A 72,089-nucleotide genomic window follows, 5' to 3' on the forward strand; every position below is an offset into this window, starting at 1 on the left:
TTAATATGAGTGAGTCTTTAGGTTTGTCAGGACGAAATTGGATTTGGAATCTTCATTCACCTCGCGCTTCGTCCTTTAAAACATTAAATATTGTTGATGGTGGACTTTTTATTTCTGGTCAAAGTACTTTTGTTTACAATTCTTCAGATATTCATTCCATGACTTCGACTTCTAGAGAGCTACCTGTATTTTTAAATAAGATTCCTTTTATATACTTTTTTTCTTTCGTATTTTGGCTCTATAAGCTTAACGGAATAACACCCAACGATGGAAGAAATTGCTATTTCTCGAATAACGGCAGTGCCAAACACACTGTATACCAAGTAAATAAAACGTTATGGACAGCTTGTGCTAAATTCATGTTTCATGCTATCCCGGATAAATTCCAATGGGGAGCACAAAGCACAGAGCCACCTGTAACGCGATGTGATAAACGAATGTGTCCAGCTGGTCACAATCAAGAATTGACTGTATCTACAGACACAAAGATGAACGGAAAAAAGTACTGGACATGCATCCCTTGCCCAAAAGGTTTCGTAAATCCTGTTAGCGGAAAAAGTGTTTGCGTCAAATGTACGGGATTAACTGTTTCCAATGAGCAGCAAACAAAATGCTATGATCCATATCGCAACACATATTTGACGTACAACAGCACACATGGAAAGATTATCCTGGCTGTTTCTGTAGCCGGTACAGTAAGCAGCGTCATTATTTTCACGATATTTTTTCGGAGCCGTCAGACTCCAATTGTAAGATCTTCAAATTTGTTGCTTACTGCAGTACAACAATCAGTTCATTTAATAGTATTTGTTGTGACACCAGTTCTTTTTTTGGGCGAACCGATTCTCATCCAATGTCAAGTTCGACACATCGCTGTTGGATTATTGCTTACGGCTATATGTTCATCTGTGTTTCTGAAAGTTCAAAAGCTAATGTTTATTTTCCATTCCAAAATCAGATTGTCTGATCAAGAAAAATTTTTCGCAACATTCACAGATGTAATTTGGGTTCTTTTTCTAAGTTTTATACAAATTTTATTCGCCGTATTTTCATTGGTAAAAAATCCTGCAGAAGTGATCTTATCCATCAACAAAAAGACTTTGATCAGACAAGTTAGTTGTAACACTGGATCTCATCTCAACATGCAGTTTCTGTGCAGTATAATCGTCATGTTGATAGTTGTCGTCCAAGGTTTGAGAGCGTGGAATTTGCCTTCGTTTTTTAATGACACAAAACTGACAACACTTGCAAATTTAATATCAGTATCGATGACTGGATGTATGATTCCTTTATATTACAGTGCCAGTGACGAGCGAGTAAAGGTTTTCCTGCAAGCTATGTTGATTCTATGTTGTAATTCATTGTTGCTAATTGTAATGTATGGTACGAAAACATACGTTGTGTTGTTTAAACCAGAAAAGAATACCAAGACTGCATTCCGCATCAAGATGCAAGAACACACGTTAGAGCAAGTAGACTCGACATTGAACAACAAACGTGTTTTCAATAACACAGCAAGTGTAGCGTAAAATAACTGTAACATAAAATAACTAGCCGATAAAACCCGTGGAGAAATCAAAATAATGCATATGATCATATGTTTTCGACGAACCCCCAAAAAGATATAGAGGGTTAAAAATTTTTGCTGACGTCAGCAATGGCCCGTGTAAACCCAAGTTTTTTTTTTAAATTTGTATACTTTATATAAATTTGTATACCATGTACTTTTGACAAACGGTTGCAGAGATATTGGGGTTTGAAGGTTATTTGATGACATCATCAATTCGTCCTTTCGGAAATTGATTTGGGGACCCAGGTTTGGTAAAATTACCCAAATTGGTCGTAGGTGGTCCTAGTTACCAACGCGGTGAAAAATCATTGACATCTCCGCTTCGTTTCCAAGTTATTTAGACTCAAAGTTTTAAGTGTACTGTAATGGCTTCATTATTTTAATATCGGATATTGATGTTAAAGTAGTGTTATTGTTACGCGCCGTAACGTCATAAAATTTAACATTTCAGACATGTTTTTTTTCGGCGACATTAAAAAAACCCCCGGAAACACCCACTTTGTGTGTTACAGACAGACACACAGAACTCGCATATTATTATTTTGACTAGTCGATAAGGCCCGTGGAAAAACGCACTCAGGCAGAAGATTAGGTTGTTTTGCAGATTTTGCTAACGTCAGCAGTGCATATACAAAAAAATTTGAAAAAAATGTGGCTTTTTTCCTGTAATGCATACAGATCAAAACGTTGATAAATATAATGTATAGGATCATATGTGTTCGCAAACGCATGAGAAGATATAAGTAATTTACAATTTTAATTTTGCAGACGTCAGTAAAGTCCTGTAAAGTAAAAAAAAAATTCCTTTACACTGAATTTACACTGTATAATCCACTTAGGCAGGAGTACATTGAAAAAGACTTGTATTTTGATGACAGCTGCCAGTACCCGTCAATACACAATATTTTTTTCCTGAAATTTGTTGAATGGTTGCGTTCAATGTGTAGAGCTTGACATGCTAATCAGAGTAATGCATAGAATTACGCACAATACCAACAAAATTGATAGATTCAGAAATAACACATAACAGATATTTACTTTTTTTATTTACATCTTTTAAAGTTACATCTTATTAAAGCTTGCAGGAAATGTGAAAATAATTAACTCTTATGGGCATAAAAATACATCCTACTATCCTGCAAAAGTTCTTAAGTCTTGAAAGATTTTGTAGGTAGGTAGCTAGCTAGCTAGCTAGCTTGTTTCATCAAAATTCGTGCTCATAAAAGAAAAGAAGTTTGGAAGCTAAGGTAGCTAGCTATAGATGATTAAGAAAGAGGAATAACAACATAAGTCATAGGTTAGAGCTAGCCATGGAGGATGGGGAGTAGGACTTGGAGGCAAACATTAGCTAAGACACACAGTTAAATATACTTAAACTGGAAACACTTAGCTAAAATTAAAGCTAGCTATTTATGCTTAGCAAAACACATATAAAGAGAAAAAATAGTAATGTAAAAAATAATAAAATTACAGTAAGTTCAACAAACCAAAGTTTTCCGTCACAAATTTGAGTAAATGGCCGACTATTTAACAATCTGATCGACCCCAGTGAATATAGTGTGAAGGGTAAAGTCGTTCACCCTTTGATCTGCGAGGCTTGCTTTCAGTGCATTTTTTACAGTTTTTATCAAAATTTCCAAGGCACCACCCATGTGTGGTCAATCAGGTGGGTTGAACTTCCAAGTTACTTTTATATCTTTGGTAGACTCACTAACTTTCTCGAAATCAATTTGAGTTAGAACATCATGGAGCTCCCTTTCTGCGTCCTTAAAGTTGAATCCGCAATCCGAGAAAATATAATTAGGCAAACTCTGCGATTTATGAACCGTTTTAGTATATCGATGAAAAAATCAGTGGAGAGTGATTCTGCAACTTCCAAATGTATCGCCCTCGTACTCATGCAGGTAAAGAGACATCCCCAACGTATTGTATTACTTCGGAATATCTTCACGGCTAAAGTCCCAAAGTGTTCGACACCTGTATTGAAAAATGCAGGCCTACTGATACTTGAACAAGGTAGGTTAGCCATTAAGTGCAATACGGGTTTTTTGTTCCGTTTTTGACAAAGAAACCATCGAGATGTTACTTTTCGGATTAATCCTCGTACTTTGAAAATCTAAAAACGTTGTCTCAACAATACCTTATAGATGTTCGCGTCCACAGTGGACGTGAGTATGATGCATCGATGGAAAGAGTAATTCTACGGCGCTGTAATTTCGTGGAAGAATTAACTGGTGTATTAAACCGAATGAAAATTTGGCATTGTTTATTCTTTCATCGACTCCGATCAGCCTTTCTTCGTCTGTTTTTCGTTAATGCAAACATTTTGCCCTGTAATCTTTATCTTGGATATGTTTAACTCCTTAGTGTCCTTTCTCTACTCTACAATTTAGACAATAGTAGTTTTCCAATGATTCCACCTGTAGATTGTTTATTTTTTCTGGATTTGCATTCATATTGACCCAGGTTACGATGCACACCATTCTTTTCCACGATAAGAAATAAAGGATTCACCGGAACTATCGACCAGTTGTTTCGTGAGTAGAATTATCTAACTTCTGGGTCCGCATCTGCAAAATTATCAATTTTAAAGGGTTTTTTCCAATCTTTCTCCTCATTGAGAAGAAACCTTGGCCTTTAAAACCAATGGTTGATTTCAGCTAATTTCTCTGCACTGCATCCTCTAGTGGATACGTCAGCTGAGTTGTCTTTACCGCTAACATGTCTCTATTCAGAGGGTTGAGTGTTTCAAGGATTACTGTTACTCTGTTAGAGACAAAAATTCTGAATCGGTTGATTGTGTTATGTATATACAGCAAGATAATCATTTAATCTGTTCAAAACGCGCATAGATCAAAGGTTATATTACTTTCGACAACGATGACAACTTGTACTCTTACTGCAAAAAGTGCGGCTTCAAATTCCAGTCTGAGAATGGTTAATGTTCTTAAAGGAGCTAAGCGCGATTTTGACACGATGAAGGACAATGAAATTCCTCCATTATTTTCTTTCGTCCTGATATAAGCTGCATTCTGACGCGTCACAAAAACTGTAAAGATGCTTTGCTATCAACGTCATCAGATTTGTTATATCAGCGAGGTAATTTTATTTTGGGGATAGATTGTAGCTCAGATAACCACAAATTCCAAGCTGCTGATTGAACTTCATTTACGGCAAGTCTTGTAGTAATACCTTATCTTGTAGAACAATTGGCGTTAGAAACCCTAATGGGTTGTATACGGAGCTTGTGACTTTTAGAACGCCTTGTTTTGTAAATTGACCTTTTTTTCTGACAGCCAAAAATGCAAATTCGTCCTGTTTGATGTTCCATCTGAGTCCAAGGGCACTTTTAGAACTTTTAACATCGAAATTAAGATCGACTTGTTTTCTTGCTAAGTTGGTTCTCGGCAATAATATGTCTCCATATCTTTCGTCGTTCCAAAGAAATTTGACAGCTGAACGATCATAGTCTTTAAGATGTACCTGGATGCTTTTGAAGTCGTAACGACAATTCTACTCGGTTGCTTAGAAGGTCTCGACCAGTTATAAGATTCTCGTTCAAGCTGGTTCCATTGTATTTAGCTACAGCATCAAGTACTGTTCGGACTTTACCAGGTCTATTAACGTTCGTTACGGCGTGGAGCGGCAAATACCAGGAGCGATCAAGAATTTCATGCACATTTGACTCTCAGACCTTCGCGTAACCTCTGTTTACGTACTCATGTATGTTTTTTAAGTACATTTGAAAGAGCGTTTCGTCCCTTAAAAACGATCGATCAGTTGATAAAACTGTCTCTTGGCGCAAGAATAGTTGTTTGGTAATGTTGTCTTTTTTTCCACAACATTGACACTTGATAGTAGGCACTAATTAACTTTAACACCCCTTCTAGGTGCTTAATTGCAAGTTGATCCTCGCTTGTCAAACTGTTTAGTGATTTGTATTTCGTACCAAATGTTTCTGTCTTCCAGAAGTTCTCCACTTAGAGGTGTAAACGATAGTCCATTACGCGGAAATGATTTATCTTTAGCGTGGGCTCTTCAGAAGAGAAGCTTTCCGACGGGCCAGATAGTGACCACCCAAAATTGCGGTCTTTATTGCATATGGCATTCCACTCCCTCCTGCTTTTACCTCTATGGCGTGCAAGGCCAGTGGCAAGTTAGCCCAATCAAAATCTTAATATACTTTGCAGGGATTTCTTTTATGTTCAATTCGCGAAGATATTTCCATCAATCACCATTTGGATAATCACGAGGAAAAATTTGCGACGGAACCTTTATTCTTTACTTGCTGATTGCATATGCAGATGCTACTTTATATTCACAATTAGTTTTTTTTTGAAGGGATTATCAAGCGTGTGTTTTTCACTGCAGTTTTTTCTCCGTTATTTTTCATACTGTCGATGTAAATATTCTGATTTGTTCCAGGTAGATGCAATGTGTCAGCCAGGTCTTTTCGGATTAAGGTACTCTGACTTCCAGAATCTAACAGTGCGTAGGTGATGCATTGTTTTCCTGACGATGAGAGGATTTTTACAAGAACTACTTATGGAGATATACCGAACTTTTTTCATCTGTGGTTACCCCAACAATAAAATAACTACTTCTGGCAAGTGTAGTAACAAAATTAAACGTTCTTCCACTTCTCGTCATTTTAAAATAAATCATTTCAAGCAAAAACCAAATATAATGATGAGCAAGCTACAATTTCAAGGGTTAAATGTATTTGGTAAGGTGGGGGGTCATGGAGTGCCCACGGCAAATTAAAATTTTAATATACTCTGATATCCTTGCTCAATGGTTACTTGCTCACTTGAACCTTTGCGACTGTTAATATTTTTATGACTGCACTCTTTTATTAGACAAAATTTGACTCCGCCTGTTGTTGCCGTCACGACCTATTAAACATTGCTCAAAGCAAAGGCTCTTGAAAATGGGCATGAAAGTTTTAGAAAGTGTTTATGTTTTTAATTCAAACTTTTTAACTAAGATTTTAAGATTTTAATTAAAAATATAAAATATATAGTTTTTTTCGTGCTGTCACCCATTTGTATGTGGAAAAACCGGAGGATATGTGATAAATACTTTATATTACTAACATAAAATTAAAATAAAACGGGAAAGTAGTGTACAGTACGTTCTAAAGCGCAATTTTGATAGGTAATGGTATTTTTTCTAATTTCAAAATTTTAGATGACGTCAGGTAAAAAATGCTAACTTCAGGAAGAAAAAAATTATTATGCTAATGTATAATCTTACACTACAATTGTGTCAAGTTTTATATGCCAGTATAACTTTGTCAGAATTTTTTGAACAGCAGGCACTTAATGCCCACGCCCCCATACTTTGTTGGCCCCCAAAAGTCCATGATTGTGATGCCTTAATTTTCCCAGAGAACTCCAATACTTTCTTGCAGTCAGTTTCAATGTTAATGGTTCAGCAATCTGGAAAATATTCTATACTAAATCTGGTTACAAACAAGCAAAAACGAACTTTAAAAAAAATTGTGATCCAACTGGAAATTTAAAATATTGATTAATTTAATGTCAGTAGCGGGAAAGTAAATATTTTATCGCCTTTATAATATATTATAGACAAAAGTAGATTATGTTGTTTTTCCTTTAACCCTATTCGGTCGGGGAGGGGGGCGGATTCCGCCCCCCCTGACGGTTTTTTCTTTATAACTCCTGATTGCTTTGTTATATGGCTATGATACTCACTGAGTTTCAACATTTATCTATTAGACACTAGCTTGCTATTTTTTTAGGTCCCATACCTTTTGGCTTTGATATTGGCCATTACTCAAAACTACCCCTACAAATCTCTATGAAATCCTTGTAATGGGGAAAATATAATAACTCCTGTTAGGATTATCCTTAGAACTTGAAACTTGCAACACAACTTTGTTTCATCAAGAAGAATGATTTTGAATAATTTGAACGCGTGACTAATCCGATTTCCCGATTTTGTCGGATTTCACCGGAAAATCGAAAAAAAACCGGATTTTCGGGCAATTTTTATCCGATCCATGTAAAAAACGGAAGATATGTTAAATAACTTTTATTTAGCTTTCAGAAACTTCAAACAGAATGTAAAAATTCGCTCTAGAACAAAAGTAATTAACAATTTTCAAGCTTCTGATGACGTCACAGAAAATGTGCTGACGCAAGCAAAAGTTTATTGGCGCCATTTTGTTCCTTTTATGACGTACTATAAGTGTGCCAAGTTTGATTCAATTTGAACAAACCTATGAAATGTTATTGAGGGGGGCGGAATCCGCCCCCCCCCCCCCCCCCCCCCCCGGTCATAGCATGTTCGAAAAACCCCGGACCGAATAGGGTTAATAAAGACGAGAAAGTTATGTCTTATATATTAACTTTTCTGACGTAGCGGCGCGTCGTCAATGCACTACACTGACGTGAAATGCGTTTAATAAAATTAATGAAGCCATTACATTGCACTTATGATTTGGAGACAAAATTACTTGGAAACGAGGCGGCAACGTCGATTATTTTTTGCTGCACAAATAACTAGGCAGCATATGGGTACAAAATGGGACTAATTTTCTAGAACCCAATCAACTACCCGTTTTGGAACACACGTCATCAAAAAACGTTAAGCCTGAATATATCCACAATCGTTCGTCAAAAACACATGATCCTATACGTTTTCTTGATCAGCGTTTCAAGTCACACATAATAGATACAACGACAAAACAAATTTGTAAAAACTAGTCGTTAGCCCGTGGAAAAATCCACGGGTTTGCCCGTCGCAGCTAACCTACCATTTTGCGTGGCAGACAGACGGACGGACGGACAGACGTATACGGGCATTATAATATAGACATTTTTGGTGTGTCGACAGGTCATTGCTGACGTCATCAACATTTAAAAGGCGGATCTTTTTATTGCTCTTCTGCCTAAGTGTGTTTTTCAACAGGCTCAAGAACTTTAATGTAAGAAACTTTCGTGAAGATTTTGCGGAAGAATCTTTTGCGGTTGTTGGAAATAAGATATATAGTTTTTAATTGTTTATTTGTACTTTTTGTTATCAATACTCGGTTGCGCTCAAAAAGGTTAATTAGTTTTGTGTCCAAGTAAAATATTCATCAAACATTTCAGTATAAGACGGACAATCTGATATTTCACTCTTTGATTTAATTTTTGTGTTTTTATTACCCACTTTAATTAATGGCTAAAGAAAATAACAAAATGTCGAAGTTTTAAATAATCAGTTTCTCGAAGCAAAGATGCCAAATCACAAAGTTTTTTTAAAGTGCTAACGGTCATAATTTGTTGCATAAATACAAAAGCTAACCTGTCTGAAATCCATCTTTTAGATCGTAAAGAGTTCAAAACTGGATGCTAACTAGTAACTAGCAGCTCACTTCAAATACGTAAGATATTATTGTGTAAAACAAGGTACACAACTTATACTAAATTCTTATTATGTTTAGAACTTGTAACTTACGCCATAAGTTTATTTTATCAAGGGTGTGGGGAGAGGGGTGCAAGTAGCAAGAAGCACGCGATGCGGTAAAAAACGACAGGCGAACGCGTGGATTTTTCCACGGGCAACCGACTAGTCACATTAAATTTCCGTAAATATTCTCAATAATTTAGTAATTTGAATTTAAAAAGTTTTTATTCATCACTAAGTAAGTCTTCATTGGTTATTGAATTTTTAGAAGCATTTTGATTGGTTTATTCTTAATCTCATTTTGGCACTTCAACAGCAATCATTTATGCAATTCTGCAACACATGTATAGAAAATGTGTCAATAGAATGTGTAAATATATTTGACGAAAACATCATGGTAGATAAGGTGTCAAAATTGATCGGGTAAATAGTTCTAGGCCGGAGTGAGTCTCCCTCAGTCTGAAAATTTAGTTCGGAGGTAACACAAAGCAAGAGATAATAAAAGTTTAATTTTCAACAATTTATAAAACATAATGACCAAAGTAATTATTAGTTCTGGCTGAGATGAGAAAACTAAATGGAACGTTCAGAGTAAAACATAAATTACCAGTTTGCTTGTATCCTGGATGTACTGTTTAGGCTAAAACCTAACGTTTGGTTTAAAATTCCAAAAGTCAAAAAGGTCATGACGTTCATAAAAAGACTTTCTCCAAAAAACATCATCCCAACACAACATCTTTCAAATTGGCCGTCTTTTTCAAAACTCAATCCTTTTCAAAAATTTTTGAAATCGGCAAATATAGGTGATTAGTTATTATATAAAAGAGGAATTCGTGATTGGTTTAATATACGCGTTATAACACCTAAATCAGGAAAGATATATCGCATTTGCCCTTTTTTTAGTTTTCTAGCAATGTGGTTTATTATGACGCGATGTTGGCCGACTAGTAGACGAAATGCAGGCTTGATTTATATTATGACTAGTAAGTACCTATAACAATACTTAGTGTATCCTCAACACACTATTGATGTTTTCTGCATGGGGTCCTGAAACTGAATCCATGAAAAATGTACACAATAACCTTTGGATCCCAAAAGTTGAAGCCGTTTTTAAAAATATCTAAAACAAAGTTATCTTCTATATAATATAAGACCAAGCCTTTTTTATGTTTTAAAGATTTATTTTGCATAATATTGTGTAAAATTTTTAAAAGGAATCGGACCTAATTTATCAATGAGAGTTTATGAACAAGACCTAGCAACATTGTCTTTTTTTCAAGGGAAAACGATCTCGTCAAAGCAAACTTCTGGTAACATCATACACAATAGAACAGTTAGGTTAAAATGTAATCACTCTACTTAGATTAACGCAATCACTTGACCTATTTGTCACCACAGTAATACAACGCCTTATAAATATTTTCTCTTCCTTCCTTATCCACAACATGGCAGCATTCCAAATTCTGTCGGTTGTAGCTGTCATATTCCTGTCAATTGCTTGTATACCATTTATCTTGGGAGTAACATCTTATAACTGGATTGTAATAACAGTGACCGTAAAATTCGATTCTATTCTTCAACTGATGGCAAATTAGAACAATTCCACGCCGGATAACACAGTAATTACTACCTCATCAAACAATGGTGGCCCACATGCAGGAGGAATGCTACTAAAGTCAGTTACTAAAAAAATTACTAAATTTATCAACGAGAATGGTGTTTTGTTTTGTCAAGATATTAGCGAAAGAGTAGATTAAAATTTATTTTAAGGGTACGATGATTTTTTACTAATTGTTTTCCAGTTTCTTACAAACGTCCAAAGTTAATTGAGCGTCAAAATCTAAAAAGCGATTTTCTTATTAAAACATCTAGCGCGCATTTCCTTACTTTCCTATTTCTCGAGACTTTTTTATTAACATTTAAGATAAGCACTGTCTAATTACCTTCCTTTATTCCGTTAATTAAACCATACCCCGTGTTTCAAATGCAGTTTTTGTGCTCATTAACTCAAGTGATGTCTCAAATCAATGCTCTATATAAGTGTAAGTTTTCATCACGCTAGTATCCACTGATAGCTCAGTTGGTAGAGCGGAGGACTGTAGATGATATTGACAGTTATCCTTAGGTCGTTGGTTCAAATCCGGCTCGGTGGAAAAGATTTTTTGTCAGTCTATTAAAAGGCAAACTGTTTATTTATCCTTTCAACAAATTCTAATAAAAATTGGTTTAATTGATTTTAAAAACTTCGTTAATTAACATCTTCTGCTTTTCCTTTAATTTTTTGAAATAATAACAACATAAACATTATTGTAGGTCTCCATGTATTACGCTGCTGAAAGCGGCTACATTTGCGAATACATCTGTGTTTAAAATTATTTTCTGTGATTGGACACTATACCAACCTCTGAAGGAAGCTCTGCAGTTACAAAGACAGCGAGAACTTCTTTTGTCATTATGACAGTACTAATAAACATAGAACGATTGTCTGTTCCATATTTTTAAATAATATTTGATCTTGTTTCAGCACTCGATGATGCCTATTTATGCATGTCTATTGCCGTCATTTTTACAATATTGGCATTGATTACTTCATTCACAAAAGTTCCATGTTATCATGTTTTAAAGAAACACATAACATTAACTTTTACTGTTCTTTTCATTGGACTATCAGGTTTATGCTTTTTGATGTAGTACTTCTAATCCAATATTGTAATAAAAACTACGCATTTTTTAATTTATACATGTTTTGACTAACCCTCAACCTAAATATTTTCAGCATGTGGTATGAAAAAAACAAATATTATTATCAAAGCACTAACTATAGGTGAAAAACTAGAGAATAATTACTACCAATAATCACAAAGAGGTGAGAAACAGAGAAGAAAAAAAGAAAGAAAAATAATGTCGATAATGAAAAAGAGGATGTGTGAGCGAAGTAAGATGAAGGCAATTGAAAATGAAGTTATTGAGGTCATAGTATGTTCGAAAAACTCCGGACCGAATAGGGTTAATAAAGACGAGAAAGTTATGTCTTATATATTAACTTTTCTGACGTAGCGGCGCGTCGTCAATGCACTACACTGACGTGAAATGCGTTTAATAAAATTAATGAAGCCATTACATTGCACTTATGATTTGGAGACAAAATAACTTCGAAACGAGGCGGCAACGTCGATTATTTTTTGCTGCACAAATAACTAGGCAGCATATGGGTACAAAATGGGACTATTTTCCTAGAACCTAAACAACTACCCGTTTTGGAACACACGTCATCAAAAAACTTTAAGCCTGAATATAATCACAATCGTTCGTCAAAAACACATGATCCTATACGTTTTCTTCATCAGCGTTTCAAGTCATACGTAATAGATGCAACGACAAAACAAATTTGTAAAAACATTTTTTGTCTGTCGACAGGTCATTGCTGACGTCATCAACATTTAAAAGGCGGATCTTTTTATTGTTCTTCTGCCTAAGTGGGTTTTTCAACGGGCTCAACTACTTTAATGGAAGAAACTTTCGCGGTTTTATGAAATTAGAAGTTTTTGCGGAAAAATCTTTTGCGGTTGTTGGAAATATAATATACATTTTTTAATTGTTTTTTTGTACTTTTTGTTATCAATACTCGGTTGCGCTTAAAAAGGTTAATTAGTTTTGCGTTTAAGTAAAATATTCATCAAACATTTTAGTATAAGACGGACGTTCTGATATTTTATCTAATTATTACCCACTTTAATTAATGGCTAAAGAAAATAATAAAACGTCGAAGTTCAAAATAATTTCAGCTTCTCCAAGCAAAGATGCCAAATCACAAAGTTTATTTTAAAGTATTAACTAAATTCCTATTATGTTTAGAACTTGTAACTTACGCCAAAAGTTTATTTTATCATGGGTGCGGGGGAGGGGTTTGTTGCTGGTGATTGTAAAAAAAATCATCTTTTCAAGTGACGAAGCTCTTGTCATTATAAAAATTGGGTATTTTTTTTCCAACACAACATCTTTCAAATTGGCCTTCTTTTTCAAAACTTGATCCTTTCCAAAATTTTTTGAAATCGACAAATATAGGTGATTAGTTATTATATAAAAGAGGAGTTCGTGATTGGTTTAATATACGCGTTAAAACACCTAAATCATGAAAGATATATCGCATTTGCCCTTTTTGTAGTTTTCTAGCAATGTGGTTTAATCTGACGCGATGTTGGCCGACTAGTAGACGAAATGCAGGCTTGATTTATATTATGACTAGTAAGTACCTATAACAATACTTAGTGTATCCTCAACACACTACTGATGTTTTCTGCATGGGGTCCTAAAACTGAATCCATGAAAAATGAACACAATAACCTTTGGTATCCCAAAAGTTGAAGCCGCTTATAAAAATATCTAAAACAAAGTTATCTTCTATATAATATAAGACCAAGCCTTTTTTATGTTTTAAAGATTTATTTTGCATAATTTTGGTTAAAATTTTTAAAAGGAATCGGACCTAATTTATCAACGAGAGTTTATGAACAAGACCTAGCAACATTGTCTTTTTTCAAGGGAAAACGATCTCGTCAAAGCAAACTTCCGGTGACATCATACGCAATAGAACAGTTAGGTTATAATGTAATCACTGTATTCAGATTAACGCAATTATTTAACCTATTTGTCACCACAGTAATACAACGCCTTATAAATATTTTCTCTTCCTTCCTTATCCACAACATGGCAACATTCCAAATTCTGTCAGTTGTAGCTGTCATATTCCTGTCAGTTGCTTGTATAGCATTTATCTTGAGAGTAACATCTTATAACTGGATTGTAATAACAGTGACCGTAAAATTCGATTCTATTGTTCAACTGATGGCAAATAAGAACAATTCCACGCCGGTTAACACAGTAATTATTACCTCATCAAACAATGGTGACCCACATGCAGGAGGAATGCTACTAAAGTCATGTACTAAAAAAATTACTGAATTTATCAACGAGGATGGTGTTTACGAATGCATATTTCTTGAATGCAAAACAAACTTTGTTTTGTCAAGATATTAGCGATTGAGTAGATTAAAATTTATTTTAAGGGTACGATGATTTTTTACTAATTGTTTTCCAGTTTTTTACAAACGTCCAAAGTTAATTGAGCGTCAAAATCTAAAAAGCGATTTTCTTATTAAAACATCTAGCGCGCATTTCCTTACTTTCCTATTTCTCGAGACTTTTTTATTAACATTTAAGATAAGCACTGTCTAATTACCTTGCTTTATTCCGTTAATTAAACCATACCTCGTGTTTCAAATGCAGTTTTTGTGCTCATTAACTCAAGTGATGTCTCAAATCAATGCTCTATAAAAGTGTAAGTTTTAATCACGCTAGTGTCCACTGATAGCTCAGTTGGTAGAGCGGAGGACTGTAGATGATATTGACAGTTATCCTTAGGTCGCTGGTTCAAATCCGGCTCGGTGGAAAACATATTTTGTCAGTCTATTAAAAGGCAAACTGTTTATTTATCCTTTCAACAAATTCTAATAAAAATTGGTTTAATTGATTTTAAAAACTTCGTTAATTAACATCTTCTGCTTTTCCTTTATTTTTTGAAATAATAATAACATAAACATTATTGTTTTAGAAACAAGAACATTCTATAGAATAGCACAGTCCTAAAATGTTGTAGGTCTCCATGTATTACGCTGCTGAAAGCGGCTACATTTGCGAATACATCTGTGTTTAAAATTATTTTCTGTGATTGGACACTATACCAACCTCTGAAGGAAGCTCTGCAGTTACAAAGACAGCGAGAACTTCTTTTGTCATTATGACAGTACTATTAAACATAGAACGATTATATGTTCCATATTTTTGAATAATATTTGATCTTGTTTCAGCACTCGATGATGCCTATTTATGCATGGCTATTGCCGTCATTTTTACAATATTGGCATTGATTACTTCATTCACAAAAGCTCCATGTTATCATGTTTTAAAGAAACACATAACATTAACTTTTACTGTTCTTTTCATTGGACTATCAGGTTTCTGCTTTTTGATGTAGTACTACTACGCATTTTTTAATTCATACATGTTTTGACTAACCCTCAACCTAAATATTTTCAGCATGTGGTATGAAAAAAACAAATATTATTATCAAACCACTAACTATAGGTGAAAAACTAGAGAATAATTACTACCAATAATCACAAAGAGGTGAAAACAGAGAAGAAAAGAATGGCGATAATGAACAAGAGGTTGTGTGAGAAACAGAAGTAAAATGAAGGCAAAGTGGAATTATACACCGCAATGAACAGTGTGATTGTTTATAGGATGTTTCATTTTAAGTTACATTAAATCTCGAGGGTGGTCCGCAAAGACCAAACCTCTTGTTTTGTGACATTCAGTGATGCACAAAAACAACACTCGAGGTTGTGAATAGTGTTTACATGAAAATCTCACGTCGGATTGAAATGTCCCTTTAGTAACTTTTAGCTAATAAAGTTTAGGACAGTAGGCTCTGGCAAAAGATTAGTCACTAGGATAAATAATATTATGATCAGTCTGTAAGAAAAGTCATCGTTTTTAATTTTCCTTAGAAAACGTTGTAATTTTCCTTCTCCTAAAAGTTTCACATCTTTGTTCAGCCTTTTGAACTTTTTACTATCTTTTTGATAGCCATATGTTCTTTTGTCAGAGTATAGTTGTTGAATTTCCTTAAGGTCTTCTTTTAAAAAACGATGAACTAACTCGATTGTTATAAAAATGTCGTTTAATGGAGTCCTCTTTAAAGTAAATTTAATTCCAAAAGGTAAGGCTGTGACGAGAGATCTTAGAACATTTTTGGTTAGACTTTCACAGTTTCTTTTCACGATTTTTGATATATTTTTTTAAATCTTTTATCGATAGATTTTTAATATTTAGACAAAAGATGACCTAGGAATATGTCAAAACATGTATCAATTAAAAAAATTCGAAGTTTTTAAATTCTTATACAAATTGTGTTTTAAAGGCTTGTTTCCATTTCACTGCATTTTCCGCTATAGCTCTCTCGAGCAGAAATCAATTTTCATTGTGCTTCAACTTTCTCACGCGCGAATTTTTTTTAAAAAAATGACTGCTCCTGTAAATAAAAGATTAATTTTATTCTATAAACTATCTCTTTTGTCTATTATAATTATATGTCAACGACATAAAAAAAGAGAGGATGTTTCAAAGAAAAAGAAAATGTGGATAAGAAAAGTTTTTCAAGAGAGACGTTCGAAAGGGTCAATTTTGGTAAAAGACCTCATGCTGTTTGATCACGAAAACTTTTTCAAGGCCTTTTGATTATCACCAACTCGATTTAAAGAATTACTATCCTGGGTTGCTCCTTTTATTGTAAAATCGTCTCGTTTTCATGACGTTACAGGTCTCAGTGAACGCTTGTGCATCACACTATGATATCTTACAGGTGGAGATGCTCAGTTATCAATTGTAAGTACCTTTTGAATAATTCCACCAACTGTTAGAAATATCAAAAAACTAGCAATGTTGTTTGGAACGAGATAATGTGTTGTGGATATGTTGACGTGCCAGATACAGAATATAAATGGTTTAGAATAACGAAGAAATTTGAAGTAAGGTGGAACTTTCCGCATTGTCTAGGAGCGATGCATGAAAAGCATGTGGTAATACAAGCTCCCCCTCGTAGTGGTTCGGAATTTTTCAATTATAAAAAAAACCACAGTATAATTTTACCAGCCGTAAGTAATGCTAGATACGAATTCACAGACAACATTATCAAGAAACCTTTTCCTTCTCCTATAAATAGAAGTGAAAAATTGTGTCCATTTGTTTTTTTTACAGATGATGCTTTTCAGATAAAGCCTTTTATGTTGAAGCTTTTCGCTAGGTAAGATTCGCAGATCAGTAAAAAAATCTTCAACCATCGTTTGTCACGGGCAAGAGGGATAATTGAAAATTGTTTCAGAATTGTAGCAGCCCTATTTAGAATATTTCGCAAGCCTATTATATCGAAGGGGGAAACAAAACAAGTCTCCACATGAACTTCAAGCTTACATTGGATTATTACCATTAGAAAATATGGGATCAAATAGCTATTTTAAAACTGCCAAAGAAGTAAGAGACGACTTTATGTTATACTTCCCCAGAAGAAGAAGTAAGTTGGCAAAGAAACTATGTAAATAAAACCATTGATCCTGTCGATAAGTAAATATTAGCCACTTTAGTACACACACTGTGTTTGAACGTGTTGATGAGTTATACAGTTTATAATAGCTGCAAGGTTTATAAGTATTTATATAAATGTTTTTACATATGCTAAATAAACAAACTTAACGGAGTGATAAGTGAAACGAATATACAATTATGAGTTGTTCCTACAAACTTTTTGAATCTCCATTTTGGAAAGATCTGATTCTCTTGGTTTAAGCGTATCCAGAATAGGGTGTAAACTCTTGCAGAACAGCATGTTTTCGTTATCCTGTGCCTCATTACTGCTTTCTGTAATTAAACATTCCGATGCTGTGTTCATATCTTTTATGAAATTAATTAGTTCTCTATCAAGCTCATTTGTTTGTTTTTTGCGCTTTCTTTTCTGTGGCTTGGCGGGTGTAGTTGGAGATGGACTTTTTGAGCAGTTATCAGGTGGGTTTAATGTAGAAGAACATGCTTGACTATTCAACTTAAAAGAGAGTGATGAGCAGCTGACACATGAATAAAATTATTGTGGGTTTGCTTGTTGGAAATTTTCTCTTGTATAAACAGCAATTGTCCGAAGTACTAAGGCAGTGTGTGTGCTGTTGCTTTTGACTTTGAAGCAAAATTGCTCTCTTAACCAAGTAACGCTTCAAATTGTCCCTTAGGTTTTTCCACTGGCTTTTTAAAAATGATACTAAAGAGAAATTGAACAGATACACAGGTTAAAAAAAATAAGATAAAATTAGACAAGTAAAATTGGAAAAGCTCCGTACAGCTGATTTTTATGGAAATTTACACTTACTTTTTATAAGAACAATTTTATAAGTGCACATATTTACTGATATTATTACCTAAGAAAACACTACAAACCCAGGGAAATTATTGCGATTTTAAGAAACTTGTTGCAATTTTGGGGAACTTTGTAGTTTAATTTTGGTTTAGAAATATTTGTAATTAAATTTACTATATTGTGAATGAAAATTACAACTAAATTCGTTGTTTTATAGATGTCTATTTCATTACTTTTTATTATTGCCGCTTTTAAATGAAATACGCAACGGTCATGAAAGGGACACAAAAACCTTTAAAGATGGGCTTTATAAATTTATCTTGTAAACTATTTATGATTTAGAAATTTATTTGTTTTATCTTTGAAACATTTATACAATGTTTATTGTAGCACCTGTAGTATTGAATTTGTCCTCAGTACTTGCAAGTTTAAACAATAACATTACCTTTGTTTACAAGTTGCGCGCCAAATTAGTACGATTCCCGATGCTTGTTCGTTTGTAAAATATGAGTTTGCGCAAGTTCTTTTTTAACAGAGTTGGGTGTAAATTTACTTCATAGTTAGAGCTGGTTAGCTAAAAATAAAGAGACAGCAAACCGACCTGGTTTTCCAAACCGTTTGACCAACTGTTCCCAAGTAGTTATACGCATGTTCTGGTCATGATGAGACCTAGTGCTGGTATTCCATAAACATGGATATGATTCTATATCCAGGATAAAACTTTCTATATCATAATCCTCTTGAGGTTTTATTGCCGCAATATCAATAATAGTTTCTTCGCTAGAATTGATTGGTTGTTGCTGCAAAATTTGATGATAGAGCAAATTCATTAAACGTTCATTTTCGTCTGGAGAAACTCATGTCTCTTCGTTGTTCGCCATTTTTAGATTTATTATTGTTTATGTTTTTTAAATTTTGCTGACAACTAATAAACTTACGTAATAGTATAAAATACTCAAATATCATTGGCTATTTGTTGCGAGAGAGAAAAACAACGTCGCCAAAAGTAGAATGAATTCAACTTTGACGCTGAGCTTAAGAGCTGCTCTTGAGCACAAAAGATCTCTTAACCAACTAATTTTGGTAAAATGCGCATGCGCCAACAAAAAGCTCAAGAGCTTTCAAGAGTCAAATGGAAACGAGCCTTTACAGTCTCAGTCTTTTATTCCGATATTTTTTAATTGATGCTGTATTCAAAATTAGAGCGTTTGAAAATGTATAAAAAACGATCGACTTCGATCAATAATGTTTATAAATTTGTGTAGTTCAAGTGCACAATCTGAAAAATTGACAAACTTCACATCCTATTAATAGTTAATTAACGTGTTTTTATGATCTCTGTAGTCGAGCTAAATATTTTCTTTTAGCCTCTTCTGGAATCGCGTGTAAAATCATTTTACGAAAGAATATGAAAGTTCAGGAACATTACGACCAGATAACAAGCCATTTAAAAACGACATTGATAATTGGAAATGAAAGTTTTCGAAATCTTCTGGATGCCATGACAATGTTAGAACGTATTGGGTATTCCTATGTCGTTTCCTGCATCGGTGTAGTGGTCCTCCTTGCAGCAATTGTCGTAAATGTAATTGAGTTAGTCAGTGCAAAGAGAAAAAGAGAAGGTTGCTACGAAATGACCCTTCTCGGAAGAGATAGCAATAAATATTGGATATCTTTTTATGCCAAAATTTGATTTACATAGGTGTGATTACATTAACGTCTATCTGCACATGTCACGTAAAGGATTCAAATATTGTATGGTAATTAGAATTAGAAGTTTGTGTCTATGTTGAATTCCTTCAGTTCAATTTAATGTTTTTTTTAACGTTGAAAAATTTATTACGCCTGTTAATCAAAAAGTTTGCGAAATTAAAGCTTACTAAAAAGGACCTCAAGAATCATTTAAATTGTGAAATATAATATAATAAAGCGCATATCTTTATGGACAATGCGGAATTCAAGATTGCCAACTGTTAACCTTGAATTGCCATCGCTTTGCCTATATTAATATGCAAAGTGATATTGCCCATCGGATGCAACCCTACAAGATAATTATATTAGCACCCTTTCCTTTAGTCAATGTATTTTCTACGAAATATGTTTTCTCAAGCATAGGGAAAGCAGTTACCATAATATATAAAAGAATAGCCAGAGGATCCGGCGTCGAAAAGCCGGGTTAAACCATAAGTAACTCTGTGACCCGGTCTAGCTAAAAGAATTACTAAGCAATTTTTAATATTATTATTATCATTCATAATTATGCAGGTCCGTCTCTTCAGTAAATATAAAACTAGATATGCAATAAAAATTCTATCAATGAGAGACCAGTAATTAATTAAGCGGAATAAGTTTTCATCACAGTAATAAAAAGTGTAGCTGCATTTCTAGTAAGAATAAATGATTAATAATTTTGTTTTAGCCACATTTCATTTCACTACTTTTATTTTGTAGTGAAAGGTAGCTGAAGAGCTAGCCCCGATATTTCTACTCACTCCCAAACAAAAAGGAGAAGAAACAATTTCGAGTAGAAAGTTAGAAATTACCAATGCGCATGCTTAGAAATTCTCTCCTTAAAGTTTTTTGGGTAGGATGTGGCGTGAAATTAGTCATTATATTTTGAATTAAAGCTCTTGATTTGATTACATTAAATAGAGGGGATATGCGTAATAAAGTGACAGACAAAGTAAATAGTTGTTTTTCTTTTTGCAATAAAATACAACTACCACTCATGCGTTTCATAAAACAAAAACAACCATACGTATCTACATGATTAATTACATAAAGTATAAATAAAAGCATAGGTTATTTAATCGGATTTTGCCTTTAACAATTTACGTCGATTAATAGAAAATGGTACTAAGCTGTTTGCAATTTTTTACATATTTCTAGCGAAAAAACCACCGTCATTTCATTACAAAAATCTCTAGTTTTTTTTGCAGATATATACAAACATATTACAGACATACTGCTACTCAATCAAAAGCGCAAAAGAAAGTCGTAATATGACAGTAGTCATAAAGTAGCCTTGGTCATGCCAAAAACCAAGGCACTGAAATCTCCATGAGGGGTGCCGAGGTCTTAAAATATCACCCTTCCATCCCATGATGACGTGCACACCTGCGTACAATACCATCAACCCGAAACATTATTTAAGTGCATACTTTATAAATATGGATTGCTTAAATGTTAATATTCTTCTCCAAAATCACACTATCGTCTGATGCATAAAATTAAATTTACTTTTTAAATTAAATTTTCTTAAAGATGCGCTATAGGTGTGTCGGTTGGATATCTCCCTCGAAACACTTCCAGAATTTCCGTACTGGGCAATTCTCGTTTCCAAACATATAATAATTTAATACTCCCATAAAACATTCTATTTTCTTCAGTAGGAATGCATACAGCTTTATCCAAATTACGCCCCAGAAACAGGCCATATGCTGCCTGACTGTATTCCACATCGGCAGTCTCATCTTGGTGCAATAAGGCACCATTTAAATAAATTCGCAGGCAGCATGTGTATCGAACTACTCCACATACATGATACCAACGACCACCAAGAATTTGAATGTTGAAATGGGTATCTCTATTTTCAGCATAGAGTGTTATCCTGTCATGATCAACACGAATCGATAATTTTCTACACGATAGTTGTTTCTCGTAATGATGTACCGTAAATACATACATCTCCATATTACTAGCATAAGCTGCATCAACTTTGAACCATGTGCACGCAGTAACATGATCAAATTTGGTCGAAGCGCCTACACTTACAGATGCGATATTGCCTGGAACGGTGTAAGAATCTCCATTTGGATTTGTGATATCACAATTCAGGCCACTATAAGGATACGTACATGAACAGACGTAACCAGGGGCATTACATGTCTCCAAACATGTACCACGATTTTGGCAAGGAAAGCTAAGGCAAAGATCACTGGCATACGATTTATTCTTGCATTTACATTCATACCATGGTTCTATGCATAATGATACGCAATAGTCGTGGTACGGGCAGTGGTTAACTGTGCTGCAGTATTCTCCTTGATTGCGAATTGGATTTGACTCAGTATGTACCCATCCAGGCGCAGATATCAGTGTACCGTTATTTGAATCCATCTGTGATAATTCACAATTTCCAATGTCTTCCTGGAAATTTAACGACACACAGGGATTATATATCATACACTTAATGATACACTGCTTCCATGTCAGCTGCGTAAAGGAAGTGAAAACGCTGGTCACCCTTTTAGATTTATGTATGAGTGAAAACTCTGCATCTGTTGTACACGAAGTACGAAGAATTGTGGCACGTGATAAATGCACAGCAATAAGTACTGATAGTATATGAATGAAAAACGTTGCCATGTTGTTTCTAAAATATATATATATATATACACTGCTGGTAGTTATATTATTGTTATTCTTAAATATTTTCTTTTTATTACTTTTTTTCGCGTCAGGAGTTGAAGGAACTATTTCTATCTCGAGTTTGTCGATCCTATTCTTTATTTTAACAATTCTGACTTAGTTGTGTAATAGGGGTCATCTATTGTATTTTGTTTTTTGCTTTTTCAATTTAAAAAACCGCAGCACAGATGGTATCTTCATTGAGACTTGTCTTACTATATTTTAAAACAATATATCTTTCTTAAATTATCAAAATCGATTTATTTGCACCTTTAGTAGATGTTAACAGGTGTTACGATAAAAAGATTTAATTGTGTTTTTTTACCTCTACTAAGCAGATGGAATTTTACTTAAAAATAATGATCTTTTCTTTCTTTGTCAGATATTTAAAACAATTTTATTTTTTGTTGACACTAGCAGGAATTCTGTGACGATAAATGCATTTTCACGAGTTTGCAAATCGATAATTATTATGTTTGATATGATGTGTCAATGACATCACCATGGTAACATTTCTGAAATTGTTGTATCCAGATGCTAGATAAATTTGGGTGGTAGTTATGTTTCTGGAGAAAAAAGGGTCCAAGCTTTTGTTAGAGTCTCGGATCGAATCTCTTCCGATATGACTTTATATCTTTACTCCCTCTTTTTGCCGCTTCTTAAGTCTTTTTTCGCAGAACAAATTGTAAAATTTCTGGAACATGATTCTGCAAAGGGTTTGTTTGTTTATTTATGGAAAGCGTTAAACACGAATTACCCAAAAAGGACTAATTTTTCAGATGTCTAGTAATTTTTACTTTTTAAATTTCGTTTACACATTTTTCTTCAGAAAAACTGGACACCCATCCCTTCTCTTTGGAGGAAAAAGGGGTTAAAATAACTTCCAAACGACACAATATACTTCTATCGGGTAAATAATTACTTACCACAGATTTTTTTTTTTGCAGAAAATTTGTTTAAACGTGCCGACACCTAACAGTAAGGGTTAGCTGATAATTAGCCTGTAACAGGATAAGTAGCCAAAGCAGGATAGGTGTATGGTACGTAGCCGCAATTCTCACGAAATAGAATAATCTGTTTGTCTAACTAAAAAAATTGAAATCGATTATACTTTTCCCTGAACGAAATGAAAAAGAAAATTCCACTCAAGTGATGCAAACATTTTAATTATGCATGCTCAGAAGCGTTTCTGTTCCTTTCTGTTCCGCAGAACATTTTCTTTCTGCGTGTAATTAGCTATTTCAGTTGCGTGAAACTAATGAATTCTCCTATTTCTAACTTACTCAATATAAACGCGTATACAAGCTATACTAACAGCTATTGAAGTATTAGCTACAACAATATGAATGTCGGAATCTTTGAACAAAACTCTTGCTTGATATTTACCAGGTGTTTGTCATATTCAACAACCTCTTTTCCAATTTCTCACTATCTTTTTTTACAAAACTACAAGTCAAAAAAAAAAAAAAAGAAAAAAGAAAAAAAAAAGTAAGAAGCCCGTAAACTACAGCTTTTATTGGTATTATTTAAGTATGGATGGTTACAAATATGCCGTACGCCTTGAACATCTTTAGGTCCAACCACGATTCAATTCTCAAAAGTTTTATTTTTCTATCTATATTGCAGTAAGTGACTATGTTAACGCAAGATTATAAGACTGCATAGTCTTCTACTTACTCCTTGTATATTATTCTATGTGTCAGATTTTATACTTTGTAAAACTTTTTCATGTTTAATTTTGAAATAATTTGTATGGAATTAGAGCGCCTAAAAATACTGCTGCTTCTAAATATTAAATTACAAAGGTAATTTTTTTAGTTACCTAAAATTCGACTTCGTTCCGTTAAAGATGCAGTTTATACCCGATGGCTAAAATCTTATTTAGTACTCGCCGCACGTGTCCGTGTGTAAGCTGAATCAGTAACAGCAGAGTGACAGACGAATCTTTGTGGATTCTACTACGGGCTAACGACTAATGAAAAAATATTTCTCGTTCAAGTTAAGAGTTTGCGACTTTTTTGGACACAAATACGTGAAATAAATTAATAAAACAAAACAAAACAACTTACAACTAATTCACATTCTTTTTTATCCGATCTGACTTTTAACATTTATTATCAATCACAACAGTTCTGTTACTTTACAAGCTTCTAACCGTAGATTGAATATTTTTTTCTTTAAAAGAGAAATCTACTTAATTTTTAATTTGCAGTGTTATATTGGTATATCGTTTAGTGTTTGTAACCATTTTGTTGAAAGTATTTACAGTTTTTAATGAAAGTAATATACCTCACACTTTCTCCCAATAAATGTTTTCTCCTTAAACATTAAAAATTGATTAAAAGAACAAACCATAATTACCGACTTTCATACAGCGCAGTCTGGGCACGAGTAGAGCACTTGTAGCGACAAATTTGTGTTTTTGTTTGACTCCATAGCCCAGTCCAATTTCTTGGTGACTTTTTTTGTTGTTTTGTTTTTTCTTTGCTTTTTATACTAACGTTTAACTTCTAAAAAACGTGATATAATAGTGCTGCTAGTCCTCTCTATGATATATTAACTTTATTAACACACTTCAGGTAAATACAACTTACAGTTATTAACTTTCACAAAGTTCCAAGTAGGATGATGGAAAATGTGACTGCAGAGGCAGTGAGCATGAAAAGTACTTGTTAGAAAATAGGTGACACACTGCTAGATATTAGTACACATCTGTTCCTTAACCTTCATAGTATAAATTAAATATTCCTAGATGGTTGGAAACCACCATGTATAGTGTAATGTATGTTTAGCTATGGCTACCTAAGACAATTACAACTAAACAAGAATTATACCTAGCTAGCTAGCTTATTATAGCAAAACTAGATGAAATGGATAATCGAATATCAAGCTGAAAGAATCAAGATGTGGATAATCATCAGAGACCATTGTCAAATTTAGACAAAAGATCATTAAAGATGCCACAGTTGCATTTGTGACTTATATGGTTGTAATTACGTGATTATCTAAGATATTTAGCTCCACCGACTCTAAAAAAAACTTTAAAAAAATTGTTAGTAAATGGAAATTCACTGGGTTAAAATATTCAAACATCCATATAGCTACTATATTTTTGTTGTTTCAATGTAGACAAAGACGGGGAATAAAATACACATTGTTAGATAATGTGTTCGTATGGAGAAGGGCTAGTCCGGCGGACCTGGCTCCCTCACTTAGGCGAGATCCCGACATGTTTTAGAAAGCCCTTTTAAAAATGCATTTGTGTTCATAGCGAGACAGCCCACATTGCCAACATTTCCTCCCAATTTTCTGGGTACATCGTGAACTAAAATATTATATATGTCAAATGTTAATAAAAAATTTTACATAAATTATTTTTGCTGATGCTGAAGATTTAGTAATTTTAGTGAAAGAAAAATCAGTTTATTTATCAGTTAATTTCCCATCAGTATGTTAGTATGAGACTTCTGACTTCGTTACCAAGCCTTTGTTATTTATCCATTTAGACAAACTGATGGAGGAACCTTCAGCTTTTTCCCAAAAATGGTAAAACCTTCTTTCGTACTTTTATTTCGTATAATCTATATTATAATACGTCTGTCTGTCTGTCACACAAAATGGTACCGCAAGTAGCGAGACGCAAGCGATGCGGTATAAAAACAACGGGCGATCCCGTAAATTTTTCCACGGGCCACCGACTAGTAATATTAAGATGATTGTTGCCACGGCCCGCCCCGTATATTTTTTCGTGGACATTTCATACATAAAAATTATACATAAAAATGCCAATAATTATATTTAGTCCGTTGCCTTGGCTTTTCCTCTACGTTGTATTGACGGCATTCATTTTCCCTGAATTTTGTTGAACATTTCCCTACTTTGTTTTGAAATCTTTCCATTGTTTTGTTTCGTACTAAAAATATTTGCTTACGTTAATATTACTGTTACCAATTGCTAACTTAGTCACATGTATAAACGCATCATATATTCCTAATATTATCATATCCACGGTCAAAAATCTCTATGAAAGACCTCTATGTCGAATTAAAAAAGAACTAGACTTTAAAGGAGTTTTTAGAATAGTAACGTTACTTCTAGCGTACCTGGTATTACATCTGTGTTGACTAGATTCAAATTATTTTGTATATGAACAATGATAGCTACTTCATGGATGTTTAATTCAAATATATTGAATACATCAATCTTGCGAAGCAGTGGTATATTTGTCTATACCAAAAATTATTTAACATGCATGTTTTTGTTTACTGCATAATATTTGCAATTTAGTGTTATCAGTACTTCCCAATAGGATATTACAATACGTTAGGCAGCTATGTATGAAAAAGAAATATAAATTGCTTAAACAATGGAGGTTTAGACATGGTTTAGAATGGGTAGATGCATCAGTGCCGTCAGATATTTAAAAAAGTGGGAAAATGATGGTCAGTTATGTCAGTTTCTATTACCCCAGTTTCAATGTCAACACCGTCGTGAAAAATATTAGCAATTATGTGGTTAATTCACGTTACAGAAGTTTCGGTAATCCTTGTTGGTTTGTAATGGTAGAAAATTGATTGTTTTGCACATGGTAATTAGTATATTTTTAGTATGTTTCATAAGGACTTGCATTCTGTATTGTTTTTCCTTAAATTGTCGTGCAATATATAATCAAGTGAGTTATGAATAAAGACACACACGCGCCACAACTAAAACGACAACTGGAACCACTCAATAGTTTTTTCATGGAACTTTAGACTATTTTTCAAACACTGTTTCAACTTTGATTATTCTTTGTTTAAATATTTTTATATTAGCGATAATAATTTTTGTAAACGCTTCTTCTTGTTCTTTAAGAAGCGCTTGTGTGTGTTCCATCATTGATTGTCTTTTGCTAAAAGCTTTTCAATATTTTCCATTGTAACAACCACTGTAATATGTATAAATTAAATACAAATAAATTTGTGTATAATTATTAATACGAAGTTAGTATTTCGTATTTAGATATTGTATTATTATATTATATATATTATATTATATCAAGGAAGCGAGAAAAAACACGTTTGAACTTATAGACATTGCTCAAAACCACAACAGTAAACTTCAAACTTTTCTTAGAATTTCTTTGTGTTCATTGTTTTATAAAAATCATGAGATCATATTATGAGAATCCTATGATCACAAAATATAAATTCCAGCATAACCAAAATGCAAAAGAGTGTTTATCACCAACACAAGAACTGGCAATGTAAGCAGTATTTGTTTTGTATTTTAGGGAAGGATCTAGCCCATTTCTACTACATCAGGACGCCTAAAAATTAACCGAATCAGCGCATAGTATTGGTAGGCATTGCATGAGGGACTAAAACTGGCTTTACGACTAAAATAAGGTAATGTCGGGTAACAGTTTGCTGCGATCAAACATGTTGGTAAACCTTACCGCCACTAGTAATTAGTAGTTTTTTATATTAGTATTACGTGCTTTTAAATTATGGTTAAAAAGAAAGAAATCTTCCATGCGCGGCTGTCTAAATGCGTAATCAATACCTAGAAACATCTTTGACGGCGTGGTTGTGGTAATAAGTATAGTCAACCAAGCCAAGACTGCCTGACCTATAAAAGATCAGGTCAATATCGGTTGGTCGAATTCGCGTTTTAAGGTACATAATGTATAATTCCAGAACAAGATTTTGTTGGCATTTCCTGAAACTGCAAAATGGCATGACTTAGCCAAAACTGAACAGCCGATACACTCCACTACCTTTATTTTGGCAGCTACGCAGACCTAAAAAACCCACGTTAAAAAAATGCGCTGCCCTTTCTGCAATGTTCTTATTCAGGAACACCCCCTTCACAATCCAGTACAAAATATCAGGGAAATCAGAAGTTCTGTCGTCAGCACAGCTTAGCACATTACCCGAAGTCCGAAATCTGCTGTAAAAATTGTGAAGTGGACTCTCACAAGTATGCAACGCGCGTTACTTACATAGAATTGGCTTTTTCAATTGCTTGTGATTACGAGCTTTGAAATTTCTCGGTCCTTTGCATTAACTTATGTCCGTGATTGTAGTCAATAAGGCGGATACGTAGCATACAGGGTTAACATTCGCGTCTGTACTCACCGTCCCACGCAAAATGATGGAAAATTTATTTATATCGTTTATATTGTTCCTTCAAAGGCTAGTACGATTGCACCAAAATTTGACAGAAGAAAATTTTACTCGGTATTTAAACTTTGGATTGGAGTTTTCAAATAGACATCAGGGGCCTGGAATCTGTCCAAAATATACATATCATGTTTCTATATCCGAAAATGCCGTACCCCAGCAATTTTTAAATTACTATTAAAATTTACTTAGCATATATAATACTCATCTCAAGCTAACAAATTTGGCAGCCTTATTTCATGTTTGAGTAAGTGGTTATGTTGTAAATAAAAAACATTGCGATGTGTCTGTCTGAAAATTATAAATAAAACGCTCTCAGGGGACTACAAATAACCAATAACTAGCGTAATGACATTAAAACTGATAAAACCATTTTTCGACGTATGGATTATTGCGATGTACACTTAACTAAGAAGCAATCCTTTCCAGAATTACCTACACACATCAAAACATATAAAATAGACCCTGGAGTTGCTATGCCAAATGTTGTTGTCTGTTTATATGCCTTCTACGTAAGAAAATTACATCCATAAGAAAATTCAATCTCTCGGACATCATAAACACACCCTATAATTAATGAAAAAGCAATGAATTTAAAGAAAGTGTATTTCCTATGCCAGCTAACTAAATCTTTGTTTTTACCATTTAGAAAGAGTTATCATATAAGAGGTATGGTCGAGTTTTCTGATCAGAAACTATGCATTGGAAACGAAAACGTGGTTGTTGAAGAAAATCTATCATTTAGACAATTGGACATGTTAAATAACAACGTGATTCAGAACTTGGGAAAGAGATTTACGGTAGAAATAAAAGTTAAAGAAAAGCAAAAAGTGATAAGTACTACGGGAATGGAGAGTGCTGTTGAAGAGGTGAAAGCCGAATTACTAAAAGAAGTAATTAACATATTTGAGAACGGGACGAAATCTGTTTTCTTTGTTGGCATGTCTGACGAGGATGAGCTAGTTATTGAGCAACTATTCGGATCTACTGGGATTAGAAGCTACAACGCCTCTTTAGGGAATGAAGTGAGATTTCAAAGTATCCCTGGCTTAAAGAATCGATTATTGACAATCTTTAACAAAGCCAAATCTTGCATGGTGGATGCAGATACCACTGTGTCGACCGAAGTGTCCATAATGCAGTTGAAAAATCCTGGTGTTTACAGAATTAAAAACGTATTAGAGACACCAGGTTCTATATACGTCAGAAGTTTTCCAGGCAATTACCTTCAACAACTAATCCAAGATTATCATCTAATTCATGAAGAGCCAATCCGACATGACTTACGCATTAAGATAAGTGACACTGGTGAGATAATAATATATCGAATGCATGTAATAGGGAAAAGGGACACAGTTTTAATTTTGGGGAAGATAACGATGAAGATTATCCAAAAATTAAAATCGGTCCAGGATATATTCTTTATCCGGTTAAAGAGAGTACTTGCTTTCAGTTAATAAATCCTGGTAAAGAGAGATTAATAAAAGTGTTTATAACAGTACGTTCTGGGGCTACTTGCGAGTATAAATGTTTTATTCTAAAGCACAGAAAATCTTTACATAATTTTTTCCAACATATTCATTTGCGAGGTAATGGTATATTCATTCCACAACCTCCCTGTACTACTCTGTTGTTAGATATCATGTGAGTCAAAAGGTGATATTCTTATTAGCCAATGGACATGAATAATGCAGTGAGGAATGTCAACGCAAGGATAGACAGTTTACACATGAGCATGCAAAACCTCCATACACTCGACTCACGCATGTTAACAAAGAGTTAAATGATAAATTTAAAGAGAAAGTGTGGAATGAAGAGAAATTACTCTCACTGGTTGAGGAGTCTCTTATAGAGATCGACCAGTACTCAAAATTAGAAGAATAGACTAAAGTTATGTCTGTTCCTTTTGTATGTTTGTATTTGCGTATTACAGTTATAAGAGAAAGATATCAGAAACTCTATAATATATAAATCTCTTAACTTGCTATCGGTTATAGAGTAGCATATCAAATGAACATAAATTATAATGAATTATAACGATCAATATGAAGTCAAACAACAACATTAAATGTGTATTTTATTTTATTGTAATACTAGTTATTAAAACCCGTGGAAGAATCCACTGAAATTGGTGTGCTTCTTATCACAATAAGTTTTGTTGATATTTTATTAAGAAAACTGAAATGTTTTGTATGCTTCTTATCACAAAATGATTTTCATTTTAAAGACGCAAAGAATTAAACTTTTGAACGAAATTGACAACTCATGTTTTTACGAACCAAAAAAAAGGAAAAAAGACTGATCATTTATTCTTCCTCAGAGGAGGAATGAAGTAAACATATTTCATAGTTTTAATTTTGTATATATATAGGTGAATATTTATCATAGCACATCCGTATTTCATTCTCAACAGAGTATGCTTCACCCCGGTCAGACCCCTGATCATGACGGGCGAGTATAATGCGGATCGAATGGGGACCGCGGATCGAATCCCGCTCACTGCTTGGCATTATGTTAGTGATGAAAAAAGTAGTTCTTTTTAATTTGGTGTTGTGATAAGATTATATTTTTACTGTTGCATATGTTTACTTGTCGTTTAAAAGAATTACTGTTGCTTTTGGATTCATACCCATAAATACTTATTTTCTCACGTTTTATGATAAGTCAAAAAAAGATATCTTTACAATGAATCGAACTAATTATAAATCGGGTAATAAAAAAATCAAAACATTGCAATTGACATCCTGTGCTACTCTTACAAAAATAGTTCTTTGTGTGATTATCTCGTAAATTTATCCTCGCCTTTCACAAGTTCTACAAAGTGATGGTATACCACTGGATGCAATTGCAGAAGCATTGAAAGCGTGCGAGTTAAAGAGAATATTGCACTATGCAACATTATAGGTTAGTTGAAGCTATTTTTATTAAACAGTTCTTGTTTTATAAGTGTAAGGTTCCTTGCAGAGCCTAATAATACGATATCTGTGATTGTTTGTAGAGACTATGTTGCAAATCTAAGACGTGTGTTTTCTTTCTGACTAAACCGTGCTAGAAGATTTTTCAAATCACGCATTAGGCTTGTTATGATTGAATGTGGTGCGTAAATGCTTTCGACATATATCCCTATGTCTGCTTGAGAACGAATATCAACAGTTTATTTGAGATTTCTGAAAGCTAAATAAAAGTCATTTAACATATCTTTCGGTTTTTAAAAGAAGTTGTAGGGGTTGTTTCAAATAATAGCAATATCTTTGGCTCTGGGAGGTGTAAATATTTTTACGTGGAACGTATGCTTTAGAGAAATGTCAAAAGTCTAAGTTGGTTTGTTTAGGCCTAATAACCCCATGAATTATTTGCTTTGAAGTTAAAAAGACATTAAATTCAAAGTACAGGATTAATATTCAAAGAATACTAAGACTAAAAATACGGAGACTAGTTAAAATTTGAAATATTTACTTGATTAGGGAAGGAAAATGTAAACGGAAATATAAACAGCCCATTTGCATAAAAAAAAATTATCCGCCAATGTATGTTAATGTAGTATCGTCCTGTCGTCACGTCCGAAAAAGAAACAAAATAAACATATCAACTTTGCCTGTCAGACCGCGAGATGTAGTAATTGTATTATTATACAGGATTAGTTGTTTGCGAGACAAGTAGCAAAGGAGACACGGTTTGATGACGTCATCAGCTCCGCCAATTCCGAACCAGATAGGTTGGTCCAGCTTTGGAGGATCGACTTTATTATAGTCACAGATGGCGTATTTACTTTCAACCGTTGTTAAGGTATTAGGCCTGAAACATAAACGCGCAAAGAAAGTGGCTTTACTAATCATGTCTGATATAGTGACGTTAGTCTAATGCACCTTCGCCGTGCCGTAACCTCAATGTATAATACCCAATAAGGCGCACCCTATTGGCTACTTCAGAGAAAAATAAACGTAATAGACAAACGGAATAAGTGTATTGGTACTACGATACGTTTTATCAATTCATATCTATTAAAAGCAGATATAATGTTAATCGTGACTCATCGCGTTGTCATATTATTCACAGAATGATTATCCCATTCGAAACTTTATTCATCAAGGTAAATCACATTGCGCGTAACCCAGTAGTAATTTAAAGTTTCGATTTACTGAAGATTGCACATGCAGCGAAAACAACAGCATATTGACTACTAAATGTATTTTCAGCACATGAATGCTATGGAACCAAAGAAAATAATTGAAGTTTGCTGATTTGCTCAAAATGCAAAACTTACATAAAATGTTTTTGGGTATAGAGCTTCGATTTCCAGTGTAGCAATGCACAACATAATGTAGAACAATAAATCAAATCGAAAATTTGTTTATCATAAAGGAAGGATAATAAAAACATAGTTATAACCGTTATATAAAAAATCACTTTATCAACTTTATTATAACACCTTTCACTGTGTTCAAAAGTTATAAAAGCTAAAAGAAATGACCAGTTTCTGTTTATTCTAAAATTAGCAAGCAGTTGCTGCAAGCAAACAAGACATTTTAACGCGAAATGCAAAAAAGATTTTCCGAAAGAAAAGTATATTTATATCTTGGATTTAAAAATCTCGAAAGAGAGCAAGTTTGTTATGTTAATCAATATAACACACATAACAAATAGAAAGGATTATCATCTACATCATAAAACTGCCTGTCTCTCTGTGATCCAATTTCACAACTGGGTGGCTTGGAACCAAAAACGTAAATATAATCGCACTTGCAATTATAGTAATAGCCCGCGTCCAAATAAATTGTGTGACTTCATGTAAACAAGCAGCAAGAATGCACGAAATAACGATACGAGATATATGTAGGACGGTTTATCAGTGTCTATATCGATTAAAGTATTAACGTAAAAACAAAAGTATTCATCGTCCTCCAACTGCCTTGGTTTTATTTATACAAGTTCTGCAAAGCAATGACAAAATTCGAGACATGACAGAATGAAACCAAACCAAAATCATCATTCAAGAACTTGTAGAATAGTGAAGGGTGCTAAAATAAAGTTAGAAATAGAAAAATCAATGGATAACTTTTTTTTGCTGTTTTTAATGGGTTGATAAAACGAAGATTTACACATATTTAGAACAAAATGTTTGAAAAGTGTCATAAAATATTTTGAAAGTAAACATACTCTTTAAAGGAATTTTGAAGAGAAATGTGTTTTTTGGCGAATAAAAAAACTTTGTAATTTTTCCGGTATTTATCAATAAAATTCGTTTTACCTACAGAAGACATCATCATCGAGATAGGAAATCAAAAAATTTTGCGATATAAGTAGTATAAGACATTGCAGGTGAGATTTTCGCGAAAATATTGCAAAAACGTAAAAATTAATCGAAGAAGAAGTAGTGAAAATCCTAAAGGTTTATTTACTTTATCGTGTCTACAAAGTTTAAGAAGTTTGCCAAAATAATCCACACCAGAACAGTCTGTTTACTTTAACAATATCTATTTTGACAAAAAGAACAATGTTACCTGATCCATTAACTCATACAAAAATTTCAATTGTTTACCATTCAACCCAGAATTTTGCGGCATCCTAAAAAAAAGAAAAAGATTAATGAACAATTTTCTGCTCAACCCTAATACAGAGGCTCGTATAGCCCGAAAAAAGTTATACAATCCCCTCTGGAGCGTCTTAATTTCCTTGTATTAATACACCTCTATTGACCTTACTTTGGCGATCGAAAAAATCTTCACTACATAATGTTTCTCAGAAATTGTTCATATAAAGCAGTTTTAAAATGTTCGTTAAACAACAAAGCAGTAAACTGTTGAAATTGAGCAAGTTTTTTTATTGTATCGTGATGGTACTCGGAACTTCGAAACATGGATGCTGACTAAGTAGGTCCGGTAAGCAAACACAAATTGGATTTTTTGATTGAATTAGGCCAACTTTTTCATGCAATCATCACTCCAATTATCCACCAAACTTAATACATAGGCATACATCCTATCCATAAGTATCATCAACTATATTATTTTTCTGCTTAGTAAACAACTTTCAATTTTATATTTTGACTTCTTTCGCATGTGATACTGACTTTTCTCATAAACCTAGTTAAAGAAAAGTAGTTTAACAAGGACGATATATAAATATGCAAATGTCAACAGTCGTGTATGTCGTTATGCTAACCCAGCGTACTTTTGGTAATACAACACGTTGTACAGCCCTCAAATATTTTAACCGTACGTAGGAACGACAAACTGAGTAACTTATAGCAGTTACTTGATTATTTGATTGAGATTAAGATATATAGAGTTCTGTAAATATTTCAACAATAACGTAACCACATACTTTATATACTACATAATACAGAAAAAACTCAATCAAAGCAATGCAATAAATACAATTAGAACTTAAATAAGCAATAACATATTTTTTTTACTTACAATGTTATATTATTTTCTTCCATCCATTCTTTTGTCTTTACTTCGTCCCAATTATCTGAAAGAAAGTCTTTCTTCGCACTTGCATTATCTGCAAAAAACAGATTTTTCCGATTACTTTCTTGTAAAAATGGAGAATAAAATGTCTTGAGACTGGCATTTTAGTCCACGCAATCTAACAAGGCAAACTCCAACCCCATCCCCAGGGTCTCGTGGCCCTCTGAACCGTTATTAAGGAGTGAAATTTGACAAAACAAGCTGGGTGCATTGTGCACGTCCATCCTTTCTGTAGTTATTTTCTAATATGTTTTGTGAAAGAAATCAATAAAAGCATGTGTAATTTTTATATGGCATGACACAAAATAAATTGATTCTAGTGTCCAATATAAAACGCTTGATTTACAAAATATATCAGAATTACTGGTTGATGCAAAATATTTATATATATATATAAAATAAACTAGTCTGCAGCTGACTAGGATATGTAGGTGTCACAATAGGAACTAAAATTTTAGACTAATTATACAGATGGCATTTGACAGTAGCAAAATAAAATCTACAATTCACATGCAAGAATACGTTTTATTCTTGACACATCAAAAATACACACTAACCAATCATGGACAGTGACCACGGCTCCACGTGATTTTGTTCCAAGCACATGTTCAGTCAATGGAAATTTACGTTATTGACACATATAAAATTCTAGTTATCAGGACTTAACCTGCGTCCAGATATTTTTATATGACTATGCACTACACACTCAATTAATCCGCAACATCACCCCACATGACATCTTATTACTTGCATTATACGCTATATTTAATGCTTTTATAAAATAAATCCATTTGCAAAAAAAAATATTTTTAACCTCCCGAATGTATAAATCTGAAATTGAATATAAACTACCATTCATTTCCATACTACGCTCTTCGCATGCATCAACAACATCAATGTAATTTATCTTCATTTTGTGATGACCGTCAAGCAGCTCCTTAAGTTCTGTAAACTTCTTGGAAATTAAGCTTGGATTGCTCTCAGGAATCGCGATGTAATACTTGTCACTTATCATAAAACCCAACCAATCTTCCGGTCTCCATCCTTCTTCGAGTATAATTGGAATAATTTTGACTTTTCTTTCGCGAGCGTATGTTGCTTCTGCAATTTTAAAGACATAACTAATTAATAATTTAATATATCTAAAATTTGACGTTTCGATTCATAAACATTTTTTTCTAATTTACACTAAATTACCTAGGTGGAACCTTTTTTTTTAAAGAATATGATTTATAAGAAATCGGGCAGGTATTCCAGGTTAAAAACAATAGGTCTATTATTTAAATTGATAGAAAAATAATAACTAGTCAGGTATGAATTATGTAATTCTTACAAAAAAGGTGTATATTCTAAAATCCTGCGATCTTCTCTTAACAAAGCCTCTTTAAATTCTATATTATAAAACCAATTTTGGCTGTCACACAAAATGGTACCGCACGTAGCGAGACATACACAATGCGGTATAAATAGGAACGACGAACCGGTGTTGTTTTCACGGGCCACTGACTAGTAAAACAAACTTACCTGATTTGCAGTTTGGACTTTCTTGATACGTTCTTGACGCAAACAGCAAAAACACTTCTGCGTTTTGTATAGCGTATGCCATTGCTGCGCACAATTCTTCAGTCATATCATCCTCGTCAAACCAAACTTTAAATCCACATTTCTTCAGCTTATTCACAATGTCCTTAACAATTTTTTTCTGCTTCCAACTGTAACTAATCATGATGTGCTTAGCCTGGTTTTGCAACACGTTATGAACTGTAAGGAAATAAAAACATTTATCCGAATTTTTCTGCCTAATTAAAATTCAAAGGTTTTCCCTATCAAACTTAATTTTTTTGTTTTCTATTTTTTGTTTATGCTTTCTCGAAAAAAATCTCTTGATTTAAATTGAAGCTAATTGCAATTCTAAAATGGGTCCTGTTTAATCCTTCCGCCGTTCAAAGTAAGATGGAATTTAGGACTTTATCTTTATGGAGGATAACTTCTCTAGCAGCTACTGAAAATATTTCTTCCCTTTATTATAATTCTTTTTTTATAATTAAAGCGCTTGCGTAATAAACGAGTTGGAGCTTTGATATGTTATGCAAATGACCGTACTTCGCTTTTTATTAAAGGGGCTGGGAAACTATTCAAAAAGCTCAATCTCCTCAATAAGCTTAATCTCCGCAATTTCCGAAGAAAGGCATGTAATAAAAGTTTAAGGCTTAAGGATTTATACTCACGCTAGACCAACATGGCTGTTTTTTTGATTTTCTTAAAAAGGAAAATTTTCCTTTAGTATTTTTTATAGCGGTACGATAAAACATTAGTAAATCTAAAGTTTGTTTTGGCGAGGGAACAGTGACATCAAGAGGAGCTGTATTTGCTAAAAAAATGCAATGTTTCTACCTTTAAGAAGGTGATTAATACCTCTAAAAAGATTTTAAAATAATTATTGTTGCTTGGACTGGCTTTACGTACAAGGCGCTTATAAGTTTCTATACAAAATTTCGAAGGATATAGCTAACTAGCTAGTTCAAAAGGTTGGAACTTTATCTTATTAGAATGTTTGAGTTAAAGCAAGGTAAGTATCGAATAAATCATGGATATTTAATATATGTAGGGAACTTTTTTGTCATTTTCAGTTATATTTAGATGCCCAATATGATATTTAAGATAATTTAAGTTGCTGTGTTTGACCTTAATGATCATAAAATTTTCAACCAGCATTAGTTTGAATTTCGCGTAAGTCGCTATAGTTGAATACCAACAGCCCATTTTCCATATAAAAGCTTTTTATTAATTTCCCAAAACATTTTTGCCAGAGAGCTGGAAAAGTACAATTTCTTTAAGTGAGATATGAATAATAAAATGATACAAATATTGTAGGGTACATTCCTTTGTTGCCTGATTACAAATGTTATATTAAAAGTATTTACCGGTCAAATTTTTGTGGAGCTCCCATTCAATCCCTGCAGCGTTTTCAGACACTTCATTTTGATCGTTATCCTAAAGAAAAACTGACGTCAATATTAAGGTATTTTGTAAAAGTGTGTAGTAAAATGTCTTTGACAATAGATTCATATTATATTAAATCAACCAGACATTCTAACATTCTAAGTTTAAAAAAATACGAAAATCTGGCTTCAATTGAACATGTTAACGTTTTATAAAAATAGTCAAGGAAAGTTTTAACATTTGTCAGGGAGAAATTTAAATTTTTGTAAGAACAATATATGGGGATCAAAAATAAAATGATTTTCGAGTTGAGATTTTATTCTGATCAAGTTTACTTTACAACGTTGAATTTCCTATTCAAATATAGGAAAACTTGTTTGCAATTATTACAGTGATCTATAATTATCAAAACTAATATTAAGTGCCAAAATTACTTGATTAATTGATTGATAAAAACTTCACTTTAGCGTTGATTAAATTCATTAACTTTCAGCGAAATTATTTTGTTTCTACATCAAATGACTACAATGATTTTTTAAAGTACTTCACACAAAATACTAACAGAGAAACAACATGCTTAGTTTAGGCTTTGCTCATACAAAATATATAACCCAGTGCTAGGATTTTGATTTTGTTGAACATTATTATCCGATTTCTTTTGATTATTTTTTAGTCGATTCAATTTTTTTTAATTTTTTTTTTATAAACTACTGTAAAATTGACTTTAAATAAGGATTATTCCTTATTTAAAGAAAAAAAGGAAGAAAAAAAAGGCTATTTCCCGGTATTTGACTACATTCTATAATTTTCTTTATACAGTGCCCGGTGTAGAGAGGTGTCCGTTATAAAGGATGTCCGCTATAAGAAGGTTTCATTTTATATTGTATATAGTTTTAAGTTTACAGTTCTGTAACATACCAGTGCAACAAGTATATTGTATATTTAACAAATAATACCATTTTTTCATGTGAACCTAGCTCTATACAGTGGTACGACAGTTTTTTACTTTAAATAAGTCACTTTTGTTTGGTTTTCTTTGTTTCAGGTTTGCTTTCATATTTGTTCTGTTCTGCAAAAATCTCACAATACCACATTCGACAACTCAAGCAGACATAATGATATATGTCGAGGGCTTATATGCAACACATTCAATCGAAACAAGTTGTGTAGGCTCAATGCGTGATTTAAGAAAGCTTCTAACACGTTTAAATCGAAAAGAAAAACGCGTCTTAGAGTCGTTACATAATCTCTGCAACCTAAAGAATATGAAACTTATATATAAGAATTGTGTAATAAAAATACCTTTAACTTATGTATAATATCGCATAATGCAATGTTTTCTTTAATTAGATTGCTATATTCGAAAGAAAGTTGCCATAAAACTTTCAATGCTTCTGCAATTGCATCTAATGGTATGCCATCACTCTGTAAAACTTCCAGAACAACGTCAAAAACACCAGCATCAACCATCTATAAATAATTACAGATTGTAACTAGAAAGTTATTTTAAGTTTTAAATTATTATTAAATAAACAAGTCGGTGGCCCGTCGATAAATCCACGGGTTCGTCCGGCCTTTATATAATGCAATTTTGCGTGTTTCGCTACTTGACGTACCATTTTGCGCAAGGACAGACAGAGTACGGCCATTATTATAGACTAGGTGGGGACCCGGCGTCGAAACGCCATGTTAAGCCACAAGTAACTGTGTGACCGGGGTTGAACGCTCGGTGGAGTCCTTAATAAGAGCCGTAAACTGTGTCACACATTCAGGTAAAGTGCTTTAAATTAAAGCACTTTACCTGAATGTGACCCCAAAAACACTGGTGTGCGCTTTACTAGATTTACGACATACTGCATATTTGTGTTAAAGTTTAATACAAATATGCAGTATGTCGTGAACTGAGTTAAAGCGCACACCTGTGTTTCGGGTGCAATTTGTTCAACAAATAACTTTTCAGAACTTTGCTAAAGTAAAAACACAATTTACAACTCGTTGCTAACCCGGTCGGCCAACCTTAATTTTTCAGTAATGTTTCCGGTTGAAGTGAAAAAAATGAACGTTACTCCAGGCTGAGTGCATAGAACAGTTGTATACCTGCACTATGCGCTCGCACATCCATATAGATGAGTTGCGAATGTTTACAAAGTTCCGTATATGCGCGTGCATCCTTATAGCCAATAGAAGAAGTACAAATTTCTATTAATTTAGGAATAAACGATCTTAAAGGGGCTGGAATTGAATTTTACGATCAAGTTTTATTCCAAAAATTAGTTTGCTTTGTTAACTTGATTTCTTCCATCGTTTCTCTTTATATTTCTTGCTTGTGTGCTTGCGTGGGCATGTTTTGTTGTTTTAGACGTAATATCAAAACAACTACGTCACGCTGCAACTCATTTATAGCCAGCCGTAATAAATACACTTTTCCACAAAAACACACAGGTACAAATGCTGCAAAATAAAAAAACCACAGAAGACAAAAAGGCGAAAGAGATCTGCAAACCGGACACCATCCCTTCCAAATTAAATGGCTTCCGTAGCATGTTCCCGCTGTTTATCCGGTTCTAGCATGATTCCTAAATTAAACAGCGTCCAACAGAGAAACAGAGGTCCGTAAAATTCGGGTTCTGCGCTATTTTTCCAAAATAGCTGCGCAACCATTTTGAACAGAATACGGCTATTATTAAAAAGACTAGCCTAGTTTTTATTTGACTGGGTTTTCTGTTGTGGTGGAAAAAGCACACGACCTTTTTTGTTAGCGTGTGCGCCCTTTGACAAAATTTATGATTTGTCCATTTTTCTAGTAAACACCCCTGTCTGAAGCCCTCTGAAGTCCTAATAGTAACCGAATAGTAACCGAATTTACCCCTGTATTGAAAACTAAGAACGACAATAAATATCGATAAAAGCTATAAATAAACAGGTATAAACCAATTTGTGTGTTTAGAACACATCAAAGTTTAGGACATGTTAAATACCTTCGATTGATTTTCTGTGTTCGCTGCCACTCTTCCCAAGCCGTTTAACATTTCTTCTAATGAAAAACCTTCACATTGAAAATCTGCGACACTTAAGCTCTCGCGTATGTACTCAAACATACACGAGATTATTCCTAAATATCGAATGCATTAGATTCAATTTAACATAGGCAAGAGTAAATACATTCCGGGTAATTTCCCAGATTTTTTATTGTTTCATTTGCTAGCATAGCTGAAATTGAATGAAGAACAATGATAAAATGTGATTCCCTTACGAAATGATGTTGACTTGTTTTTATTGCGGACCTTGGTCATCCTACATTGAAAACTAAAAAATTTGTCGGGACAAAATTACTGCGTGTATTAAATGTTTCTTAAGATACTAACCTTTTTCTGTTGTAGAGGTATTGTTCTCATCTTTTTGATATAAATGAGCCATGGTAAGTACGGCACAAAGATGGTATGATTGAACAAAACCTATGCCTGCTGCATTCTTTCTCCACTTTGACGTAATTGCATGAGATATTTCTTGAATATTACTCACCATGGATTGGACGGAAGTAATACTTCTAAACGTATTCACGTTTCATTTTAAGTGTTAACAAATATTTGAACAAATTAAATATGCTCCCCGAAGTTTTTTTTTTTAATTTTTGAATTCAATATAGGTAAATTAGCATTTGTGTAAATTTTTAATTTTTATTGCAATATTATTGCAATTAATGTTTTTTAAAATTCGATTTCTCTTTAGAGTTTCTGTTTAAACAAAGATCAAAAATAACATTATCAAGTCAGCCCTTGTACCATGCTAGTTATTTGCAGAATGATTTTCATATTCTATCAGATGTTTTTAGAATTGCTGCGACGCATCTATACACTTTCCAGGTGTTGGAGTGGTGAAGGGATTGATAGAGTGTACAAATCGAGTACAATCCTACCGGATAAACTGCAATAGCCCGTAACTCTTTATATACGCAGTTGTTCTAGGGCAAATGCAAAGAGGCAGGATATTATAGGAAAGGACGAATTACACTACAATAGATGGTTTGCATTTACTAACGTGTTTAACTTTTCTTCAATGATCTCATTATCTTCAGAAAAGTATCTTGAATTCAAATTTTCAGAAGGTATTCCCTTAAGTGAAGTTGCATCCTGATACCATTCTTTGTTATACGGGGTCCTGGAGCAGTTGTAAACAATGGTCATAACAGATTCGCGAAGATACGACATATATGACTATGACAAAAAAAAATTAAAATTTCAAAAAAGCAACAACAACATTTCAAGAAATATATATCCAGGTAACAAAACAACAAGCTGTAATGGTGGAAGTAGAATTCCTATCCAATGCATAATTTCCCTTTTCGCAATGAAAGTTTGCAGAATAAAGGTAATCTTTGTAACATTCTGAAAATAACATTATCCAAAGACGCAAATGAACTTAATTTTAGAGGGATTCTTATCCAAGACGGGCGTTATTTAAGAGTGTGTTTACGTCACTATTCAGGCATTGTAGATGAAATTGATTATTACATCAAATAAATGTACCTGATTGTCTTCTGTTTCCATTATGTCTTTTATCATATTGAAAACGTACTTTAAAATTGTGTACATAAGGTTACTGGAAACGCATTTTCTCATGCATCCCTCGTTAAAATCTGTAAAATTTGCAATGATATCAAAAGTTGTGTGAATGACGTCAGCCTCCATGTTGTATTTGCCGACATTCTAAACAACAATAGCATCGGAAATAAGAACTTAGACATAATTGTTTGTGAACATTGAAATAAAAACAAAGTCGCTAGCCGTAAAAATTTCATGGTGAGTCTAGCCTCGTACATATTTTCCGCATCGCTATTTCGTGCATCTGTTAGCATGAAGTAATAGAATTTATTTAAACTGGGCTGCTAAAATCATGACAACAGGGTTGCTATGGGGTTGCAATTTCACGTGCACTAGCACGTGAAATGTGCTTTGTACCTTAGCAGCCATAGTGGTAGTAATAACTTTGGACGGCGTTTGATCACAGTTAATGATAAGTTCGTCTAATGCTGTGCTGAAGTACCTTCTCCATGATTTCATACAGAAATTTTGATCTCACTTCGTCCCAAAAGGATTTTGTAATTACTGGCCTTGATATTTTCCCAAACCAGGGTCCCCAAGGGTTTTGGTTGTGACGGGCCATTGCTGACGTCAGCAAAATTTTCAAAACCTTATATCCCTTTAGGCGTTTGTTGAAAACATATGATCCCCTACATTATTTTTTATCAGCGTTTTAACCTCTACACATCACAGACAGCCAACGAATAAACTAAATTGCATCATTTTTTTGTATCTGCACTGCTGACGTCAGCTAAAAACCAAAACATTAATGTTTTCAATGTCCTGCCTAAGTAAATTTCTCCACGGGCCTTATCGACTAGTCTCTTATAATAATACAGAGACTGTCTGTTTGTAACAGGCAAAGTGGATATCGTCATTTTCCTTTGATGTCGCCGAAAGACTTATGTCTAATATGTTAAATTTTTTTGACGTTACGGCGCGACGTCAATAACACTACTTTAACGTCAATATCCTATATTAAATTATTGAAAATTAATTTTAGAGGCCAAATAACTTGGAAACGAGGTGGTGACGCCAATGATATTTCACCGCGTAGGTAACTAGGGAGCACCAAGGACCAATTTGGGTAATTTTCCGAAACCTCCTTCCCCAATCCGTTTTGGAATGGACGGGTTGATGACGTCATCAAAAAACATTTAAAGCTTAATATCTCTGCAACCATTTGCCAAAGTACATGATCCTATATATTTTCTTGATCAGCGTTTCAAGATCTATACGATGAAGGCAATAGGTATACAAATTTCTAAAAAAACTTTTTGGGGTTTTGACGGGGCATTGCTGACGTCAGCAAAAATTTTAATCCCTTACCCTTATCTCATTAACCGCTTATCAAAACCACATTTTCTTGATCAGCAGTTTAACCTCTGCACAATAGAGGCAACGTGAAAACAAGATTCTATTTTTTTTGTGGATGGGTTGCTGAGGTAATCAAAATTCAAATGACGCTTCTTTTTCATTTTTATCCTGCCTCAGTGGATTTTTCCACGGGCTTTATCAACTAGTTTTATAATAATTATGGCCGATAACTTTCAGTTCGAGAGGATACCATGCTTATACCAATACTGCCAGCTGGATTTGACTTTTTTACTGAGGCTAACTATTCTAAAATATAACCTAATGGTTCTTCAGTACCTCCTATATACGGTTTGCAATATTACATCAATTGAAATCTCCTTCTCACAAATTGAAATTAAGACCTATTGTTTCATCCATAAGTACATATAATTACGAATTGTCTAGGTTTTTAGATCAGTTACTTTCACTGCACATCGATACAAGCTATTGTGCAGAAGATACTTTTAGTTTTATGAAGGAAATTCAACAGGTTATTTCTAATAATTATTTTATGTTCTAATATGACGTCACTAGTCTTTTCACAAACATTCCACTAAATGAAACGATAGACATTGTAGACTTAATTTTTCAATCAGATCCAAGCATCAAAATTACTAAACATGATCTCAACGCTCTATTTTGATTTGCAACATCTGAAACTGATTTTCCTTTGAACAACACATTCTATGATCAAATTGACGGAGTAGCGATGGGTTCGCCACTTAAACCTGCCCTTGCCGACCTATTTATGTCACACTATGAAAAAATCTGGATAGATGAATATGATTCTTCTAATATTATTTTTTACAGAACATTTGCTGATGACACATTTTGTCTTTTGCGTAATCAAACCGAAGTTGAAAACTTCCTTGAATTTATCAATAATAACACCAAAACATTAAATTTACCATGGAAACTGAAGTTACTGAAGTCTTAACAACATCCTCTAGTGCTGGAAGATTTATAACATCATTGTTTCGTGAGGAAACCTTTACTGGGCTGTACATAAATTTTCTATTTTCCTAGCTGTGGTGCAAAGTGCTAAGTTGAACCTGTATTTACATCATTAAATGCTAAAAAGACTTATGCTCAGGTTCATATTCTGTTTTGTCTGCAAGGTATTGATGAATGATGTGATAATAAATTTAAAGCCAACCATTTTGTAATTCTGATGAAGGATAGGATAATAAATTTAAAGCCAACCATTTTTGTAATCCTGGTTAAAACAATTTAAAGAAGTAAAAACAAAACACCTTTTTTGAATAAACTTACTGCGCATTATTGTCTTTTTTCTTTCTTTATGTTATATCAATTTATTTTATTTAAATTCTCTGCTTCCCCTAGTTAAGCCTACTTTGCATATAGCAGACTGTCCATGTCTGGAATAGCTAACATTACGTTATTAGCCATTTCCTAGACATGCTGACGAGCCCTGATATTGGGCGAAGCAGTCTTAAAATATATGAATTTAAACCGTTGTTTTTTTTTCCTACAATTTTGCGCAACCCTTCACAAGATGGTTTGTTATTTTACCGTCCCTTCGAAACGTAAGAGCTGACACAGTTGGTCACTGACAGACAGTCATATATTTTTAAACATTTATGTAACAATGCTAATTGCAAAACTGTTTGTAATGCATCTACATTTGAGGTTATAGATTCTGCAACTTCCCATTTTAGATTTAAGATTAGGTAAACTATACATATTGATCGGAAAAACCATCGCTAAACAAACAGGTAAAACACGTTTTCGTAAGTGTTTCGGTGTGATTGATTTCTCGGTACTTCTCCGGTTTCCACCGCATCTATCTTATCTTGTGGCCTGGTTTCTACTTACTTTACATTTTAACTTTTTTTGTACTTTGGACTTTTACTGATCGTAAGATATTTTATACTGTATCGTATTACAATTTAGCTAATTTTTAATATATTATAATTAGATTTCACGCATTTTTTATTATTATACAGCATTGTAGTTTTTGTGTATTTTTGTATTATTTTATATAGTGAGTATTTACATAGGAATCGTAAATTTGTATACAACAACTGTAACCTAACCAAAATTTTACTGTATCATGATTATGAAATTTGTAATATGTCTAAACAAGTCGATAAAATTCGATATGAAACTTAGTGTTTTTACTTCTTGAAAATCAAATCTTGTTCTATTTTATCATCTCCTGACGTGTTACAAAAACAAGTTGATTTTTTTGTAATTCAAAGAAATTACCCTCCAAAGTACTACCTTTATGCCTATGTAAAAGCAAACAGGGAACACTGCTCAATAGATTTAAGGTGAGTTAATTTTGGTTATATTCCTTTTGTTTCTATAATAGATAAACTTATGTGTTTGTCCTTATTTATTACTACGACCACTTCGTCAGATGGAACTTTGTCAAAACGACACAATCTCTTCTGTTTTGTTTAGAATCTTAGCTAATTAAAACGTGCAAGAGATTGCTTCGAAAAGAACAACTTTCAGTCAATTTTGCAGCGAATTTAGCTATATGTTATATCAGGTTGCTAAATTTTTGGTTTAAATAATTTCTGGCATTTATTTTTAACTACTGTCCACAAAATTTATTACATATTGTTCACAAATGTTGCAAAAAGTTTTAAAAGATGGTGCAGAAAAGTCATTGCAATCTGTTTTGTTACACAAGTTGACGAAATTGTAGTAGGGTTGGTATTTTACAGTTCAAAAGTTCTTTACCTTGTCTTTTCTCAGTGCTTCGATCATCTTCCCTAATCCTTTGTAACATTTTTTGATTATGACCTTCGCTGCTATACACCAATCGTGTTCATTGATTAAATCTGCGAGTTGTTTCTTATCATCTCTGTTGAATCGGTATGTATGCAGTGACAGTTCATTGCAACGTTTAGACACCGTTTTTAATGTCATTACATGGTGGATTTTGCAAAAGCTTATTAAAGCCTCTTTAAATTCTCCAGAAGTGTTCGAATCTTCCATGACTTAGAATAGTTTCCCGACAAGCTAGAGGTTTGATAGAGTAAGTCATTTAATGTATTGAAAGACATAAGATATATTAAAACTAGACCGAATTTTTAAAGAAGAAATAATTTTTGTAATAAAACAATTCTTACATCTGATAAAAGCAGAATCTGTTACAGAGAATGCTTTTTTTCTTTAAACGATATTTTTTCCTCAGAAACATCAACTTCTGGCGTTATGCACGTAATGTAAGTTTCACTTCTGTTAAATTTTTCTGGTTAAATATAAAACATCAGATGAAAGTTATTTACAGTAAACGATAGCGAAACTACGTAATAGGTTGGAGTGTGACTGCTTTTAAAAATGAAACAGTCCAAAGTGAAACGATATGTTTAAAGAAAGAAAATCGTTCGACAAAGTTTGACTTAATTTTATTTCTAAATTGTGTGGATCAATACATTTTTTCGGATATTTAACGCATCTAAATTCAACAAAAAATTGATTTCAAATCATCTTGAAAATTTCTTGAATCCGAATTTATTACAGTACAGTATGCTAAGTAAAGAAACGGTTAGAAATGTGTTTGAGTATTCATATATCTCACTTACTTCTCATTAATAATACCTACAACAATGTTGCCATTGGAAACAACATCCAAATAATTTGTTTTTAAAACACTATCTTTACTGTTAGCTACGTAGTGAAAAACAAAACAACGGATGAGTCTTAAAGTTAAGAAAGAAACAACTTTCGTACTTCTCTTTCTTTTTTAAAAACATCATTGTTAACCTCCTCTGAATTCTACTGCACTTAAAACCACTTCAGTTACAGAAAAATTCTTCAAATGGACATTTTTGACAAAAAGATTTTTCTACGCATGAAATTACCTCAAAAAAAAAAAAGAATTCTTCAAATATTTTTAAAATATATTTCACGTATAATTTTAGTTAGAAGCAACATCACCATCTTGTTTTTACTTCGTTTTAAAAAGATCCTTTTGAGAAGTGGTAAAGAGTTTAAAACAGACAAACACAAACTATTCATGCTGAAAAGTTTAATTCTTCTATTGTGTAGTTTAGATTTTTCCTTGTTTAAAAATTTTGCGAAGTTGTTGAAAACGTCCGAAATTTATTTGAAAATTAGGATAAGAACGTCCGACATTTACCTGAAAATCAGGTTAAAAACATCCAAAAATCATCCGAAATCCGGTTAAAAACGATCGAGAATAATTTCTCGTAAAATGTTTAGTTCCGACATTTCAAATCAAGTTTGGGAAAAAAACCAATATTAAGTCAACACTCTATATTTCTTCTGCTCCAATTGTTGTCAGTAAACATCGTCAAACCGACAGTTGTGATGTGTGTCGTGTTCATTTTTAGCATCACATATTTCCACATAATTTTTATGTCTAACGCGTTTGTTTTAAAGTGTTTCCCTTACACGATTTTGTATTTTCTAATTGATGACCTGTAACAAAACAATTAGCTGCAATGATCACAGGTTGTAAGTCTTTAACAATTACGTAGGGAAATACAAGTTTCATTTTGCCAAAGGTTTTTATGAAACCGTTGATCGCAAAAAGCAAAAAAATGCAATCATCAGAACACAACACAAAACAAACACCAACTTGAACAACATCGACGGTGGAGCTATTCATATACTGAAAGTCATAACAATCTGCAATCCCGGTCAAAAATAATGGCAGTAAACCCTTTTTACACGTGTAGCAAGAGCAAGATAAGTACAAAGCCCCCTTTCCCCCAGTATCAATGTTTAAAAGCTGTGCTAACACGTTTCCAAACCTTGATAGTGGGGGAGAGGGGGTAGGAAAGGATTATACTGCACTTTTTGTAGCTTACTGCCAATATATTTTGACCGGGATTGTAGATGGGCTAATAGCATGGTTAACGAAAGCTTAGACACAAACGTCAGAATAATTCTCCAATTCAAGGTAACTTCTCATCAGAGCAAACCCACAACTAAAAATTAACAAATAAACACAAAGTCAGTGTGGCTAATCATACCCACTGAAATAAAAGGAGAATTAATTATGTTATTCGAGTGAGTGAGACCATTCATGCTCGAAACATTTAATAAGAAAGAAGTACCCGATAATGATCAAATGAGCAAAGTACAGTAGAATAGAATTAGCCAATCAAAAGAGCGTTCAGTATTCTTACTGCAGAAAACTCGCTTGCAAACCAGCGTAATTTTTTCCATTTTAACTTTTTACGATCTCCCGGTGGTAAGAACAATTATTCCGGGTCTCCTGGCTGATTGATTATATGAATATATTATCATTTTTTTTTTCTTAAACAATGCATATGTAAAATAATTATGGTATAAAAATCTGCCATTATATTAATTTTACTTTTTTTAAATATGTAAATTTATGCAATAAAAAGCTCACGTCGTCATCAGTTTCAATCTAAAAACTTAACATCAGGAAAGTACATACACTTTTTTAGAACTGAATAATTTAAAAACAATTATAAGTTCTTAAAAACTTCTCTCAATAAATATATAGTTCCACAATTCTGTTTATCTCGGGGATTGTCTATTTAGCAACACTCTTTTGTATTTCGGAAATAATCCGGGCAAGTTCAGAAAAGGTTATGTATTGATGGACAAAAATCACTAGTGCTTTGTTTATGTATCGTTTTCAGCTAATCTGCACTCTCATTAATGTGGTGGGCCGAGTAACATTTGAGTCCCAGACCTTTGATCGACAATATCGTTGTTTGTTTTTTCCAAGAGTACTTTAGCTAGCTAGCTGTTTATTAGTTATGATTAAATATGTATCCTTCTTATTTTAGGGGAAGAAATGGTAATATACTGCTAGCTAGGACCTTCAGTTCCTTCAAATGAAAGTGTTATAAATATTGAAACAACTGCATTACTTTCTTTGAACAGATAATGTCCACAGAACTTTGTTTGAATCAATAAAGCTTGAGAAGTATAATTGATACCTTAGAATTTATGGTTAAACTATTTCAAAGGAGAAACTTAAATGCGGAGGAGATTTAATCAGGGTTGTATTTGCATCAGTGGTGTGATGTAACTACACACTATACACTATGTAATGTTTTTTAGTGAAATACATTAAATAACTCTGAACCATATAAGAAACTTCGAAAGTTCTTATGCGAAAAACGGACAAACAAGAAAATATTGTGTCTAAAGACATTTGGAAAACGTTCTGCCGTTCTACAAGATAATGTTATACAGTATTAGCTTTCACAACATTTTTCTAAATAGGTCGCTCCCTGCAAGGCTCAAACCACTACTAGGCAGGAAACTATACAGAGAAAAATCTTGGTTACAGGGACAGAGACGACAATTGAGATTTCACTTAAAAGCCTAGAGTTTAGGCTAGCTTAGTTTTTAAATTTTATTCCTTACAAGCGTCGCGTTAATTTCATCACTGGTATGTTTTAAGTTGGTGCATTTTTACAAATTAGGTTTTGTATGATTTTGTATAGTCATCTCAAATGTCAGAAACATATAGAAACAATGCCCAAATGCAAAAATTTGGAAATGATATTACGTTACGTGCTTGCAATGGTATCAATTCTATTGACACAATATATTACCATTGGTAATGTTAATAATTGTTATATCTTTTGGAGGTCAAACAATTATATGGACTGCAACAATTGATCAACTTGATAATACAAAATTTTCCCAAATATATTAAAAAGTGAATCTCTCTGTATATAATGGATAATAAAACGACATTGCTATTCAATACTTTCAGTTCTGCTGCTGTGTTTGTTATGGATGCTCTGTGGACGTGTGGCAAATAATCATATCAATCCACGAATGTTGTTCACGGATTACTTACACAGACAACACTTGCAATGTTGAACACCTATTAAGTATAGCAAACAAAGTTATCATCCATCTTATTAACTTATGATGTCAAAAAACTATATAAGTTTGTTAACGGAAGCTTTATCTAATATATATTTTGTATTAGAGATTGCAAATATTCTATAAAAAACTTTAGTTTTATTAAACTCTCAACATAACATACACTTTCGTATGGTCTGCATAGCCTCACAAATAGAACTAGTTTTATGACAGTTAGTTCTGCTCTCCGTGAAAAAATCTTTTTCATTAGAAAGATTGCACCGTTTGATTCGCTCGTAGCAGAGATTAACACGTTCGTGCAAAATTTGCGCATCAACTCCCAAATATAGTTGAGCCAAACTAATCATTTTGTATTACTATTAATATTTCTTTTTCTTTGCATAGTCGATTCAAATTAGCCCTTAACTATTGTACATTTAAATAATAAAATACGCATACACAAAAAAGACCGGAAATTCTTTTTTATTCTAATACAAAATATATAGTTATAATGAATAGGAAAAAATGTTGGAATTATTACCTTGTATTGTTATTCATCTTATGAAGTCTATCTGTGCATCTCTTAACTGACTGGGTGTAGAGTAGCATATCAAATTATCATGAATTAGCATGAGTTGTAATGAATTGTAACAATCAATATGACGTATTTGCATATGTCTATTTTGTCTTTCTATTGATTATTTAGGGAGGCTGTTAAACCGCTTTTTTTTTTTTTTTGGGGGGGGGGGATCATTTTACCATCCCCTTTGAATTGAAGAAAGAAAAAATGATTTGACTGTAAAAACAGTAAAAAGGCAAAACTAATGCTGAATTAATTCTGATTTCACTCTTTTTTGTTAACGTCATTATTTTTCCAAAACATTTCTTTTTAAATTTTTCATCTTCCCAGTTTATATTTGCCTAATTTAAGTTCATATTATGTGAAGGAACAGCAGAAATCTTTCTTTATGAAAAGTCTATTTTAGCTGTGTAGTAATAAAAAAAATGTTAATTTTTCTATTTTTTCTCTCTTCAGTTTTTTCAACCAGCTGCAGGAAAATGTTGAAGACCCACTCTCATTTTAGTAATGCGCATAAAACTTTCCATAATCTTCCTGCCATATGTTTCTGGTTAACTTGCTCTGGTCCACGGAAATAATAGTAGAAAATAAAAGTTTAGGCTAAAATAACCAAAATCCTAGCACCTAACTGCAGGTTATGTTGGATGCCATTTGTCATCAAAGTGCTTGAAAAAAATTTACATAATAGATAACTATTCAAGAAAAAAGAGGCTATTTCTAAGTCTATCTAAAGGGCCTATTAATGTCGAGGGCACTTCCAAGCCGGCACAAAGAGCTCTAAAAGACGTCTTTTAGACATCTTCTGCATTTCTAAAAAACGTCTTTTTTAACGCTGATTTGTCCGTCTATTTCAAAGACGTCTTTTAGACGTGTTTAAGAAATTCTTTTACGATGCCACTTTTTAAAGACGTCTTTTAGACCTTTTACAGATGTAGAAGCGACTAAATTGCATCTTTAATGTAACTTATTAAATGCATCTTTAGAAAGACATCTTTTATCTAAACGACGTCTTCCTTTCTTTTTATTGTTTGTTTTTTTGTTTCTTTTTTTAACTTTTTAGAAAAAAACGTTTAGGTAAGTTAACGATAATGATAAATGACAATATCAAAGACGACAAATATTTTGCGATTAAAATATTTTGAACTTTTTATATCAAACTCGTATTAAACAATAAATATATTTTACAATTACAGTAAGCAAATATAACCGCAAATAAATAAAATATTATTTATAATAAACACTATACAATTAAATCATATTAATATTTACAAATTGTAATTATTAAAATATTCTGTATTACGAATTCTACCTATGAACTTATCTATGCGTAGAGATGTACACTAATTTCTGCGTCAGTTTTTAAATAAAGTATGCTATTTAAAGCATAAATTGGAACTTTAATCGAAAAAATCTTAAGCATATTAAACTTAGCCCATAGGAAAGAATCACCTTAAAAATCCTGTGAAAATTGCTAGTAGTTGAAATTCGTCGTAACGCTTGCAAGGCCGAAATAAACAAAATAAGTAATCGAAATAATAAAGAAGTCAGTTCAGAAGAAACAAGAGAGATATATTAAATGTATTTAAATGACATTCATAAATGAGTTTAGTCGAAAGGGCTTTCCTTTGTTTTTTGAAAATTTATACATTTTAGGTACCTCTTATGTCCCATGATCCTGCGACTTGGAGCTTTTCGCAGCTTGGTCCCAATTATGCGTCGCGTTTCTTGCTCATTCGCATCTTTGAAACTCTCGTTGCCAGAATCTAGGGAGAAAAAATAACTTATTTCCAGATAAATAATGAACTTTCATAGAAACGTAGTCAGAAAACACACCATACATAGAAGGGTAACAACATAATACATCAGCTAGTACACTTACCTACTATAATTCTATAAATTAATTTGCCTTCCAGCGGAATTTTGTTTTGTTCCCTTTTAAATTGGCTTGCGCTATGAATGTAGTAGTGAAGATCCTGACGGAAATTAAAATTAAAGGTGAGTAGAAATGAACTATTCAGGAGAGTGTATTTCATCATGAGCAGTACAAGAAATTATACCTTTACCCATTTATTACGAGAGGTACAGCATCTCTCTGATGCTTTCATTAAAATACCGCAAATTTTCATCGAATAATATCCACCAGGAGGCGCAGGAAAGCAAAATTACGACGTAATGAAATAAAAAGTATTATTAAGGGTCGTTAAAATATATTAGTATTTAAAAATGGTTAAAAGTGACGAGTGTATTAGCTGATGTATTACGTTGTTACCCTTCTATGCATGGTGTGTTTTCTAACTACGTTTCTATGAAAGTTCATTATTTATCTGGAAATAAGCTATCCCTAGATTCTATCAACGAGCGTTTCAAAGATGCGAATGAGCAAGAAACGCGACGCATAATTGGGACCAAGCTGCGAAACGCTCCCAGTCAGAGGATCAGAGACATAAGGGGTACATTTGATGTATAAATTTCCAAAAAACAAAGGAAAGCCCTTTCAACTTAACTCATTTATGAATGTCATTCAAATACATTTATTATATCTCTTTTGTTTCTTCTGAACTGACTTCTTTATTATTTCGAATATTTATTTTGTTTATTTCGGCCTTGCAAGCGTTACGACGAATTTCAACTACTAGCAATTTTCACAGAATTTTTAAGGTGATTCTTTTCTGTGGCCTAAGTTTAATATTCTTAAGATTTTTTCGATTAGAGTTTCATTTTATGCTTTAAATAGCATACTTTATTAAAAAGCTGATGTAAAAATTGGAGTACATCTCTACGCATGGATAAGTTCAAAGGTAGAATTCGTATTACAGATTATTTTAATGATTACAGTTTGTAAATATTAATATGAATGATTTAATTGTGTAGTGTTTATTGTTAATAATGTTTTATTTATTTATTTCCGGTTATATTTGCTTACTGTAATTGTAAAATATATTTATTGTTTAATACGAGTTTGATATAAAAAGTTCAAAATATTTAATCGCAAAATATTTGTCGTCTTTGATATCGTTATTTATCATTATCGTTAAGGTACGTAAACGTCTTAAATTTATTTCATAAAATGCCTATTTTTTCTAAAAAGTTGAATAAAAAAAACAAAAAAACAATAAAAACCAAGGAAGACGTCTTTCTAAAGATGTATTTAAAAAGTTGCATTAAAGATGCATTATAGTCGCTTCTACATCTGTAAAAGGTCTAAAAGACGTCTTTAAAAAGACGCATCGTAAAAGAATTTCTTAAAAACGTCTGAAAGATGTCTTTTAAAAGATATCTAAAAGAGATCTTTTAAAATGAATCTTTGAAAAGACCTCTTTTAGACGCTTAAAAAGATGCATTATAGACGGACAAATCAGCGCTAAAAAGGACGTCTTTTAGAAATGCGGAAGATGTCTAAAATACGTCTTTTAGAGCTCCCTGTGCCGGCTGGGGTGTTTCGACGCCGGGTTCCCGGGCTAGTCTCTTTAATAATAGCCGTATTCCGTCTGTCTCTTTGTGTACGAAATAAACATTGTGCTACGAAAACACAATATGTGCGATATAAAAAGTACAGGGAACCCCGTGGATTTTTCCACAGGTTACCGACTAGTTTTTATTATAATACCTGTAGACGTCACGAAAAATAGTACCGCAAAAAGCACGCAATTCGGTATGAATGGAACGAGGATTAGTGTAAAACAATTTTCCCCGTTTGTGAAACCGAAGCTAAGGAAAGGTTGCATCTAGTTGTAGCTAGTTTTAAATTATATGAAATATTAAAACTCCATTTCTACCGGTTTTAGAAAGTTAAATTTTGCCAAGTTATTCTTAATTCAATTGTAAACAAGACAAGAAACTCTTTTTTGCATATTCTTGTTAGATGTTGCAAGATCTTTTTTCGTGAAAGGGACAACATTTGATATCATATAACGATATAAATAATGGGTTAAGTTAAAGCTGGTTTATTATTTATGCATACAGAGTATTTATTCCAAAAATGGTATTTGTGCTTGGCGATGATGTGGTGAAATATGCCAGTGGAGAATAATTAATCGCTGTCCTAAAAGATAATAACCGGATCTTTTGATGTTGAAGTTTCTTAGTGCGTTCCTTGGCCTTAAAATAATTATACAGTTTGTTAAAATAACCTTACTTGTTTGTTCTTATTTGTTGGCCTCGTTTAAATTTATCAAATTCTGAAACCCAGGAAGTATAGCTAATACAAAATTACTTTTATGTTAATTTATTTAGACTTATCTTAAATACTTCATGAAGGCATTATAACTCTTTTTTTGCAGAAGTTAGTTTATTTTATGTTTTTTAGTGAAAACTGCATGCTGAACCATGGCCACCAAGGTTAAACCAATTATCTTTTCATATCAGTCTTTCATTTATCTGCTTAGTTGAGATATTAAAAGTCATAAAAAAATTGGATATCTGCAGTTAAATTTACAGCGCACTGAATATTTACATTCCAGCATGATAGTTGGGTATGCGAAATGGAGAGTAAACTCATTTCTGCAAAAGTACCTTTAGGTGACAGCCAGGCACAGGACAATTTTTTGATGACGCTACATTCGAACGTTGGGTCTCCCAGGACTTTTGAGTCCTCGGATAAGTAAATAGGAATATAATTTGTGGTATAACAAATTCAAGGGAGTTTTTTTCATTGAAAAGGTAACGATCTGTCAAAAAAAATGCAGTACAGTTTACGTTCTAGTGGTACACCTTGTAAAATTCATAGGCCTGGTTAGTATATCAAGTAAATTCATTGTGTGCACATTTATACATATAATTATAGCCAACAAAATCTTTTATAGATATGTAATGGATAATTTAATTAGCCCACCAAAGATTTGAAGAGAGCACAACCAAAACCAAAATCTTTATAAAAATAGCCCCAAACATTGACTTGTAGCATTGTGTTGCGCACTTAAGAAGAATAATAAATTAAACATCATCGAGATATATGACCAGTTTTACAAGGGGAAAAACAAACACATAAGATATGGTTGTCATTTTAACTATCTAGATAAATTTGATTATGCCAAGTAGAACTAAAAATGTTATTCTTTTCTAAGATATGTCTAGAATAAGCCTTCCTAAAGCTGATATCAATCTTTGCTGGTCATTTTATCCACCCCACCAAAAAAATTCAACACCATATTTGTTGTTCTTTTTTACACAAAACTCTCATGCGGGTCAAATAAATTTTTTGCAGGGCAATTAAAGGTTTATAAATTATTATTTGGGCATAATTATCATAAATTATAAGCGATCATGTGACCAGCCTGTGCCAGGGCTCTTTGCCGCAATCAAATTCATTAAAAAGTTAAAATGCCTTGGGAAAAGTCCGTTTGTGATTAATTTAAGGAAAAACAAGTGCAAACCAATTTTTTTAAAAAAAACAAACAACAATAAATAAATCATATATGAAATGGAAGATACAAAATGTTTTCTATACAACAATTTCAGCTAAAAATATAAAGAAACTTGCAGTCACACAAGCTATGCCATATAACGATGTTCAGTGTGCTAGATATGTACACAAATTCGTGCCGGCTATTTTCTTAAAAATACATATTTGATTCACAATATACATAACAGAGTATATATACGTAAGTTCAGTTTCAAGTTGGGCGAGAATAAGAACTACTTTCCAAAACTAGAAATATTATTCAATCCCACCCGTTTTAATTATTGAGCAAATTTTCCAAAAGTACATCCAATACTTAAAGTATTTGTTTCTGTGCTTTGATGATAGCCGGGTACAGGATTTTTATGTAACTAAGCAAAAGAATTTCTTTCGAGATCACCGTCCAGAATGGGCGCATCTAACAGGAACTAAATTTCTCACCGGGTTGAGCCCTGTTCAGGCTTTTTCCAGCGTTAAAACAGTACAATAAGTAACAAAATAATAAAAAAATGATACAGCTAAAATATATAACACCATAAGAACTATGTACAAACGAAACTTATATTTTTTATCATTTGCTCATATAAAAACAAACGGTGTTGGAGAAAAATAAGTAAAAATAAACATCAAGATTTTCAAGTAGAAAAATAAACTCAATCAGCATAAATCAATCAGCAAGTATTGTCGAAAAAGCCATTTGTCATTTATTACATGCAGCAAACTCATCTATTACTTCATCAGAGTTCACAGTGATTGACCTGTTGAACATGATAACTGCTAGGCTGCTCAACCTTTTTTCCGACATCGTGTTTCGCATCCGAGTCCCTAAACGCCTTAGCCCAGAGATACTTTTCTTACAAGTGCATAAGGTTACAGGAACTGTAGCCTCTCAAAACTTCACAAGTCGATGGAAATGTGTGCCTATTTGAGGTTTTGACCACAAATAGGCACACACTAAAGTGGTAATATCTGCTGGTAGAGCACCTTGATAATTTTCCCAAATATCTTCCACATATCCAACTGGGCATATGTTACTTTGGGCTCAACAATTGTGTTGAATTAACTGTCCATTTGTTTATATCATAAGCTTTGATAGGTGGTTTCAATAGGATGCTACAAAATTAAAATTTATACGGAGTGACACAAATTTTAAAAGTACTGCCTGCATCACATATATAGTTTATTCTTGTCATGAATCGAACGAGAAACTTTTACGAAATTGTATTATAAATATCATGCCATTTTTAATCAGAGAAGTATAGACATACAGTAAAAAAAATCAAATGTGCATATTCCATGTATAACTCATAATATCTCAATAACATTACAAATTGATAAAACGCACATAAACGATGACCAAATGAAGGATTGTGAAACACATTTTGCCTCCTCAATTATGGTCAGTTCTCTTGACTTGGTCTTTTTATACACATCACAACCATACCATAAACATTGCCCAAAAATATTGTTAGGAAATCGATCAAAATTCTCAAAATTGAAGTTTCATCACCAATCAGCAACACAGAAATAGATTTGTAAAGACAGTTACCATCTTCACTGACACTGATGGGCATAACAAGCAAAAAATACATCAGCTAGGAAGGTAGACATGAAAAAAGAAATATTAGTAAGATTACACTCTTTCTGTCCATATTGTTATATGGTGGTACCCTCCGCCAAGTAGTCATGGCGGAGAGTACCACCATGACTTGGCTTGAAAATTGATGGGTACGTTTCCCATCCTTAATACAGCTTTCGTTTCCATTCATCATGCTGGCTCAACATTTTGTCGAAATCCAACCGCTAGTGTATAAAATAACGTGTAATGTGTAGCTACATTCTACCTCAACTTTTGATGTATTTATTTCTGTGGTGGGGAAGTTTGAGTATAAAAATAACAAAGACAAAGCAGTAGCTACACAAAGTCATTTTTTTGAAAAAATATAGCACCAGAAGTTTCATACAGAACAGGACCAGTGAAAAAACTTAGTGTACACACATCCTCAACTAGTAGATAAAATCATTCAGTAGAGTTACTTTTGCAGAGAAACCTAGCCAGCTACCCTAAAATAATCTTCTCAAGCCAAAAAAACTATGATATTATAGGTTAGGGAATAAACTACATACTACTACACACTGGGTACTAGAAATTCATAAGAAATAGTGAAAAATACATCCAGAAATCTCAAAGTATCACAGTAACCTACCTCTACCGTCCCTTTTCGGTTGGTTGCTTGTAAACACGAACAAAGTGGACTTATGCTTGCATTTATCTTGTTACGGTTGAGAAATTCTGTCTACCTTGCTTTTCTTGCTTATTCGCTTATACGCAATAGCAAAATAGTTTTTCATCTCCGCATTATCTCCATGCAAAAAAGCAAATCTATCAACTTTGATACGCTTACTTGCTCATTTTTTAAAAAGCGAGAAAGCAAAGTTGCTTTTCGTTTTGCTCGCTCAGAGATCTATCTTTCTTCTTTGTTATAATCCTCCTTTCCAGGATGCGTAAAATTGACCGTTTAAGTGTTATGAAGGTATTTCTGGTAAGAACATCGATTTAATAAGATTACACATACATTTAGCAGCATAACATGTTATGTTTTAATAAGAATAATTTTTTATATCAGATTGCCTCATTGAGGACATTTTCATATTGTGTACTTTGTCTGTTACTTCAGCAATCAGTTTGCCGAGCTTTTCTGATTGATTCCTTTTGAAGCTGTTGTCGCTAGTCTATCAAGTTGGTATTTATTTTACCAACTGATGTTGCAAGTTTGCCATCAAAGTTAACAAAATCTCTGCAGTAATCTTGTTGATGTTACGAAACAGGAAATTTCTTTATCCATTTCATGTTCTTTGATACTGCCATCAAATGATACCTTTAACCTTTCTTTAAAAGCAGTTGGCTATATTCTCTGTACACATCTTTCCTAGCAACTTGTAACCAATGAATTGCTTAAGCAATGTTCACATCTTGCATGATATCTGAGGCATTCTTACCTTCGTCGATTCGCGAGATCAAGTATTTTAGTAGCAGTTTTCGGTACTTATATGTAAATGCTCTAATTATACCTACGTCAAGTCACTGGAGACGAAAAGTTGTACATTTTGGAAGAAATGCTACTTGATATTTTTCAAATCATTTCGGAGTGTTTCAGCATGACACTGTGGGATCAAGAAGTGTCAACACGCCTTTCATAATCTCTGTTCTCATACAAGCCTTTTTTTAATAAGTAATGCACCATACTTACGCTAGCTTTATCAAGCATGGTATTAAAGCGTCTCGATGATGTACTTTTCCATATTGCAACAAATTCTGAAAAAATATAAATAATTGTCAGAAATAAAAAAAATTAAAAAATCGATGCCTGCCTAAAATGTTGAATTCATGACCATTAAAATTGTAAATATTACAAGGAGGACCAAGACACCTTCAAAGCCAAGGCATGACGGAACAAGCCCATATTACGGTGGAAACTAAATTAACCCTATTCGGTCCGGGGTTTTTCGAACATACTATGACCGGGGGGGGGGGGGGGGGGGGGGCGGATTCCGCCCCCCCTCAATAACTTTTCATACGATTGTTCAAATTGAATCAAACTTGGCACACTTATAGTACGTCATAAGAGGAACAAAATGGCGGCAATAAATATTTGCTTACGTCAGCACATTTTCTGTGACGTCATCAGAAGCTTGAAAATAGTTAAAAATGCCACTATCTGCTTAAAATATAATTACTTTTGTTCTAGAGGGAATTTTTACATTCTGTTTGAAGTTTCTAAAAGCTAAATAAAATGTTTTTAACATATCTTCCGGTTTTTAGATGGATCGAATAAAAAATTGCCAAAAATTGCCCGAAAATCCGTGTTTTTTCCGATTTTCGGGTAAAATCCGACAAAATCGGGAAATCGGATTAATCACGAGTCAGAATTATTCAAAATGATTCTTCTTGATGAAACAAAGTTGTGTTGCAAGTTTCAAGTTCTAAGGATAATCCTAACAGGATTTATTATATTTTTCCCATTATAAGGATTTCATAGAGATTTTAGGGGTAGTTTCGAGAAATGGCCAATATCAAAGCCTCTGAAAGGTATGGGACCTAAAAATTTAGCATGCAGGTGTCTAATAGATAAATGTTGAAACTCAGTAAGTATCATAGCCATATAAGAAAGCAATCAGGAGTTATTAAAAAAAACCGTCAGGGGGGGCGGAATCCGCCCCCCCCCCCCGGACCGAATAGGGTTAACAGCCAAAATTGCAAAATTGTTTGCAAATAAATCTCCAAGATAAAACCAGTGGCTACCATATTTGTGCGGCCTTACTTTCAGTTATTTAGATGTTGTGCTAGCATGAAAATGCACCTTATAGACTGTGTATATTCTTCACCATAAATGCCACCATTACACAAAGTCAAAGTGTTACTCTGATTTCACCTCAACTGCCGCTCTAAAGGATGCAATCTTGGACAACGAGGACATAAATTTTTATTCATGATCAGCAGAACGATTCCACATGGTCGCTAAGTACAAACTGGTATCTATTACACAAAGCAAATTTTAGTATTTGTTATTTAAAATTGATGTTGGGCCATTAAGTACCATTAAGTACCATTTGACTAAAGACCATAAAAAGTGTTAGACTGTGTGTCCGTTCTTTTTAACGATCAACTTCATATTATACGTTAAAGTCTGTGTAGCGTTCTCCTTTGTGTTCAGCATGAGAACAGAATTATTGTCTTAGGTAGTTGTCTGGTTGAGGTGGTACTGTGATTGAATGACTTCCGTTGTTCAAGGAGGAGCTTTAAATGCGCTACCTCCTTTACAAGAAGTTAATAATAGTATTTATAGGAACTAAAGAGTCCATCTGCATAAATTGTTATAGTAAATGAATCAAAACAACTGACATGGTTTGAATGGCTCTAATTGCTTTTAAACAACACTTAGTCATTAAAATATTGAACGATGATTTTTTTAAAAAGTAAGTCACTGGTGATAGTTTATCATAGCTCTTTATTTTAAAGTTCTGTAGGTGAATTTAATTTCTTAAAGTTTTTGTTGCAAAGAAATGGCAACTTTTTTCTTGTTCTACAAATTAAACTTTGAAATCGAAATTTAATATTGAGAAACAAACTACTTTATTTTCAGCTCCAATTTCGCATTGCTATCATTTTTGACAATCACTATACTGAAATGTATTGCATTAAAAAATAAAGGATAACTATATTCGGGATATAACTTTCGGGAGTGTTTTGTTTACTTCTTTGATCATTGTATTTTAGTTTTATCAAGGGTTTTATCTCAACCACGACTATAGATAATAAACATGCTGGAAAACCAGTTCTGAGGGTGTATGCGTGTGTGTTTTTGTAAATTGTTTCCTTACGCAGATAAACAAATCATTGTATATTATACCGCCAAGTAAATGAAGTTAGAAAATCCATTGATAACAAAACATAAAATTTTATGCTTGCGAAATTTTAGGCTTAATTCGTTGGTGTTTGGTTTTCCGTATTTTTTAACAAAAACTTTTCTTTCTTCACAATTGAGTTCCCAAGCTAAGTATATTTTTTCACGACCTATACAGCTAGTTTCTTTAATATTCCATTTACCTGTTTTTTATACAACGATTTCAAAAATCCATAATTCTCTTCGTACACAATAAAAGTGAAAACATTGACTTTTGTCAAGAAGAATTTGACAAACAATAATAAATTCAATGTTCAAGTCGATGTTCAAGAGAATCTTTTTATGAAAACGAAGTATTTTTACATACTTGAAATATGAAATGCGATGTTTACATGTGAAATTATGTTGCGGTGATCACTAAAGTTCTGGAAAGTTACGGTGCAATGCATAAGGCATCAGTTTTATCTACCTTCGGAACTTCGTGTGTTAAAATGATTCACCTTATCACTATATCATATCTGGTCCGCAAATCACCAATATATTTGCATGGTACTGGATTGTACTTGCTTTTAAAACTCAGTACAAATGTTAGCGAAATTCAACCAATATAATTGCAGAACTAAAGTGCAGTCGAAATAACGATATGTGTATTCTCCATTTCCCCCTGGCATTCGATCAAAACGTTCATCTAGAAAGTATACTGTTCGAGTTTACAGTTGTCGTATTATATTCCGTCTGCATAGCGTATATTATTATAATGATATTTTTAACTTTTGATCGATTTGCAGAAGTCTATGTAAACATAAAGTATTCTCTCTTTTGGTCAGCAATAAGAACAAAATATCTTACAGTAAAAACATGGACAACGTGATCGTTTCAATCATATGAATGTGTTTAATCATATATGACAAATCTTCACTTTGTTTGAAAATTCATAAATTATATTTCTATGTGACAGATTCTTTTTTTTTATTGCAATTTTTACATATAGCGACATTATCCGAAGATCGTCGCAAAACAGAAAACGTATCACACTTGTATTTCATTTATTTAATACTGCTGAAACTAGTGTTACGTTTCAAGAAAATTTAGTTAACAGGCACCCATTCTACAAGACATTACAATTACTTGTTACTTCCACGTCTTCTACTAGTTACGTTTTCATTGTTGTTGTTTCAGATGGTATTCGATTGGTGACGGAGCACGATCTTATGGAAAAACCTTGCTTTCTTAACAAAGCTCTGGTTTTAATGTTTAATATCGTACTTAGCTCCGACGAAGTCATATATATTGTTAAATATATTACCTTTTGCTCCCGGTATAAGTTTTATTTAAAAAGCTTTCGGTCGTATAAAAAGAGTGGATGTAACAACCGTCCGATGATACATAACATACAAAAACACGTAAAAATGCAGTAAAGCCTATATTTATCAATTATTATCTAGGATTGCTAGTACAGTCAATGCAAATAAGCTAAAAAACAGGAGAGTGCTTGTCAACAATCCAGCATCCCCAAAACATTCAGATATGTAAAACAGCGCAAAACAAGATTTAAACTGTTTTAATCATTACTTGTCTACAAACGATGATCATCATCGATGATAAACCAACGATTATATTTCATTACATCGTTTCCAAAATGAATGAAAATTTGAAATTTGAAATATGGTTCAAAACTGTGGTTATCTCAAGAAATCCAATTAGAGAGAGAATTTTTCCGTATGGACCTAACATTTCGATCGAATTAGAGAGTTTATCAAATTAGAGAGTATCTAATTATGGAGGTCATTTGTGAGAGTTTCTTAAGGAAATTTGACATAATAGACGAAAATTTGATTTGATTTTGAAATTTAAATTTTTGAATGAAAACAGAACTTTAAAAAAGGTTATAAAGATCCAGGATTTTTAGCTCCAAATGAGCCAATGTAGTCCTTGGGAATGTAAAGAAAAACGTCTGCGAGAAAGAGCGCACTTTTTGTGCCAAAGGATGGAGTTCTTTTTTCCTTTTTTTTTTGTTTTTTTTTTGTTATGGGAAATTATTGTATTGAATTCATTATTTTCGATTTGAAAAATAAATAACGTGAAGAACGAAAGAAAGATAAAAAACAATCTAAGTTTATGCTTTCCAATTTTAAGTTTTATCACGCAGTTGGATTCATGGGGTATGAACAAACTAAGAATTCCTGGCGATGAATCAAACCAATCTTCTTAGGTCAAACTTATTAGCCCAGATTTTAATCGAGAATTTAAAATATTATACCGATAATAATGCCACTTAATTTTATTCCAAAATCAAATGGTCGTGACACACGCATTATATGGGGCAAAGAGAAGCAAGTTTGAGATGCACTTACCAAAACATATCAGAAATAAGATGTTTAACTCAAGATAATCACAAATGATTCACAAAAAATGGTAATACCAGCATTTTGTATCCTTCGATATCACTTTTAGAACTTTATATATAAACACCTGTCACGGCCAATAATAATATTATTTTCGTAATTTGGTTTGCTTTTTCACAATATACTGGCACCTTCGAACGAAGAAGTTTGTTGTGATGTGAAAGCGCGAAATTTGAAAAATACGCAAACCGGACACCTTCAACACCAAATCACACGCGTAATATGGCGGTTTCATATTTTGTTGATTAGCTACAACTCATTTCCTTATATTTATTCACGAACTAGATCTTTACCTTTTTTTCTTTATTATTTTTGATAAAACATTGTGATCATTGACGCGTGTATAAAGAAAGATATAATATTGTTTCTGAATATGACCACCCGTGTTTGGCAAATGATTTAGCATTTAAGAATAAAAGCAAAAAATCACCAAATTAAACAAGCACAGTGCAGTTTGTTTAGAATTATTTTCCCCTATAAGTTCCTCACCCTGGCAAGAGTTCATGTGAGTTCGGCTCTGCCCCCCGAATATCCCACTTCCAAGCATGGTATTTAACCGTATATCATAAAACACCACCCTAGAAAGGGTGTGGTGGGCATATGAACTCTTGCCAGGTTTGGGAACCTATAGGGGAAGTAATTCTAATCAAACTATGCTGTGCTTGTTTAATTTGGTGAATTATTTTCCCCACTCGGTTCTGGTACCCTGGCAAGAATCCATATGAGACTTCAAAGCTAGGTTAAATACCAGCGAAGGGTATATTAAAACAACAATATACAAGACTCACTGAATGGTGAAATCATAACACAAAATATATGTACACCACAAAAATTTAAACCACCACTCTATATCATACACCTAAATAAGGTTTAATCAAATGTTGGATACCATCAAAATATGCTGTCCAAAATTTGTCGTAACGGGCTTATTGTAAAACTTTGCAAAAGTGCTACCATTGGACCAACCAGCCGCTTTTCCAATATCTAAAAGAGACAAACCAGTTTGTTTTGATTTTAATGCAGAAGCAGCACGAGTTGAGTGTGCTTTAAAAACATTTGTGTCCAGCCCTGCAGCTTGCAACATTTTACAGGTCCACCTTGCAATACTTGCAGATGTTACAGCTTTGTGGGGTGAAACATAACTTATGAAAAAACTTTTCTTATAGTTGCGTAGACCATTACTTCTAGCAAGTTATTCTGTAAGGTTTTGCACAACACAAACTTTTCTGTTAGTGGAATTGCAAGACATTCCAATGCTTTCTGGTGACTTGTCGGTCTACTTTGTTTAAGTACACTGTGAATGAAGAAAACACATTTTTCATTTTCCTGATGCAAACTATCTAAAGATAAAACACTTGTCTGTGATCGTTGACCACTAAAAACATACATCAAGACAGCTAAACGTTGCGTTAATAATTGTAAAAATAACTCTGCTGGTGGTGGCAAAAAGTCAAGATACCTCAACACGACATCCACATCAAAAGTGATTGTATATCGAGGAAGAGTTGGTCGTTCCTTGAAAATGCAACGCAATAAACTTTGATTATAGTTGGTTGCCAAACGTTACCCATGGTCAGGTTTAAGTATAGGTGATAAAGCAGACCTGGCTGTATTCAAAGCAGAGTATTCTAATTTGTTAGAGCAAAATAACTCAGCTAAATTCTCTGCACCTGCAACCGTAGGAGCTGAAGTTGGATCAAGGTTTTTGGTGCTGCAATATTCCAGCCATTTTTTGATATAAGGTGCATATTGCTTCCTTGTTCCAGAAGTCTATGATTTAATAAGCAAAGACTTAACCTTGTCAGAAACACCAATTGCACAATCAGGTTCAAATTCACACTGCAAGAAGCTCCAGGTTCTTGTGTAGTGGATAAAGTAACGACGGTTGATTTGGAAGAAATAGCTACTCCCTAGAAGGTAAAATTACATAAGGATTTATAACAGCAATCTGGAGAAACAATGGATACCATAATTGGTTTGGCCAATTTGGTACAACCATCAAGCGTTCAATTTTGTCCTGAATTGCTTTTTGAACAACTTCGCCTACACAGGCGAAAGGGGGAAAGCAATAGACTTTTTGACCATGCCAATTAATAGTGAAAGCATTTACATGTGTAGCACAAGGCTCTGGTCTATATGAAACAAATGTAGCCAGTTGAGTATTGATTCTACTGGCAAATAAATCAATGTCAGGGAAAAATTGAAAGTGTAAACAATATCCAGAAAGATCTTTTCACTCAATTTCCATTCTGTTTTAATTTCATGCTTCCTAGATTCTACACCAGCTTCTACATTAAAAAACCCTGGAATGTGTGAGATAGTAAGCCAATTGTCATGTCTAATGGCCCAATCCCAAATATGCTTGACAGCAATATCACAAGGGATAGAACGACAACTACCCATGTTGGTTATGCAATGTACAGCTGTTGTATTATCACACAATACTTTGATGTGGGTGTTAAAAACTGAGTCACCTAATGACCTCAGTCCAAAAAGAATAGCTTTTTTTCAATTTCTAAGAACAAGCCACGAGCTTGTTATTTAGAACATACTGCACCCACCCAAGCTTAGAAGCATCAGTGGAAATAGCCATGGTGGGGTTACCCAATGAGATAGGACTGTATGATGAGGAAATATTGTCATACCACCACTGTCTATCTGCTATTGCATTAGCAGACAAAGTAGTGTATGAATCAAAATTGCCATAGTTTTTCTTAATGAGTATATCTTCAGACGTTTCCAAATAACACCGCATGAAAACTAGAGCTGAAGATACCAAGAAGCTGGTCAATTTCCCTTAAACTAACTTTGTGAGTAGCAGGCAGAAGTGTTTGACAATAGTCCTTGCTTTTTTTCTTTTTTGAGTCAGTTAAATACACCCTCTAAGGTTCGAAGGTTTAAGTTGGGAGAAAATGTGATTTATTAGGATGTACAGAAAATCCCAATTCTCCTAATAAAGATACAATTCTATGTATGTTTACAAAGCAGCCATTGTCAGACTTGTACATGGTAATAAGGTCATCAGTATAACCTAAAACCAAGCACTGGGATGATCTTAAGACAGCAAGAGGTGGTTTAAGAAGCTTCGTAAATTTTTGTGGTCCAGAACACAAACCATTAGGGAGACAAGTGAATTGGTATGACACACCATCATAATAAAACTTTAAGAATTTTTGATATTCGTCATCTATATGAAAAGAGTAATAAGCATCTTTGATATCAATTTTTGCTATAAAGCAAAAACTAATTTGTAACTAATTTCAAAACTTAAGAATTTGTGTCCATTTTAAAATGTATATATGGCATATAACTATTAAGCTTTTTTAAATTCAAAATGAGTCTGAATGAACCACCAGACTTTGGAGTGAAAAAAATAGGAGTTATAAATTCTCCAGCTACATGATAACTCTGTTTGATTACTCCTTTTTTAAGTAACTTGGTGATCTATGATTTGATAAAATTGTTTTCATCAGCAGAGAAAGAACAGTTCATGCTTTCAGCGTTACCATGTTATGGTGGTTCCTCAAATTCTATTTTTAGACCAAAAACGGTTGAAAACACCTCATGGTCTGATGTCAATTCTTTCCATGCATGCAAACATCTAGAAATAGCACCTGCCTAAAAATTTTTAACATTTTCAGCTAACTTAGTTTTAAGGTTTGATATATAGGTACTTATAGGACGACTTTGTTGTGGTTTCTTGCCCTTCTTTAAAAAATTCTGGTTATCTTTCCTGGATGTTGTCGTTGAGCTAGGGATTTTACTAAACCTTCCAACATAAGGATATGATTGATATTTCCTGCTGTTCTTGTAGCTATATGTACTGGATGAGGACAAGGCAAGCTTCGAGGCTTTCTGGGCTTCTCTCATACCCTTTTGCAAATCATCTCTAAGCAGAAATTCATTGCATGGTCTACTCGGGTTACATAGATCCCGGTATTGAGGGTTCAAAAAGGTGCGAACATTTTGTTTTCTTTTATTATTTAGGTCTGTATTGACTGACCCGAGTAATGTTATTGCATCAAGACAATTCATGACAACATCCTTCAAATTCAAGGGCTTTTTCCCCTCATCAGACTGTAAAACTTTTTCAACCACCTCTATAATGGCTGATGTTGCACTCAACAGTGTTTGCTGCGTGTTGTACAAATTTCTCTCGTTACGTTTTTAAAATTCTGAAGAACTTTTGAGATTAAAAATGCATTTGTTCATCTTTGGCACAGCCATTTTAGTTTAGTTTTCAGGCAGCAAGTGCCTTTTTCCTATCTTTTTTTTTACCTCTGGAATGAGACATTTTTCCAGGAAATGAGCCGTAACTCTAGTGGCAACATTTTCTTTAATTTTTTCACCAAGGTCTAATGATTGTGGCATTTCATTATCCTCTTGTAAGAGGATGTCTTCTGCAACATCAAAATCAATGTAGCTTTTACCACCATGTTTAATTGGAGTTAATAAATCTGACATATCATCTCCAAGGATAGTGTTCTCAAGGGAATCCCTTGGTAAGTTATTTTCATCATTGTTGTCATTATCATGCTCAGAAGATGTATCTCCTGGTATATTATCCTCGTCTTCAACTAGACGGTATTTGTCAGCATGGACAGACAGGGAATCGTGAGATGGAGGCAGTGGTCTCCTCCTTTGTCCATACAGTACAGGAGAGAACTCTTATCTTATTGCACTGAGTACATCTGCAATAACTGCTTGTCTCATATCGTTGTCTGTGCCTTCGACATTTGTTGTATTAGGAGAAGTAACTGTAGTATCATTTGCATTTGAATTTTCAGCCATGCTTTCAGCTGTATACAGGGACTAAAAACTGTTAAAACTTTCAAAATACAATCAGTTGTAAATAATGATGATATCAGAAATCTACAAAAAATAAACCACAGTAAAATGTGGTGCAGAAATCCAAGAGAAAAATCAATATAAAACTTATCTTATCTGTTTTTCTTTTTTCGCGTGCTGCTTGTTTATTGTAGGATTTAGGAAGAACAGGTCAGAGGATATTCGGGGGAGGGGGGGCGGGATGATCTCATATGGATTCTTGCCAGGGTGCCGGAACCGAGTGTGAAAAATAACTGGTATTTTGTAACAAACTTCTATGAACAGATGTTTGGGGCATAATGTGCGTATAATGTGCGTATAATGTGCGTATAATGTGCGTATAATGTGCGTATAATATGCGTATAATGTGCATATAATGTGCGTATAATGTGCGTATAATGTGCGTATAATGTGCGTATATTGTGCATATAATGTGCGTGTAATATGCGTATAATATGCGTGTGATGCAGCGTGTTGTTGTTTAGCAAAGTTTTGACGCTAGAGTTCACCTTTTCAAACAAACGGCTTTTAATTACCCCTTTTATATAAAAACATCCTATTCTGTTTTTAAAGAACCAAAATAAGTAGTTATAACAAAAACAAAGGAAATTTACGGGATATTCCAGACCAGCTGATCTGGTAAAATTAACTCTGGGGTCATGAATCTGCAATCAGCCACCGTGCTCTCTTAAAGTCCTCTTATCGATGTTTAGAGCAAACATTAGAGTTAGAAACTTAGGTTATTTAGTTACATCCAAAATGTGCAACTTGTTGCTGACGTCAACATGACACTCTCCTTGAAATGTTGTGCGTTTCCGCAATATAGCACCTGAAGGTTGTGGAGAATTACAAATCCGCGTTTTTGGTCATATTTAAAGAATGGCAAGGAAAGTTATTTCTCTTAACAGTTTTACTCGAAATATCATGTTTGTTAACACTTTCTAACTTTTTACCTACCGAGTCAGAATGACTAAGATTAGAGTAATCTTTTTTATAAAACTTCATTAAGTGTGTTATCAAGAATTAGTAATAGACATGCATGCAATTTACCCAGAGACTGTACCTCTCATTATGTGGTAGACATGTTTAAATGTACTCGTGCTTATATTCACTTTTTGTCTTAGCTCCTTTAAAGCTTTGGGTCCTTATATTTGCCTTCGTGATCCTTCTTTGGTGCCCTGGGTGCTTTCCTTTTGCCTCTTCTCTTCTAGCACTTTGAAATGCGGCTTTCAAAATTAAAAACATTTTTCATTAATTTAATACTCGGCAGCTAATTAAAAAGTAATCGTTAAGAAAAACAACCAACGCGCATTGTCATATTTCGCTATGGTAACTCGAAAATTTGATTATGCCCCGCCTCTGTTGTTTTGCTCTTTACTTATGTATTTTTAGAATAAAAAGAAAAAAAAAACTATTTTGTATCTTTAATTTCGGACAAGCCATTAAAAATGGTACACGAAATGCAGGTCTTCAACCTTGTCTCTTATCGGTGCTGCGCTTATTGAGAATGCTCGTCTCACCGTCCGATTTTCTGTTTTCGTCATCATCCTGAATGTACACAGTGGTTTTAAACCAAACCAAGACTTCTTAATTGCAGCGTACTTAAAAAATAAACTTCGTCATTTGAGTTAATTAAGTCGCTTTAGTAAGACAATAATCGATTTAATTTGTAATTACTAGAATATCACACCCACAAATCTCTGGCAAATAATTAGTTGAGGTTTTCCTCTCGTGTGCAAGACAGAAATGCGTGTTAACTTGTCATTATCCAGTAATTTATGCAATGATGTAATTTATGCAATGATGTAATTTTTGCAATTGAGATTTTAAGTTCAGGTTTCGTTGCCAGGACAACAAAAGCGTTCCCAGCAGCATGTTTATACGCGTTGTTTGTTCCTTCACAATATGAGATTTTGAGTCCTCAATTTAAGTTTACAGAAGCTTGGAATATATACCCAAACCCGAAGTACCCTACTTTTAGGCAATGAAGTTCGTCAATCGGTGTATTAACAAGGTCGAAATACCGACATGCAAGATCTATACATAAAAGAATTAAATTTCCCGTCCAGCAGTGCTCAGGTTAGAACAAGAATCCTTCGACTATGAACCTGATTAGAAATCAGGTTCAACGTCGAAGGATTGTTAGCGAGCAATAATGGAACTTTTTTATTAGAATCTGCGTGACTGGGCAAACGCATTACTATGAATAATTAATGATTTGCCTCGCTGTTGAAACTTTTGCGTCTAGTAAAGCACGAGGGCGATCTTGGTTGTTTTTGTTTTACTTATTTATTTATCTAATATTTTTACAGGATTGCCAATTGAGATTATATATAAGTATATACATGTACAATACTGTTATAAATATGGGTTCTGTAAAAAATAAAATTGTCAAAAATTAAAAAATTGATGTTTGGAAGGAGAAAAGACTTTAACAATAGAAGGATTAAAAAGGTGAAAACAAAACAAACATGACTGAAGGTAGGATAGCAACTACCACAAATAGATATCAGGTAAACAGTTTCTAAGCTGATATGAAAGTTTTATTTTAAGCCAATAATATAATACCAATACTTTGCGTCACCTTCAAACCTTTTTGAGACATTTGATGGTCGCTCTTTAAAATCACCACAAACATGATCTAGTTAACAAACATTTTGCATCCGGAGTAGAAAACAACAATGTCTGGGGGGAAAAATCAGACCAGCCTCATCATTTCCAAGATCATAAATTCCAAGCACGGAGCTTATATAAAAATATAACGATTTGGAACAATGTCACATTTTTGTGGGTGTA

At 33.4% G+C, this 72,089-nt stretch overlaps 2 protein-coding genes and 2 non-coding genes across 6 annotated transcripts; 3 read left to right on the plus strand and 1 right to left on the minus strand.

The window, feature by feature from the left end:
- The first annotated feature begins 11,051 nt into the window (after positions 1-11,051).
- On the plus strand, positions 11,052-11,139 carry Trnay-gua (transfer RNA tyrosine (anticodon GUA)). Its single transcript is given in 2 exon segments — positions 11,052-11,088; positions 11,104-11,139. It is a non-coding gene; the product is annotated as a tRNA-Tyr (tRNA).
- Positions 11,140-14,347: 3,208 nt separating this feature from the next.
- Positions 14,348-14,435, plus strand: Trnay-gua (transfer RNA tyrosine (anticodon GUA)). Its single transcript is given in 2 exon segments — positions 14,348-14,384; positions 14,400-14,435. It is a non-coding gene; the product is annotated as a tRNA-Tyr (tRNA).
- Positions 14,436-26,383: 11,948 nt separating this feature from the next.
- On the plus strand, positions 26,384-31,169 carry LOC130648882 (uncharacterized). Its single transcript, XM_057454999.1, has 2 exons — positions 26,384-27,603; positions 29,172-31,169. The coding sequence occupies exons 1-2, from the start codon at positions 27,506-27,508 to the stop codon at positions 29,977-29,979; spliced, it is 906 nt and encodes a 301-aa protein (XP_057310982.1). The 5' UTR covers positions 26,384-27,505; the 3' UTR covers positions 29,980-31,169.
- Positions 31,170-33,013: 1,844 nt separating this feature from the next.
- Positions 33,014-47,143, minus strand: LOC130648881 (uncharacterized). 3 transcript variants are annotated; one of them, XM_057454997.1, is made up of 13 exons: positions 46,979-47,143; positions 46,587-46,868; positions 42,465-42,644; positions 41,977-42,152; positions 41,304-41,482; positions 40,917-41,050; positions 39,241-39,408; positions 37,920-37,989; positions 36,520-36,756; positions 35,848-36,096; positions 34,942-35,029; positions 34,024-34,087; positions 33,014-33,540 (listed from the first exon to the last, which is right to left on the minus strand). In XM_057454997.1, exons 2-13 carry the CDS (start codon positions 46,842-46,844, stop codon positions 33,439-33,441), a joined length of 1,905 nt encoding a protein of 634 aa, XP_057310980.1. In that variant the 5' UTR covers positions 46,845-46,868; positions 46,979-47,143; the 3' UTR covers positions 33,014-33,438. The 3 variants fall into 3 exon arrangements, with proteins under 3 accessions (XP_057310980.1, XP_057310979.1, XP_057310981.1); XM_057454996.1 differs by having other exon boundaries at positions 33,015-33,540; positions 41,304-41,485; positions 46,979-47,140; XM_057454998.1 differs by lacking the exon at positions 46,587-46,868 and having other exon boundaries at positions 33,015-33,540; positions 41,304-41,485; positions 46,979-47,140.
- Positions 47,144-72,089: the final 24,946 nt, after the last annotated feature.

Source organism: Hydractinia symbiolongicarpus, chromosome 7 (assembly GCF_029227915.1).
Source record: "Hydractinia symbiolongicarpus strain clone_291-10 chromosome 7, HSymV2.1, whole genome shotgun sequence".
Lineage (NCBI taxonomy): Eukaryota > Metazoa > Cnidaria > Hydrozoa > Anthoathecata > Hydractiniidae > Hydractinia > Hydractinia symbiolongicarpus.

What these genes read in the sequence shown, in the direction of transcription:
- LOC130648882 (XM_057454999.1), top strand. Translation starts at nt 27,506, where the DNA reads ATGAGATCATATTATGAGAATCCTATGATCACAAAATATAAATTCCAG. An exon ending in CCAACACAAGAACTGGCAAT is followed by an intron (nt 27,604 to 29,171) that starts GTAAGCAGTATT and finishes TTTACCATTTAG; the next exon opens with AAAGAGTTATCATATAAGAG.
- LOC130648881 (XM_057454996.1), bottom strand. Translation starts at nt 46,844, where the DNA reads ATGGAAGATTCGAACACTTCTGGAGAATTTAAAGAGGCTTTAATAAGC. An exon ending in TGGAAACAGAAGACAATCAG is followed by an intron (nt 42,153 to 42,464) that starts GTACATTTATTT and finishes TTTTTGTCATAG; the next exon opens with TCATATATGTCGTATCTTCG. An exon ending in TACCTCTACAACAGAAAAAG is followed by an intron (nt 41,051 to 41,303) that starts GTTAGTATCTTA and finishes TTCGATATTTAG; the next exon opens with GAATAATCTCGTGTATGTTT.